The sequence below is a fragment of the Amphiprion ocellaris genome, chromosome 16, assembly GCF_022539595.1.
Source record: "Amphiprion ocellaris isolate individual 3 ecotype Okinawa chromosome 16, ASM2253959v1, whole genome shotgun sequence".
Taxonomy (NCBI): Eukaryota; Metazoa; Chordata; class Actinopteri; family Pomacentridae; genus Amphiprion; species Amphiprion ocellaris.
In genome coordinates this window covers 33,604,776-33,676,864 of record NC_072781.1, presented here as the reverse complement: position 1 = coordinate 33,676,864, position 72,089 = coordinate 33,604,776, and the positions used below count along the sequence as shown (strand labels likewise).

The 72,089-nt window shown below is 38.5% G+C and overlaps 3 protein-coding genes and 1 long non-coding RNA gene across 7 annotated transcripts in view; 3 read left to right on the top strand and 1 right to left on the bottom strand.

Annotated features, from left to right (window-relative positions):
• The window catches only part of LOC129350754 (uncharacterized), a 5,781-nt gene extending 3,225 nt beyond the window's left edge, over positions 1-2,556 (top strand). Inside the window, exon 3 of the long non-coding RNA XR_008604257.1 lies at positions 980-2,556. This is a non-coding gene — a long non-coding RNA (uncharacterized LOC129350754). The remainder of the gene's footprint in view (positions 1-979) is intronic.
• Positions 2,557-5,061: 2,505 nt separating this feature from the next.
• LOC111581880 (NLR family CARD domain-containing protein 3) lies at positions 5,062-7,258 on the top strand. The gene is given in 2 exon segments (XM_055018364.1): positions 5,062-5,266; positions 5,382-7,258. Coding segments are annotated over 2 exon segments (2,082 nt in total).
• A 6,695-nt stretch (positions 7,259-13,953) lies between these two features.
• On the top strand, positions 13,954-40,444 carry lnpk (lunapark, ER junction formation factor). Of its 4 annotated transcripts, none has more exons than XM_023290258.3 (16): positions 13,954-14,091; positions 16,240-16,309; positions 17,882-17,923; positions 19,462-19,512; positions 19,586-19,722; positions 19,856-19,914; positions 21,737-21,777; positions 22,081-22,164; positions 23,450-23,501; positions 23,650-23,766; positions 24,843-24,935; positions 26,920-27,025; positions 27,607-27,677; positions 29,732-29,902; positions 32,606-32,704; positions 34,270-40,444. In XM_023290258.3, the coding sequence occupies exons 2-16, from the start codon at positions 16,283-16,285 to the stop codon at positions 34,461-34,463; spliced, it is 1,344 nt and encodes a 447-aa protein (XP_023146026.2). In that variant the 5' UTR covers positions 13,954-14,091; positions 16,240-16,282; the 3' UTR covers positions 34,464-40,444. The 4 variants fall into 4 exon arrangements, with proteins under 4 accessions (XP_023146026.2, XP_023146025.2, XP_023146029.2 ...); XM_023290257.3 differs by having other exon boundaries at positions 24,825-24,935; XM_023290261.3 differs by lacking the exon at positions 32,606-32,704.
• A 303-nt stretch (positions 40,445-40,747) lies between these two features.
• chrna1 (cholinergic receptor, nicotinic, alpha 1 (muscle)) lies at positions 40,748-63,199 on the bottom strand. Its single transcript, XM_023290256.3, has 10 exons — positions 62,937-63,199; positions 53,966-54,108; positions 52,748-52,792; positions 52,477-52,586; positions 51,893-52,088; positions 50,170-50,407; positions 44,597-44,820; positions 44,400-44,514; positions 43,611-43,735; positions 40,748-42,464 (listed from the first exon to the last, which is right to left on the bottom strand). Exons 1-10 carry the CDS (start codon positions 62,989-62,991, stop codon positions 42,336-42,338), a joined length of 1,380 nt encoding a protein of 459 aa, XP_023146024.1. The 5' UTR covers positions 62,992-63,199; the 3' UTR covers positions 40,748-42,335.
• Positions 63,200-72,089: the final 8,890 nt, after the last annotated feature.

Here is a 72,089-nt window from a genome sequence, read left to right as displayed (position 1 = left end):
TTTAATGTTTAACTCTATTAAACAGACAAAATATTGAATGAGATAATTCAACAAGATACAATACATGTCATTATGAAACTAAACAAAATTTTTAAAATACAAATATTAGAAATTACAGATAAAGTATTTTCCATCATTAAACATTTAAAAAATACAATTAAACGAGAAGAATCCACGCATGCACAGGGAGAACGTGCAAACTCCATGCAGAAAGATCCCGGGAAAGCCGGGACGTGAACCAGGGACCTTCTCGCTGCAAGGCGAAAGTGCTAACCACTACACCACTGTGCAGCCCATTAGAAATTACAGATAAAGTATTTTCCATCATTAAACATTTAAAAAATACAATTAAAGAATATTAAACATTTTTAAAAATGCAAAACATTTAATTAGATTATTAAACCTTTAAAAAGACAAAACATTTAATAAAAAAATTAAATGTTTAATTAGAAAATTACATCTTAAATTTCTTAAATCTTTTTAATAATAAAACTTTTTTAAAGTTTTATTGTATTATTTTTTTTGTTTGATTTAATTGCTTTTTGTTATGTAGTTTATTTCTTTAATCTTCTTTTTCTGTCAAGATTTTAACCCCAACCTTAAAAATGAAATAAACCCTTAAATCACAATGAACATACTTCTGTTGTCACAATCATGAGTTAGTCAATTATTCAGTTTATCAATTCAACTTTATTTGTTTAGCACCTTTTACACAGATGACAAAACTAAACAAGCAAAGAGAAAAAACTATGATTAAAACTCAAAAACATTAAAAAAAATCATTTAACATGGTAATACAATATGTTGTGTCCAGGGGATGGAGGGAGTTTATTGAAGTCTTCTTGGGCTCACATGGGAAATCATTTAAAATAAAAACTTGATATTCAGTCTAAGGAAACTGGAAACTGCAGAGTGACAGAAGAACCAACAATATCTCCTGTTTTCTCCTTTAATGAGTCGACTCTTCTTGTGCTTTCAGACCAAAGAACTACAGACTCTTCACAACCTGCTCAAACTCTTGGTACAGGACCTCACCACACGGGTCAAGAAGGTTTCTGTCTCATTTCTACTCTGAAGCTCACCTTCTCCTGCTCAAACTGCTGACAAATGTTTCTGCTGCTCTAAAGTCTGGTCTCCAGAACTTCCTAAAAACTCTCAAAGTCTCTTCTGCTGCAGGTTGCTTTGTTGAACTGTTCCAGAAAACCTCACTAAACCACATGGAGGGGCCTCAAGATAGTCGTCCAAATGAAACCATACAAAAACCAAACTAGTACAACCCAAACACTAAAGTCTCCTGCAGCCTACCAGAGAACCTCTGAGAACAGAGAATCAGGACAGGAACTCTTACCTTCTGGACAACCAACGCTGGTTCACAAACGAATACAGAATGTGTCTGACCAAAAACCTCTGAAGACTCACTACAGCCAAGATAAAGACACAACTCAGCTGTACCAAATCCACTAATCACTGCACACATTAGCACCATGTGCTAACTGTGGCTAAAGAACCACATTTACCAAGACAACTATCCAGTACAAAGCCCTAAAACACACCAAGAAACACATTAAAGACGATTTTACTGCTGGAAGCTGCAAGCCAACGCCTAAAGAACAAACTAAAGCAACGGAACCAAACCCGGTTCAGTGGTGAAGAGAAACAGAGGAAATGTTTGTCTGCAGCTAAATAAAGCAGGAAGACACTGAGCTGCTCAGGTGTTCCTGATAACACCAAGCAGCCACCTGGACAGCCAATAGGAACACAGCTTCCTGGGAGTCCAGAGGTCTGGGTTAGTGAATGAAATTTAGTTTAAAGTTGAAGCAGAAAGTTAACAAAGAAAGTTGAAAACCACCTTCTGATCCCTGAAATCTCTGAGTTTTCACACAAAGAACACCTGAACATGTCAAACTGGCTTCATAGTAGAACCATCATTGTAAAAACGTCATAGTATGGTGTGTTGCTCAAAAAACATTAGGACCTGGCTGTCAGGGGACAAACATGTAAGAAACATGAGAACAGAGAGAACCCAACCAGTAGGTCACAGTTTATCATCCCCCAGTCATCTCCTGAAGTCCATATGGTGAGAGACATCAGTATCTGGTTGTTAATTTACCAGAGGATGCTTATAATCATGCTGATGTGGTCTGTACTCTACAGTATTCTAGTGACTCAATAAATGCCTGAGTTGTTTTTTTTAATGCTTTTTAGTTTTTAATAAACAATTATCAGCCTATATGTAATCAATAAATGGCCTTTGCCTATCTTAAGAAAAATTCACTCAGAACTCTGATATGTTAACAGTACTAAATAAATCAATAAATACATGCATACACACAAAAATAAGTTAATACATTAACTGTGTTAAGATAAGATTTAGATTTTTAAAAAAAAGTTGTTTATGTTTTTGCAGAATCCAGTATTGCTCACTGGTTGGTCATTACATTTTGTTAGTTTGATTTCACTGTTTAAAATGATGCCACCTCTTTTCAGACAGAACCTGTGATAATAAAACAATACAAAATTTTTTGTTCCGTGTTAATAAAGCACTTAAAGCTTTAAGTATGGCTAAATGCTTTTTTCAAAATTAAATATATCACTCCTTAGGTGGTAGTGGCCCCAAGTTCAGTAAAGTTGGAAAGATATTCACAGATTGGGACTTCCAGCATCAATAACTCATTAGATATAGGTTGTCAAAACATAAACGGTTCCTCTTTCCCATTGTTGCAAGGCAGACAATGTGCTACAAGCCCAGTTTTATTAAAAGTAGCTGTCTTTCAAGCTACAGGAATAACATTGGTGTCTATGGAGTGAACAGGGTCCGTCTGCAATTTGCAAAACCGCTGCAACAGTAAAGAGAGACAAATATTCAATAACTTCACTCTTATACATTGTAGTGTCACTAAAATCACTGCAGCCTTCAACTGGCTCCTGTTGACAAAGTGTTTTAACAGTAAAGTAAATGCTGTAATTTGATTCTTTTAATGAACCATGTAACTTGAATGGATGTGATGCTGGTGTGACCACAGTGCACACGTCTGATGTTGCTCACAGTGGTCCAAGAGACGCTCAGGGAGTTTGTGTGTTTGCTCACACTCAGGAAAAATTACAGGGAACATTGTTTGGGACTCAAGCATTTCCTTCTTTTACTCACTATCTCCCCAGCCTTAGAAAAAAAAAACTGTTCACACGGCACAGATGAGGCTGAGGTACACAGGAAATGTTTGGCTCCATTGTACAAGTTTGGGTAAACGGTTTTGTGGGTTGCCCAGTAAGCCAGTGGGTCTGCCGTTCTTTCTACAATTGCATTCGCTGTGGCGCTTTGCATTTGCCAGGCTCTACTTGCGTCTTCGTCTAATAGGCTCCACAGTTGAACTGAAAAATATTGAAGATCATCATCATCATCACCAGAAATGTCAGTCATTCCCTATTCAGAAGAGAAAAAGAATACCTGTGGAAGGTGCTGCTGGTGGTGGAGGACGACAGCAACAAAACCAATCTATTCTGCGAAAAACAAATGAACAACACTAAATAGGGATCTCCTATCCCGGAACACTCGATCCCGCTGAGTGATTCACATAACAAACCGAACCAATCAGGTGATTCGAAGCAGTTGAGTGAATCAAACGTCACTGAAGTGATTCAAACGTCACGAGTCACGTGACCAAACCATGCCTCGGCACAGTGGCTCGATACATTTGCTTCATGAGCTACAGCGCATGTGTGGAAGCCTTGGGTATCAGAGGACCATCACTAGAGATACTCTGGTGGCAGCTTTTATCCCCTGGATCTGTGGTTTTAATCTACACGGTGAGATGGAAGTTTTAATTGTTTGTTTTTTTAGTACTATTTACAATCGGTTTTGACATCTGTCTCTTTTAACCCACAGATTTTAGCCTGCTACTGTTTTAGAGTGCTTTAAAGTGTTTTAGGGTTTTAGAATTTCAGTTGGTTTTGATTAATTCAACTCGGTTACTTTAATTTGGTTTGTTTCTAACCCTAATTTCTCTGCACCGCATTTTATTTTATTGACGTCCCCGGGGTGTTTAGCTTTTGGTTTAGTGAGTTTAATTCCCCGGGGTGGTTTGGGAGGGAATTAGCCCGTATTTTTGTTTATTCACTTGGGGTCTTTGTTGTTTGCCGTGTGTGTGTTGGTAGCACTTTCTGTTTTGTTTGCGGTGGGGCGATTCCTTCTCAACCATCCTTGTTGGTTTTTCGTTCATGTTAATATTCCTCTTTTTTAGGGTAGGGGGGTCTGGAGGGTCTGGGGGTCTGGGGGGTCTGTGGTTCAGTGGGTCTGGGTGCCGGCGCCCCCAGTGGTCATGGCCTGCGACTCCTCCCAGTGTGGACGACCCCAATGGGAGGCGTTTTCCACAACGTCAGTGCCATGCCATGTCTCCCTACTGTCAGCGGTGGGAGTGTGTGTCTGTGTATGTATGGGTGTGTGTGTATGTATGGGTGTGTGTGTGTGTGTGTGGACGTGTGTACGTGTGCGTGCTTCTGCAGTTGTGTCCATATATGTATATATGGAGGGAGGGAGGGATGGTTTTTCTTGCTTTTAATGTTTTTAATGTTGTACAGCACTTTGCGTTGCATTTTTTAACTGTATGAAAAGTGCTCTATAAATAAAGTTTGATTGATTGATTGATGATCCAGATGTTTGAAATGAAAGCTGAACGCTGTGTGTCTGAGGCTGCTGCTCTGTCACAGTTTCTCCATGATTTCTACTCTGAGTTAAAGTGAAGTGAGCCGAGCTGAGCTGATCAAAGTGAGTAAAGCAGTGAAGAACAGAAGCAGCTGTCTGTGATGGAAGCTGTTACTGTGAAGCTGCTGCACAAAGTGATGAGTTTGTATTAACAGCAAACTGCAGGCAGATGAGTGAGAGTTTAATCAGACAGCTGATGGGAAAAGAAGTGAGTGGAGTTAATAATAAAAGGAAGCAGCTTTTTATCAGCGGCTGAACTCAGACAGAGCACTTTTACTGTTCTCTTCTGCTCTGTGGAGTCAGATGTGGATGTTTTTCTCCAGATGATGTGAGATCTGGTGAATAAATGTGTTGACAGAGTGATGAAGAGGAGGGGAGTTTGTGTGGAGGAGCAGCCGTCCTGCTGTGCTTCCTGTCAGGACGTCCTGAAGGATCCAGTCTCTAGCAGCTGTGGACACTGGTTCTGCAGACAGTGCATCAGCTCATACTGGGACCAGTCTGCTCCATCAGGACACTCCTCCTGTCCCCAGAGTGGAGAAAGATCCAGAACCAGCAGCTGTGGACAAAGTAAGACTGAACATCTGCTGATGGACTGATGTGTGGAAACTGAGCTTGTGGTTGTGTTGTCCAGACATGGAGGATGTTTGTGTTTGTTGAGTCTGATTGTTTGGTCTGTGAGCAGGTGTTGGTCTGCAGGAGGTTCTGCAGGAACATAAGATGAATCTGAGGAGGAGATGTGAACATGTGACTGAAGGAAGTGATGAAGCAGGAGGTGGAATCCTCCTGAACAGGATCTACACTGAGCTCTACATCACAGAGGGACACAGTGGAGAGGCTGATGTCCAACATGAGGTGATGCATCTGGAGACAGCTTCCAAGAAGAGCCTCCATGAAACTCCCATCAGGTGCCAGGACATCTTCAAAGCCTTACCTGAGCAGCAGAGAGTCATCAGAGTGGTCCTGACTAACAGCGTGGCTGGTATTGGAAAAACCTTCTCAGTGCTGAAGTTCACTCTGGACTGGGCAGAGGGTGGAGAAAACCAAGACGTCAGTGTGGTGGTGTTGCTTCCGTTCAGGGAGCTGAACTTGATCAGAGATGAGCAGCACAGTCTCCTCATGCTGCTCCATGTTTTCCATCCAACATTACAGAAGGTGACAACAGAGCAGCTGGCTGTCTGTAAACTTTTGTTCATCTTTGACGGTCTGGATGAAAGCAGACTTTCACTGGATTTCACCAACAGGAAGGTTGTGTCTGACGTCAGCCAGAAGTCATCGCTGGACGTTCTGCTGACAAACCTCATGGAGGGGAATCTGCTTTCCTCAGCTCTGGTCTGGATCACTTCCCACCCTGCGGCAGCCAATCAGATCCCTCCTACACATGTGGACAGGTTAACAGAAGTACGAAGCTTCGCCGACGGTCAGAAGGAGGAGTACTTCAGGAGGAGATTCAGTGATAAAGAGCCGTCCAGCACAGTCATCTCCAACATGAAGACATCCAGGAACCTCCACATCTTGTGTCGACTCCCACTGTTCTGCTGGATCACTGCTGCAGTTCTGGAGCACATGTTGACCACAGAGCAGAAAGGAGAGCTGCCCAAGACCCTGACTGACATGTTCTCACACTTCCTGCTGGTTCAGACACAGAGGAAGAAGAACATGTACCATGAGGGACCTGAGACAAGTCCACAGGAGCTGATGGAGGCTGACAGGGAAGTTCTTCTGAAGCTGGGGAGGCTGGCCTTTGAACAGCTGCAGAAAGGAAACATCATGTTCTACCAAGAAGACCTGGAGCAGTGTGGTCTGGATGTGACAGAGGCCTTGGTGTTCTCAGGAGTTTAGGCACAGATCTTCAGGAGAGAGTGTGTGACGTTCCAGAAACCAGTCTACAGCTTTGTTCATTTGAGCATTCAGGAGTTTCTGGCTGCAGTCTACATGTTCCACTGTTACACCAACAGGAACACTGAGGTGCTGAAGAAGTTCCTGGGAGAAGAGCGGAATGATCTTTATTTTGGTGATGATGATCCTTATCTTGGTGATTTTTGTGATTTTGATGAAGATGATGATGATGATGATGACGACAACACAGACATCTCATCCCTGGATGTGTTCCTGGACAGAGTCATGCAGAAATCCCTCAGAAGCAGAAATGGTCACCTGGACCTGTTTGTTCGCTTCCTTCATGGCCTCTGTCTGGAGTCCAACCAGAGACTCTTAGGAGGTCTGCTGGGTCGGACAGAGAACCGTCCAGGAATGGTCCAGAGAGTCATCAACAACCTGAAGAAGATGAACAATTATGTATCTCCAGACAGAAGCATCAACATCTTCCACTGTCTGATGGAGATGAAGGATCTCTCAGTACATCAGGAGATCCAAGAGTTCCTGCAGTCAGAGAACAGATCAGAGAAGAACCTCTCTGAGATCCACTGCTCAGCTCTGGCCTACATGCTGCAGATGTCAGAGGAGGTTCTGGATGAGTTGGACCTGGACAAGTACAGAACATCAGTGGAGGGGAAACGTAGGCTGATTCCAGCTGTGAGGAACTGCAGAAAGTTTCGGTGAGTCCAGATGTGATGAACATGATCAGTCAGTGTAGATCAGTTGTTCAGTTCTTCAGATGTTCTCACTAGAACATCTCATTCTTGTTAATGTTCCACTTGTTTATTTCAAACATCATGTCAGCTGTGTTTAGTCTCAGATGTTCTTCAGCTGCTTCAAACTCTGTGAAAATGTGGATTTTTCATTTTCTTGTGTTTGAAGCTGTTAAATGAATGAAGACAGTTTTTCTATTTCCTTCTAATAATTGTTCCATCAGACAGTTTTTTCTTCTGAGGTTCTTCCTTTGGCTGATGGAGGAAACATGCAAATCTGCTGAAACACATGAAGAACTGTAGAGGTTCTTTATGTGGAAGCATTTTCCAGTTTTCAGTGAAGCAGTAAAGTTATTATCACACGAGGAGCTTCTGAAATCTTTTCTAATCAAACAGATTTGATCAGATTATTTCTCTCCTCTTTAGAGTTTAACATCAGATCTGTGCCATGAACAAACATTTCTGAAGTCTGACAGAAATGATTGAAGGAATTCTTGTGGTGACTGATGTGAACTGAATCTGAATTAGTTTGAGTTCTTAGTTTTTATTTCACATTATTTTTGTTTTTATCTGATTAAACTATATTGTTCTTTATTATCAGTGTTACATGTAATATTCAGTTTTTATACCTGTAAAAGACTCAGAAGTAGTTTTTGAAATGTTGTGGATTGATAAATAAATATTGTAAAGATTTCAATATAACTTCATGTGACAGTGATGAGATGATATTGATGCTGTAGCAGTGATATGGTTCCTCAGGTAGAGAATAATCCTGAGATGAGTGAAGTGATTGAGTCTCTTGTCCAACAGTTTCTGTCTAAAGCTTGTTAACTTGGACATGAGGCTCCAGAAACTACTGATCATACAAAGACGGATGCTGCAAAGTGTGTTGGACTGAGTCATGGAGCATTTTATTGATCTGAAGTCAGCTGTTGATTTTGAAGAGGGAAGTGGTTCCAGAGTCCAGATCTGACATCTTTCCTGATATTCAGTTCCTCAGAGAGAAACTCTGGTGTTTTGTGTCTTGTTGCTGCAGAGAAGAGTGGAATCAGGAAATGTTCAGAGGTGTGAATATATCAGAACAGAATGGTAGAAGTCCGACTGTTTCCAGAGATGTGATGGACACAAAGCTCAGAGTTGTCTTTTTAATGCTGCAAACCCTGATAACATGTTTGTAAGACATTATGGTGGAAATAATTGAACTTTACTGCTTTGTTCTTTGTGTTTGTGCTCAACAAGTTTTTCAGAATCTCACTAAAGAACTTTGAGGACAGAAGTTAACTCAGTTGTCTGTCATCACAGGAGAATATTTCCTGATGTTCATATTAATGGTGTTCAGGTGTGATGTAGGGCTGCAACTACCGATGAATCGTCTAAGCACGATACGTCATCAAAAGCGGAAGTGAGTGCGCGATGCAACAGAAATCACCGTCTGGGTGGAGCGCGGAACACAGACGGACATCTATTATATATGCACGATGCGGTCATTTCTGTTGCATTGTGCACTCACTTCCATTGACACACTGTGGACAGTATGGAAGCCAGAATGGAAGTCCATCTTCTGTCCTCCATCTGCAGATGAAACCAAAGAACGATTCAAAGTGTGCAGGGTTGAAAGAGGCTGATGAGAATTGAGTTTGATGTCAAACGGTGAGAGAAGATGAGCTGAAGCACTGATGTGAAGAACTAAATGTCCAAGAAGACCAGTCCAGATGTTCTGCTATCAAATGCATGAAGGAAATATAAAGTGTCCTCTTTCATAACAACATGTTTTATCATTTATGTCTCATTACAGAATTTCTGACTGTTGGCTCTCAGAGAGTCACTGTGAAGTCGTGGCCTCAGCTCTGAAGTCCAACCCCTCCCATCTGGAACATCTGGACCTGAGAAACAACTACCCGGAGGATTCATCAGTGGAACATCTGTTAGCTCTTGTGGAGAATCCAGACTGCAGCCTGAAGCCTCTGAGGTCAGTAGAAGGTTCCATCAGTCTCTGCTGCTTCCAGCAGTTTTCTACTAAAACAGTCAGTATCAAAGCAAAGATCCAGTGTCTCCTGTAAACCTGCAGCTTCTCAGTGAAGCTCTGAGAGCAGAATGGAGACAGAAACACAGAGACAGCAGTCAGCCAATCAGAGGAGCCACAAGCTTGTTGTCATGGTGTGTTTGAGTGGATGTGAAGCCGACTGTTGTTGTTGTGTTGATGTGTTGAGGAAATAAAGCTGACTCCAGCTGACAGCCTTCCAGATGCACAGAGACAGTGGTCCTCCTTTGATCTGTTGTGCAGGACTAGATGTTGATGTCCCTTCTTGCATGCATGAGATACCTAAGACTCTGTGGGATGATCAAGTGAGTGACGTCATCCTCTGGGTTATCAAATGGGTGCCCTCCTTCTTCGGTGTTTCCCTGATAGCCCACAACACCTCTAGAGGGTTCAGCAGTGAATCCCAGCATCCCAGGTTCACCCCCTAGATGCCATTTACTCACCTGAAGGCCCAGATGTAGTCCTTTCTCTCTTTCTCCACAGCCACTGACTTCCCTTTTCAGCGGCTCTGGAGAGGTCTTTCATCGCCTGCCGGTTGACCTTCCCGTGTACTCCCATCTCCCAGAGAAGCCTGGATGTCGAGGTGGCTACGAATCCTCTGCAGCCTACTTCGACTGGTCGCACCTTTGCCTTCCAGCCTCGCTGTTTTGCATCGGCGGCAAGCTCCGTAGAGAGACTGATTGCACCAATGTGCAAATATGAGAGGTTCAGAAAGTCTTTTATTCCATCTGCTGTCAGATTTTATAATGCACAAAAATGACTTTGCATTTTTTTATTTTGTTTTTATGGGTCTTAGTATTTATTCATTGTTCTTTTTTAACTTATTATGTATGGAAATGCGTGGTGTTATGACTGTTATGAAACTGCTGTGGCACTGTATTTTCCTACAAAGGATTAGTAAAGGACCTATCTATCTATGAAGCTTGATGACTGTCAGCAGTTTGTTTCCACTGTGGACTGCAGTGAAATGTGCAGAGAAATACACCTGATGCTGACAGTGTGTACAGATGTGTGAGCTTGGAGCTCAGTGTGTTCACTCCAACACGTTAACATGAAACTGCTGCTCTGAACACGACTGAAGTGCTGATGATCTGCTGATCAAACTCACTGGTCTCCTCTGTTCTTTCTTCTTCTCTCTGCAGCTGGAAGTGATGCTGATCAGGACGGTGTTTGTGCTGAGAGGATGAAGTGTGTCCTGATGATCCAGAGGTTGAAGCAGCAGCTGGTGTGTAGAGACTCTGACTGGACCATGTTACTGGGAGGTGGACTGGGAACCAGTGTAAAATGTGTTGTTATCACTGTATAGTTTAGTGTTGTAGCTCCACACTGAATGATGGAGAAGTGCAGTTAATGCTGACATGATCGTTGGAGGTTGATGTCAGGTTGCAGAGTGTGCAGTAAGTTTCAGGATGTTTGTATCAGTGCAGGATTATATTTCAGTTGACTTTCTGTTTCCAGCTGCAATCAAAGTTGTTGAGCTTCTCTACCTGCAACACACTGAGCTGATGAGAACAAAGTGTCCTGGAAACATGTCAGCTGAAGCCTTGGAGCCCAGAGAGAGATTAATGAAGAACATTTGACTGAGGTTTGATCACATCATGTTGAGGTGACAAACTGAAGATAAATCCAGTTTAGTCCTCAACGATCCAGCAGCAGCTGTGATTGGACCAGAACCTGACCTCTGATCCATCATGGCAGCAGCAGCAGCTGTGATTGGACCAGAACCCGACCTCTGATCCATCATGGCAGCAGCAGCAGCTGTGATTGGACCAGAACCCGACCTCTGATCCATCATGGCAGCAGCAGCAGCTGTGATTGGACCAGAACCCGACCTCTGATCCATCATGGCAGCAGCAGCAGCTGTGATTGGACCAGAACCCGACCTCTGATCCATCATGGCAGCAGCAGCAGCTGTGATTGGACCAGAACCCGACCTCTGATCCATCATGGCAGCAGCAGCAGCTGTGATTGGACCAGAACCCGACCTCTGATCCATCATGGCAGCAGCAGCAGCTGTGATTGGACCAGAACCCGACCTCTGATCCATCATGGCAGCAGCAGCAGCTGTGATTGGACCAGAACCCGACCTCTGATCCGTCATGGCAGCAGCAGCTGTGATTGGACCAGAACCTGACCTCTGATCCATCATGGCAGCAGCAGCTGTGATTGGACCAGAACCTGACCTCTGATCCATCATGGCAGCAGCAGTAGCTGTGATTGGACCAGAACCTGACCTCTGATCCATCATGGCAACAGCAGCTGTGATTGGACCAGAACCTGACCTCTGATCCATCATGGCAGCAGCAGCTCGTCCACATGGATCGTTCTACCTCAATTCACCAAATGCTCCACATCTGAGCGTCTCCAACTTGACTGATGTGTTTTTAAGGTGTGAATATTGAGTTGATCTGCTGTAAAATCTGGGCTCAAAGGTAACATTAGTTTTTCAGTTCAAAGTTCTTAAAGAAGGTGGTCTTGAGGATTTGATGTGTGGTTTTGTTCCTGCCAATCTGTGGATGGATGTCTGAAATAATGACAAATAATGTAGCTGCAGTCCTGAAGTTTAATCTTGTCATTGATGTGAACATCTGGTCTTCAGTTGTTCAACCTGCTGTGATAGAATAATACAAAGCAGTTCTATGAGGGTGAAAGTTTGGTCCAAACATCTCCATGTTTCTATTCTGATTCTCCACCAAGCATAAAACATTCATTTCCAGCCTGAGACGCTGAATTATTTTCCTGTCACTGGCACCAATAGAAACTTTAAAAATGTAGAATTTGGTTCCAGTCAGAGGAGCTTTCTCAGTAAAATGAGGTTTTGTGCATTTGTGGCCAACATCAGGACGATGACTGAGCAGGTTTGATAATGAAATCTCTCCAATAGTGTGCCAGCTGGAAGAGTTCCATCATATTATTGGTTAGATTTGCTGTAATTCCAGCAACATGCAGCAAACAGAGGCTGACTCCTGAACACAGACTCTGATTCTGAGCTGAAAATCCACATTTGATTCTCTCTGACTGATATCTGCCCACTTGGAGTCTCACTTCCAGGTTTTCAGCCCTTCATCTGTTTGTGGGAATTTGACATGATGATCTTTTAGTTTTGTGCTTCTACTAGCATCACCTCACTGTTGGAAATAATTCAGTCTGACCTTTTTAAAACATCTGGATGAAACATAATCCTGACTCATCTTGTAGAGAGCAATAAGAGCCTTTAAATAAAGTCTGTCTTCACTTGTGTTAGAGCTGATCGTTGTCAGGACTTTATTTCATCTTGTTTTTTACAGTCAAATATCGAGGGATGAACACCAATAACAGTCTATAAACTGCTCTTTTACTGCTCAGTTGATTCTTTTTGTGTTTTTCTTTATTCACATATTCATCATGTGTCATTTACTGTGGACTTATTTGTTCATCTCTGTCATTCATTCCAAGCACCTTATTTACAGACGCTGATGTTTTGTCATGTGTGCAAATTCTGAAATGTAACAGCGCCCTATGGTGGTCACGGTTGGTAACTACACATTTCTATTTTATTTTTCTGTCTGCTGCAGTAAAATGTCATTTGTATCTGGATGAGTTGCATTTGTCTGGACATGACTGTTGGTCAGGATCATAATAGGCCAGACTGAGCAGCTTTCTCTCCTTCTTCTCTTCTTTTCTGTTTATTTGTGTCTCATTTTGGTTATTTTCACAGTTTTTACAGTTTTTGAATGTTACAGGATTGTACTCTTAATTTTCGCATATTTTTCCTGACACCATTGCTGCCATTTTAGAATGTTTTTTTTTAAAAAATGTATCGGCTTCCAGTTTTTAAATATAATTATTTTTGATGTGAACATTATTTACAATCTTGGCCTTTTTTAAGGGTTAAAATGAAAAATTATATTTTTTGATTTTTTTTATTCTGATTTTACTTGATATCCGATTTAACAAGAAAAAATAACAACATTGATATTTACAGTTTTTTTCCCCAGTGCAGCTCTGGTTTTTGTAGCTCCAGCATTAACTGAAGCTCCATCCCAGTAGTTTGATGAATTACTGTATCTGAGAGCTGCATTAAAGGAAAACATTGTGCTGCAAAGGGGATTCCACAATTTACTGCCTCATAAATATTCACCATGTGTCCAAGCAGTTCCAGCATTAGGAGGACATCTCGGTGTGTCCGTCCTGATGGAAACATCAGCAGCACTTCAGTTCCTCTCTGATATTCTCATGATGTACATCTGAAGTGTTTGACTTTGATTCCATTAAAGCTCTGCTGAACATGAACACTGAGAAAATACTGAGGCTGATGGAGTTCTTTCTGATTGGTTACATCCACGGTTCACTGTAAATTGCAATAAATTTATATCCTGGGACAAAGGTTCTACAGTTATGCAACTACTCAGCATGTAAAAGTCTGTAAAATGATTGTTTGAATATAAATAAAGATTTTGTTTTTAAAATAATGAATTGAAAAACAATTCAGATCAAACTGATTCATTAAATAATCCAAATGTGGCCAAAAAGAAGGCTAATAAACGTTTGAAAACAAATTAAAACGAAACGGAACTGTAAAAACTACACCGCAAAGCACTCTGGGAAACGCGTCAATCTTTGCCCCGGGATTACGTCACCACGTCTGTTACGTCCCCACGCAGCGCCAAACTGTCAGTTGAGATGTCAGTTGAGGCTGTTAGCAGCCAAAGTCCGCAGTTTGCTCGTTTCTGCGCAAACCTGAGTGGATGAGCGGCGACAGGAGCGACAGAACAGCGACTCATGTGAGTTTTTATTCGGTTTTTAACCCGAAAACAGCGAATAAAGCGGTTTAAAGTGACCGCGGTGATGCTAGCTTCTGCTGCTGGTTGTTGTTGTTGTTGTAGCTGTTAGCATCAGTTAACTCTTAGTTTAATTTAAAACCAAAGCGTTCCATAAAGATAAAACTCAGCTCACCAACAGCCTCCGTTTCATTAATATGTGACATTATTACTGCAGCAACAGAAGAGTGAAAGGACTCAGTGTTTCCATGGAGCAGCTAACATTAGCATTGACTCTGAATATGATAACACTGTTGGTTTTATGAGATATGATGATGCTCAGTATGAATTAAATTATAAGTTTTAACGGTCAGGGCTGAATGAGAAGCCAGTAAACTGTGTCTGGTGGGACTTTAACCCCAACTAGTTCACTATCTGCTGAGAAAATAATGGACAACGGGCACAAACTTCATGCAAATCAATGAGAGGCAGTTAAAACATTCAACATTTAGTCAGAAAACAGTGGAGATTATTTCACAGTGAGTGATTTTGTCTTTTTATACCTCTGATTATCAGCAGACTCAAATGGAAAACCTTTCTGACTTGTTTCACAGTGTTGACATCAGTGTTCTGTCAGACAAAAAAAATTACAATATATTACAAAACTGAAACACAAAACGACAAAAGCGAGAAACAAAGCGACAAAAAATGAGACAAAAAAGTTAAAAAGTGACAAAAATATGAACAAACTACAAAAATGAGACAAAAAAATTACACAAATCACATAAACGAGACCAAAAATGACAAAAGTGAGAAACACAACGCCAAAAAATATACAAACAACACAAGTGAGACAAAAAACACAAAATGACAAAAACATGAGACAAATGACAGAAGTCAGACAAAAAGACAAGAAAACAACAAAAACAAGACAAAATGTTACAAAAATGAGACACAAAACGACAAAAACAAGACAAACAACATGAAACAAAACAAAAGGAGACCGAAAATTAGACCAAAAAGGTTACAAAGCGACAAAAAATGGGACAAATGACAAAAATGAGACAAAATGACAAAAGCGAGAAGCAAAATGACGAATAAAGCGAAACACAAAATGACAAAAACAAGACAAAAAGCACAAATGAGACAAGCAAACACAAAACGACAAAAAGCAACAAAACAAGACAAAATATTACAAAAATTAGATTCAAATGACAAAAAATAAGACAAAAAATACACAAATGACACAAATGAGACCAGAAATGACGAAAGCGAGAAACAAAACGACAAGAAATAGACAAACAACACAAGCGATACATAAAAACAAACGACAAAAGTGAAAAACAAAACAATAAAATCAAGACACATTGACAAAAAATTTGACAAACAACACGAAACAAAACAAAAAAAGAGACAAATAATTAGACAAAAAAGTTACAAAGCAAAAAACAATGGACAGAAACGGCCAAAATAAATTACACAAATGACACAAACGAGACAAAAAATGACAAAAACAAGAAACAAAGTGACAGAAACATAAGATAATTGACAAGTCAGACAACAAAAATGCAAAATGACAAAAACAAGACAAAATATAACAAAAATGAGTCAAAAAAACAAACGAACAATAAACAATCTAGTATTTTACTTTCTGATCAAAACAATTTGTCATGGTCTAGAAATTATTTTTAATTTATAGTTTTACTAATTTACAATCTGCAGTTAATGTCTTCTCTGGAGTTTTTACACATTGAGGGCCGGATTGGACCCTCTGGAGGACCACTTTTTTCCCGTGGGCCGCATGTTGGACACCCCTGTTCTAACTACTTTAATGACAGCAGGAATCTCACTGGAAGTTGTGTAGTAAAATAACTGGCTGATGTTGTGAAAGAGTTTCTGCAGAACGATTCTGTGAGATGAGAGAAATGATACAAAGAGTGTGTTGTTGTATTTGAGCTCCAGTGAAACTCCTCCACTGCAGATCTGTGTGTGTTCAGCTCCATACGTTGTGTTTTCTAACTTCTATAAGGAGCCCCAGGAGCAGATTACTGCAGTAAATCCTCAACAACAACCGCTGTCGTTGTGTGATAGTATGTGGGTTTAACGTCGGTCAGAGGAAGGATTGTGTTTTCTTTTCTGAAACGTGTTGACAGGAAACTTTGTGCTCCACAGTGAACCAAAGACATCGAAGAGGAGACGACAGAAACCGACAGACATGGGAGGCCTGATATCCAGATGGAGGGTGAGGGAATTCAATTTAGAAAGAAGAAGCTATGGGGTGTTTAAACCGTGTCTCGTTTTAGTTGTTTTCTGTCTCATTTTTGTCGTTTTCTGTCTTGTTTCTGTCTTTTGTCTCATTTTTGTGTTTTCTGTCTCGTATTTGTCGTTTTCTGTCTCGTATTTGTCGTTTTCTGTCTTGTTTTTGTCATTTTCTGTCTTGTTTCTGTCTTTTGTGTCTTGTTTCTGTTTATTGTGTTTCGTTTTTGTCATTTTCTGTCTTGTTTCTGTTTATTGTGTTTCGTTTTTGTCATTTTCTGTCTTGTTTCTTTTGTCTCATTTTTGTCTTTTCTGTTTCGTTTTTGTCTTTTGTGCCTTGTTTCTGTCGTTTTTGTGTCTTGTTTTTGTTGTTTTCTGTTTCATTTTTGTCACTTTCTGTCTTGTTTTTGTCATTTTCTGTCTCATTTGTCATTTTCTGTCTCGTTTTTGTCATTTTTTTGTCTCGTTTCTGTCATTTTCTCTCTTGTTTTTGTCTTTGTGTCTCATTTCTGTTGTTTTTGTGTCTCATTTCTGTCATTTTTGTTTCTTGCTTTTGTAATTTTCTGTCTTGTTTCTGTCTTTTGTGTCTTGTTTCTGTTATTTTTGTGTCTTTTGAGTCGCAATGATTGATCAGTTAGCTGTCAACTGTAAAATAATCAGCAAGATATTTTGATAATCGGTTTGGGTCATTTTTAAAACTAAAACAGTCTAAATTGTCATTTCAGCATCTTAAATGTGAATATCTTTGAGTTTCTTTCTTCAACTAGGACAATAAATTAAGTGTCTTTGGACAAAACAGGACATTTGTCACCATTTTCTGATGTTTTATTGACCAAACAACAGAAAATGATCTTTAGTTTCAGCCCTACTTTAAGCACAATGTGTCCAAATACAGGAATTAAAAATCTAAAATAAAAACTGTTGGCAAGATAAAATCAACAGCACTCTATTATAGTAATACAGGACTAATGTGGGTTTTTATTAAAGAGATAAAAGGCTTTTTTGTTGGTGCTGACTCCACAGATTGTTGCATATCCTGGAACTGACTTTTCAGAATGAAAGCTTTAACTCAAACTATAGGGGCATCAGATCCTTTACCTGGCGAGCCATTTTCTAGAAAAAATACTCAAAATCTTAAATTCTGATTGACTTCACGTTGAATTCAAGTGTTTTCATGTATAAATAGAGATGCAGCAGGAATTTAAATAAACAGTCTTTACCTGAATATCTTTAAAAGAGCTGAAGTGACTTATTTCTGTGTGTATTTTTAATTTTAGCCCTGAACAGTGAATTTAAACGTTTTGTCCCATGAGACACTCTGGTTATGAACACACTGAACTCAGACTAGATTCACCTCCTATTTTTAGACGTAGTGGAGAAGTCAAAGGGAAACGTCAGATTTACTTTCTCCACGTGTGGCTCAGATATTCAGTGAACTGAGAGCTGAAACCTGATAAAACACTAATAAACATGGATTTACAGGAACAGACTTTGAGTGTTCACTGTGAGTCTGTTTGCTGCTCTGACGGTGATTTTCTGATTTTTATCCTCGATCCAGACGAAGCCGACGACAGTGGAGCAGCTGGAGAACCTGGACAAGGTACTGATGACGTATTTTACAGCTTTATGGAGTCATACATGGAAAACTAATGACCTCAAGCCCATAATAAGAATCTGAAATATGAGACCATAGAAATAAAGCAGGAATCCCAAGTTTATAATGCTGCTTTATGAGAAAACCAATTGGTTTATTACTCCGCCAAGGAACGCAGTGGACTTTTGTGATGATCGGTGTCTGTCCATCTGTCTGTCTGTCTGTCAGCAACATTACTCTAAAGCAGACCAACAGATTTGGATGAAGTTTTCAGGGAAGGTCAGAAATGACACAAGGACCAAGTCATTAGATTTTGCCAGTGATGCAGCTTATAGTCTGGATCCATGGATTTGTTAAAGATTTTTGTATCATTGCCAGATAGCGGCACGGCGTCACTGTAACCATGACAACAAGTGAACACTACATGATCACATGATTGTGATCCTACTACAAACCCACCACTGAGGACTTATCAGGACTTATCCATCAGAAATGATCCAAGGAACAACTGATTAAATTGTGGGGGTGTTTCTGAGTCCCATCAATTCCTGCCACCCGCTACATATTTATGTCACGTGATTTGGTATCGTACATAACATACACATGCATAACACACGCCTGTGATCAGCTCAAGGTCATTTTTTATTAAAGATTTCATCCGTTGGAAACGATCCAATGACTGAGCAGCCTTGGAGGAGGACTGCTCTCTCTGAGGGCTTTTCTTGTTGAAGCTGTAATGTGATGTACCAGCATGAAGCTCATGAAGTAAATAAAGATGAGAATAAGATAAGATTTTTTTGTGCTGTTTACCAGATTCTGACCATATTTTTTTTTTCATTTTTAAGATTTGGTTTATTATGTGACTTATAAAAACTACATCTTCTGCCACATTGTAACCCATGAAACTGCACTAACCCTCCAAACTCTTGGAGACATTTGTCTTCACTGTGGTTCATTTTTCTCTGCGATCTGAAGCCCTTTGTAGAACCAGAACAGCATGAGGAAGGAGAGAGAATCAGAAATGTCTTCTATCAGTAGGACTCAGAATGATGGAAACCAGAGAAAAGGAAAAACAAAAGTTGAATTTATTTGATTATTTATTTTACAAAAACTGAAAAAAAAACTGCTGTTATCAACACTGGACCATGTTATATTTTCTCTACATTCTATGGATGTTTACCAGTTTAGATGTTTAATTAGTGTTATACTCTAAACACTGCCTGCAGTTCAGCTGAAAACTCTGTGAATTTGTGCCACCTGACTGTTGGTCGTAGCTGAGTCAATATTAGCTCCACAGTTGCACTGAAAAATGCAGAATTTTTAATTTTTCACAGAATCTGGTTCAAACAAATGCTTTATTTTTGATGAATCTGTAAATGAGACGTGTAGAAGAAACAAATTTTGGTGAATTCTTACAGTATAGTAAATGTTTTTTCAGTTTGTTCCTTGTTTTTGGCTCCTAAATTGTTTCCTTGTGGTGATTTTAATGTTCCACTCAGACCTGCTGGTGGTTCAGAGGTTTAACGTCCGTCTTTCCTCTGCAGGAAATCAAAGAGCTGGAGGAGTTCAGAGCCAAAAACCAGCGTCTGCAGAAGGTAAAAGCAGTAAATCCTGAAGACGTGCAGCGACATAGCTGGACTTTCCTCACCGATGTGTTTGTGTCTGCAGCTGTGGGTCGGCCGGCTGCTTCTCTACTCATCTGTTCTCTACCTGCTGACGTCTCTGGTCGTCTACTGCCTTTACCTGCCTGAAGAGTGGCTGCAGAGGATCGCCATGGCCCTGCCTTTCTTCATCTACCCCGTCCTGTGAGTGGCCACCTCCGTACACGATACATGTTTAATCCATTTTAATCTGGTGCAGTTTTACGAGTAAAAACAGGTGCTGATGTTCGTTTGACTCTGACTCTAATAACGGAGGATCTTTCTGTCTCTTCTGCAGCGTTTGGCTCATCAGGAAGTTGTTGATTTTCCTCTTTTCCAAACGCACCGAGAGAAACAGTAAGTTCAGCTAAAACTTTACATGTTTGTTGATTATTAGAGTTTTAAAAATTACATTTCAAGCATCATTGTTTTGTCAGTTTCTTTCATTGTTTTACCAAAGTTGAAGAAAACCTGAAATTATGTTGTTCAACATTTTTAAAAACAGTGATTCCACATCGTATAGACTTTTATTATTTAAACCAGCGGTGTCCAACATGCGGCCTGGGGGCAAAAGTGGTCCTCCAGAGGGTCCAATCCGGTCCTCAAAGTGTAAAAATTCCAGAGAAGACATTAACTGCAGATTGTAAATTAGTAAAACTATAAATTTATAATCATTTCTAGACCATGACAAGTTATTTTGATCATAAAGTAAAATACTAGATTGTTCATTGTTCTTTTGTCGTTTTGTGTCTCATTTTTGTAATATTTTGTCGTTTTTGTTGTTTTTTTGGTGTTTTTTTGTGACTTGTCGTTTCTCATGTTTTTATCATTTTGCTTCACGGTTTTGTCGTTTTGTGTTTCCTTTTTGTCTCGCTTGTGTTTATTGCCGTATTTTTTTCATTTTGTGTTTTGCTTTATTTGTTGTTTTGTGTCTTGTTTTTGTCGATTTGTGTTTTTTTTGGCAGTTTTGCTTCTCGCTTTTGTCACTTTTGTCTTATTTTTGTGTTTCTATGTAGTTTTTTTATCTCATTTTTTTGTTTGTCCATTTTTTATCGCCTTCTAACTTTTTTGTCTCTTTTTTGTTTTGTTTCGTGTCGTTTGTCCATTTTTTTGTCGCTTTCTAACTTTTTGTCTAATTTTTTGTCTCTTTTTTGTTTTGTTTCGTGTCGTTTGTCTCTTTTTTTGTCATTTTGTTTCTCGTTTTTGTCATTTTTTGTCTAGTTTACATCATTGGTATAATTTTTTGCACGTTTTTGTCCATTTTTTTTCGCTTTGTAACTTTTCTGTCTAATTATTTGTGTGTTTTTTCCCTGTTGTTTGTTACATTTTTTTTTGTTAAATTTTGTGTCTCAATTTTATCGTTTTGTTTCTCGCTTTTGTCATTTTTGGTCTTGTTTGTGTAATTTTTTGTCTTGTGTTTTTGATTTTTTTGCTTCTCGTTTTTATCGTTTTGTGTTTCCTTTTTGTCTCACTTGTCTTTTGTCATATTTTTGTCATTTTGTGTTTTGCTTTATTCATTGTTTTGTGTCTTGTTTTTGTCGTTTTTTGTCTTGTCTGTTGTTTGTCTATTTTTTTGTCGCTTTGTATCTTTTTTGTCTAATTTTTTGTGTCTTTTGTTTTGTTTCGTGTCGTTTGTCTAATTTTTTGTCGCTTTGTACCTTTTTTCTTTTGATTTGTTTTGTGTCGTTTGTATCATTTTTTGTGGCTTTGTACCTTGTTTCTCATTTGTACCTTTTTTCTCGTTTTGTCTCATTTTTGTAATATATTGTCTTGTTTTTGTTGTTGTTTTTTCTTTTTTTGTCGTTTTGATCCTCCAGTTAATCCTCTATGGTTCAGCTCCAGATGACTAAATGTTGTGTTCCTTTGTTGACACTGTGATCTGGAAGTTGTAATGTGGAAATGATAAACTGAGGCTGAATGTTGATGAAACTGAATTTATTTTTCTTCAGAAATTTCAGGTTGTTCATGATGTTTGGGATTCAGAGAGTTAATTTTATCATAACGTCAGAAAAAAGTCTAAAAATGAATGAAGTACAAAAATAAAATACAAATTAATTGGCTTAGTGTTATTTTAAATACACGCCTGTTTGATATATTAGACATTTAGAGCAGGAATGGATGAAACTGAATGCAGATGAATTGACTGAAGTTATTTTTGCTTCTTTGTACTTTTTTCTAGATGATAAACTGGAAGACCTGAAGGTTGCCAAAAAGAAGATTGTGAGTTTCTAATCCTTCACAGTGATTTATTCATACACAGAGAGTGTTGATATTATGGGTTGTAGGAGCTTTGGCGATTCTTCCTCCTCTTGTAGTCATTTTGTCATATTTCTAGTCGCTGGTGCTTCATTTAGAAAAGCTTCAAACAATCTTCATCCTGTTCGTAGTTTATCTTTTCATCTTCCTGGTGTTCATATTTCAGGTAGATTTCCTTTGTCGTTGTTGATTCATAGTGAGTGTTTGTGTTTTTGTCAGAGAATTAAAAAAAATCTGCATGTTCTAACTGAAGTTTTGTGTTTCCAGCTGGAGGAGGTGATGGAAACAGAGACATACAAAAACGCCAAACTCATCCTGGAACGCTTCGATCCTGAAGCCAAGAAGAAAGCTGTGAGTGCTGCTGTTCATTTATCTAATCTGTTTCTTCAGTGTTATTACTCCGACAAGGAACGTGGTGGACTTATGTGATGATCGCTGTCTGTCTGCCTGTCTGTCTGTAAGCAACATTGCTCTAAAACAGACTAACAGATTTGGATGAAGTTTTCAGGGAAGGTCAGAAATGACACAAGGACCAAGTGATTAGATTTTGGCAGTGATGCAGCTAATAGCCTGGATCCATGGATTTGTTAAAGATTTTTGTATCATTGCCAGATAGCGGCATGGTGTCACTGTAACCATGACAACAAGTGAACACTACATGATCACATGATTGTGATCCTACTAGAAATCCACCGCTGAGGACCACGAATGTTTATAAAACTGTAACAGTGAAATATTTCTACTTTTTAAAGAAAATTGTAGCAGTTTGAAGACATTTTAGAGTCAATTTGGACCTATTTTTTGTCATTTTTTAACCCTTCTCATCCATCCTAGACTATTAACTCATGTTGGACAGGTTTTGAACAGTTAAGGAGGATTTTCTGAGCAAGTTCTTTACTAATTTGAGTAATTTCTAGTCATTTTGCACATATTTCGGTTCATTTTTGACAAATTTTGACAACATTTGTAGAAGACACTTATTTTATGAGGTCAAATATGAGTCATTTTGGACATGCTTTTATTGTTTTTATTCATTTTTTGGAACCCTTCTAAGCCATCCTAGATGTTTAACTCATTGTCGACAGATTGTGAACAGTCAAGGAGGATTTTTGGAGCAACTTCTGGACCAATTTCTTATAATTTTGGTCAAATGTGGAGATTTATTAAAGATTTCTGTATCATTGTGAGATAGCAGCACGGCATCACCGTAACCATGACAACAAGTGAATACTACTTGATCACATGATTGTGATCCTACTACAAATCCACCACTGAGGACTTATCAGGACTTATCCATCAGAAATGATCCAAGGAACAACTGATTAAATTGTGGGGGTGTTTCTGAGTCCCATCAATTCCTGCCACCCGCTACATATTTAGGTCACGTGATTTGATATCCGTACGTAACGTACACATGCAGAACACGCCTGTTCTCAGTGCAACGTCACGTTGTTTGTGGGTACATCTATATTAAATAATGCCGTGATTTCTGCCACAAATTTTTAAAGATTTCATCCGTCAGAAACGATACAACGACTGAGCAGCCTTGGAGGAGGACTGAGCTCTCTGAGAGCGTTTCTTGTCTTTTACTGCATCTTTGTTTTGTTTGATACTTACATGGTTTGTTGTGTTGTAGGAGCTGGAGTCGACTCCGGTGCGATCTCAGATGACTCCCAGACCAGGACAAGGTGAGACGTCGGCAGAATGAAGAGATGTTTGATCGCGTTCAGACCAGAATCACAGAAACTCTCCTGTTAAATAATAAAACCACGTCATATTCTGCCTCTGAAACAACAACGAAACAGATTCCAGTCAGAATTTATTTCCTCTCTGCAGAACTTCGACAGAGGGGAGTCCCGATGAGGCCGATGCCGATCGAAACGCCGGCCACGATGGGAATGACGCCACCACCTGGAGCCCGACCGATGATGGGCCCAGGAGGGACACCTGTGGGTAAGAAGCAGAGACACCTCACCTGTAGATAGACAGGTAAACTCAGAACACTGTGAGGAATATCAGACAGCCAATACTCCATCTCAAATCATCAATTTATGGTACATTTTCTGCTCTTTGAATATCTCTGATTTGCCTGAAATTAATAGAACATAAACTTTGGATATTTGTCAAGATTTCTGGGAAATTCTAGGTTGATATATCGAGTTATCTGAGATTAAAGGTTTTTTAAAAATGCCTTTTGACCTACTTTCAGCAGATTTTTTCTCTCTGAACAACAATATCTCAGTCAGTATTAAAGATAAAAACCTGACATTTTCTCTGTTATTCCTCATCATGACGTCAATCCAGGATCTGTTTTATTGAGCAAGGTAATCAAATAATAATTCAGTTTTTCTGCTTCAACTTGGTGGTTCAACAAGTATTTCATAATAAAGAGTATTCTAGGAGTTTTGTATTATTGTGACATGCAGCTAAACATGGCTCAGAAATATCATTAAATGACTTCTGCGTTATAATTTCTTTTTGTTAATGAGCTCAAATATGGAACTTTTCATGACAGCTTCAGTTTTTTTCATTTTTCAACTCAGAATCAGAGATTATTTGATCTACTTGTCCAATATTGTAGATTATATTAAGATAATATTCTGAATCAATGACATGATGAGTAATAAGAATGAAATGTTCAGGGTTTTTCTTTGATAGTTTCTGAGATATTGTTGTTCAAACAGACTTAAACGTGCTAAAAGAGGATCTACGGGCAGTTTTTGAGTGCAAGAATTTGATAAAAGAATCTAAAATTTCACAGATATGATTTTAAATATCCAGAATTTATGATATAAAAATTTCAAATAGCTTAGAGTTGGTGAAGCAGAAGTCTCTGATGATTTTAGATGGAATAATCCACATCTATCGGTGAAGATTTTCAGTAAATCCAAGTTTTCTCGGGCGAAGCTCTGAGTCGAAGGCAGCTGAAATAAAGAACCGCTCCGGCTGTCTTTGACTCGTTTCTGTCAGACGTCAGTTTGTGTCTTTATCTGGTGTTGCTCTTCCAACAGAACCTGTTCCTCTCTCAGCTCCAGGAGGACCGCCGGAGAGATCCGCTCTGTCGGCCTCCGTCCTGCAGGGGGCAGCACCCAGGACGCCCTGCTCCCCCATACCTGGTGTAGGTGGGTAGGAACGCCTGGGACTGTTATCTGGCATAGGAATGTTTGTAGGAACGTCTAGGTCAAGTTAATATCTGCAGATACTGAGTCCTAATCTGATTCCATTTTCCTGATAATAAACCTCCAAAATGTATTAAAATCTGTCCTGCTTAAGAAGATTAAGAGAAAACCTGATTTTATACTTTCAAACTGGTTCTTTAAATACAATATAACTTTATTAATTCTGAAGGACATTTGTGGATCTTACTAAGGTGGTCAGGAGAGCACTGTGAGAGTTTAGCTAGCAACGGGCACCATGACAAAGACTTCTAAGGAGGTTAATGACCTCCAACCAGAGCTCCGCTGTTTAAAGGCCTCTACACATTGTGCGATTTTCGGCCGTTCCAGACCAAAGATACCAACGGTGAGAGAATTATGGTGATATCTTTGGTCTTGGCTCTAAATCAGTGGTCTTATGTCACACAGTGAGACAGGTTCGAGGAGAGCCGTTGTCATGGAGACCAAAGACAAGCTGCCATAAAATTCTGACTGTCAGAAATTCTGGGTGATCATTTCACAGTGTGATGCTGCTGGACCTACAACAACTAACCAACCAATAGAAATGCAGGATGAAATGACGTACTGATCAATAAACCCAGATAGATGATTTATGGAGACAAAACGCATCAAAACAAGGATGTGGGATTTAAACAGAGAAGACAGACTAGTAGAGTTGTAGCAGCAGAAGCCTTTTAGACGTGTCCTCCAGCTCAGACCACAACCGGACAAAAAAGGACGAAGCATGGAAGGATATAGCGGCTCCCAGGTTACTAACCTAGCATTAGTGGCTAACAAACACACACACACAGCTGTAAATAGTGGCCACAGCACTTAGTTTATGTTGTTAAATAATGTTTATGCTCCTGTTGTTTATTTTTCATGGATGGACAGTGCAGGCTGATGATGTTTTATTCTTGCACATTCACGAGGCTGAGATTCAGCTGCGTTTTCATCGTGCAATCTGCACAGAGCAAACTTCACATCATGCCCAAAGATTCTTAGATTCATGCCGTACAGTGGAGCAAGCTGTGAACTTGTAGGATTGTTAAAATCACACAGTGCTGAGAGGCCTTCAGACAAACAAGAATCAACCAGGAGTTCCTTTCTCATTTGCAAAAGGAAAATGTCCGCTGTGGTCAGTTTCTGTTGATTGACACCGCTGCAATTATCGAATAAGACAATTATTAAGAAAGAATTGTGCAGGAGGTCCTGGACTTACGTCAGAGTTTCATTCCTACAGACTGATGTAAGTCGATTTTCGCTGTAAGTCAGAACTAAAGGCAAAAATGTAACAAGGCCATTCCGTGCATCAAGATATCGATCATAAAAGTCATGAATACCAACGTTTTCATGCATGGATGAATCATTTTACAAAAAGATAACAGAATATGTTGCACTGTTTTTACAACTTAGACCAGGCAACTTGACCCATGTTGGTCGGTGTTTCTTCCTGTTCCCAGCGTTTTGTTCTATCTAATTTCACTTCCATGGAGACGGCTTTCCTTTTCTTCCAGCATCAGAAGAGTCTGACTTACGCTGGGAGCCATAATGAAGGACAAAAAGTTAGTGAATGTAGCACAATCCAAGGTGGCGTCCAACCAGAGAAACAAAGCCGTCTGATAGCGCCATGTGACGACGTATTCATCCGCTCTGCTCACCAGCTAGTTCCACATAATGACGAAACGCTGTAGGTCGATGACGTCGTAAACCGAGGACCTCCTGTACTCTCCTTTAATGGCACCTGAAAACAGTCTGAGGTTCAAGCTGAAATTTAATCTTTAAATGCTCTGGTTCTGGTGGTTTATGTTTTTCTATGCACCACTGGTCCCAGTGTTTGTTGTACTGAGGCAGTAAACTGCAGTAAAACCTCAAACCTCTACATGTACATCCCAGAGGAGTAGTGGGTCTTTACTGTCTGTATTCACTCCTACATGCGAACTTCCTGCAGGTCTACATCTTCCAGGTCCTCCGCTAGCCAGACCCATCCTCCCCAAAGACAGAGGAGCTGTGGACAGAGTCATCGAGTACCTGGTGGGGGACGGACCACAGAACAGGTGAACAGCCATGGACTACCTCTACTGCTTCTACTACCTGTACTACCTGTATTATTTGTACTTTCTGTACTGCCTGTAGTTAATACCGTTAATGCAGTAGAAGAAATTTTACAGTTTGTAGTATTCTGTGATGTAATGAAACTGATCATCAAACATCAGAATAACTTGTTGTTAGTTTATGGGTCTGAACTTTAATTTCCTCCTGCAGTTTACTGAACATCGTATACATTAGATATACGTTATGTCATTACGCATACGTTATATACATGTTATATATCATTATATATATGTTATATATCACTATACATACGTTATATATATGTTATATATTACTATACATATGTTATATATATGTTATATATCACTATACATACGTTATATATATGTTATATATTACTATACATATGTTATATATATGTTATATATCACTATACATACGTTGTATATACACATTATATATCACTATACATACGTTATACATATGTTATATATACGTTATATGTCATTATATATCGTTATATGTCGCTCTACAAATGGTGTGTTTCTGTCCTCATCCTCCTGTTGGTTCTTGTTTCCTCCAGATATGCTCTGATCTGCCAGCAGTGTTTTTCTCATAACGGCATGGCGCTGAAAGAAGAGTTTGAATATCTCGGTAAGATCACAAAGTTCAATTTATTTCATTTTTAATCTTACAAAAATGTGAAAAACCTGAAACCAAGAAGTTTCCACAAGTTTCACCAACACTGGAACAGATGGAAGGTCCACATACTGAAGATATTTAATTATTTCTGGTTTTAATTTGGTGAAAAGTCCCAGATTTGTCATCACTGTTGGTTCCAGCTGAGTCAGGTCTTGACAGCTGCACAGAGGAGGACAGAATTTTTAGTTTTTTACAGAATCTGGTTGAAGCAAAAGGTTTTCTTTTTAAATGCCTTAGAATAAAGTGATTTAAATTCAATAATCACCATCTTCAGCTTAGATTTCGATTATTTCCTGACCAAATGCCACATTACAGATGAGTAAAGACGCTGGAAGTTAGAAAAATCTGGTGATTCCTTCTGTTTCTTTCAGTTTCTGGCTGATAAACGGTGTCATTTTGGTGATTTAAAAAAAACAACCTATATGAATACATAAACAAATAACATTCCTTTTTAAGCCATCTGTGCTTTTTTGGGGAGATTAAGAAGATCAAACAGATTTAATTAATTTCCTGATAAAAATCACTCATGATACGTTCAAGGACTGTAGGCACGTTGGAAGTCCGGTGGTTCTTTCTGTCATTCAGTCTGTTGAATGGTCAGTGGTGTCTTTATAAATTTCTGATTTTTTTAAATTAAAACCTCCTTTCAAAGGTTTTAGGTTTTACAGAGTTCAGAAAGAACATGTTGCAGTGAACTGTGCAGGTTGTGAGATTGTAAAACTTCGGTCTCCAAATGTTCAGAATCCACAATAAATTTCTGTTCCAACGGGACACATTCAGGTTCTTGAGATCATGTTGAGCTGAACAATCCAGAAAAATGATGCTGATGCTTTGTAGCATTTTGGGTCATTTGCGTAACTTTTTTACAGATTTTGACTGAGTTATTTTCAAAAAGAGTATCTCCATTTTTCCTCTCCAGACAAATTTTGAATCATTTTATGGAAGTTTTGAGTCAACTTGGACAGGTTCCGTGTACATTATTGTCTCTTTTCTATTATTTCTTTGTCTCGATTCTTGTTTTGTGTCTCATTTTTTGCCTTGGCTTTGTTGTTTTCTGTCTGTTTCTGTTGTTTCTTGTGGAGATTCTCAGTCATCCATGTCCTGGTAATGGTAGAAGCTTCTACGATCTCCTCCTACTGTAGATGCTTTTCTTTCCATGTTTACTCTCTACTCTGTTCATCATCTGTGGAAAGATGTTTCACCATGCTGAATGTATCGGCAACAACTTTCTCCTCTGTTTTATCATTTTGTGTCTAGTTTTTATCATTTTGTTTCTAGTTTTTGTCATTTTGTGTCTAGTTTTTATCATTTTGTTTCTAGTTTTTGTCATTTTGTGTCTAGTTTTTATCATTTTGTGTCTAGTTTTTGTCATTTTGTGTCTAGTTTTTATCATTTTGTGTCTAGTTTTTATCATTTTGTGTCTAGTTTTTGTCATTTTGTCTAGTTTTTGTCATTTTGTGTCTAGTTTTTATCATTTTGTGTCTAGTTTTTGTCATTTTGTGTCTCGTTTTTATCATTTTGTGTCTCGTTTTTATCATTTTGTGTCTAGTTTTTATCATTTTGTGTCTAGTTTTTATAATTTTGTGTCTAGTTTTTGTCATTTTGTCTCGTTTTTACCATTTTGTGTCTCGTTTTTATCATTTTGTGTCTAGTTTTTGTCATTTTGTTTCTAGTTTTTGTCATTTTGTGTCTAGTTTTTATCATTTTGTGTCTAGTTTTTATCATTTTGTTTCTAGTTTTTATGATTTTGTGTCTCGTTTTTGTCATTTTGTGTCTAGTTTTTGTCATTTTGTGTCTCCTTTTTGCCATTAAGCGTCTCATTTTTGTCATTTTGTGTCTTGCTTCTGTTTCAGAGATAATGATGCTGATGCTTATTTAAAGCTCTGCTAAACTAAACTATTTTAATAATTACCTGGAGTGATTTACATCGAGTAGCTGTGTGATACCTCTAAAACGATGCAGCCTCCTCTCCCATGTCATCCTCTGCTGTCTCTCCTCCCCTCCAGCCTTTCGTTGTGCTTATTGCTACTTCATGAATCCGGCCAGAAAGACTCGCCCTCAGGCCCCCAGACTTCCAGAATTCAGCTATGAGAGGAGGCTGAGGGCCGAATCCCGCTCCCCAGGACCGTCACCTCGATCTGGGATGGACACGGAGGAGAGTACGCCCCCCTCTGGAGGTACAGAAACGCACACACCAAACACAGAGGAAATCTAATGAACAAATACATGTGTGAAAGCAACACACGAGACCAAACAGAAGAAGAATAAAGTTCACCTTTAGAGGCTCAGCATCCATGAACTCACTGTTTTCTCTTTGTTACTGACTCGGCCTCCTAACCTCCCTCCTCCTGATGCTGTGTTTGATTCCTGTCAGCTGTAGTGACTTTAATCCTTCTGTAGTAGTTAGAGAGACCAGACGTCACTAAAGTTTAACCCTCTGAACTCCAGCCAGCAGTTTCTGGACATTTTTTAAAACTCCCATCACATTTTAACTCACCATGATTCATTTTTCTGTCTAAAGTCCTGAAGGAGAGAGAACTCAGGATGACACAATTATACTGACAGAAATCACAAAAACTTTAATTTCTCTGTTAAACTACCACATACAGATGCAAAAAAACAACTAAATGATGCAACAACACAACAAAAAGACACAAAATGACCTGAAAGAAATGCAGAAAACAACAAGCAACACACAGAATGTCCACAAGACTCTAAATATCAACTACAAGATACAAAAAGACAGTAAAGATCTAAAGTCCTGCAGCTCTGAACGAGACAGAACAACACGGAGAAGGAGAGAGAATGAAGAAATGTCTTCTGTGCAGTTGTTAGAATGGTGGAAACCAGAATAAATAATAGGAAAAGTTACATTTCTTTGATTATTTATTTAACAAAAATTGGAACCAACATGTTTCCAAGAGTCCACAGATGTTACCAACACTGGAAGAACTGGAGGCTCCATTGACTGTAGATATTTAACTTTAAAGCTTCTAGAAACATCTGGTCATCACCCGTAGGAAGATGTTTCAGCATTATCTGTAGAAGATCTTTCACTATTTTCTGTCTTGTTTTTGTCATTTTGTCTCATTTTGTGTCTAGATTTTGCCATTTTACATCTCATTTTTGCCATTTTACGACTCATTTTTGCCATTTTAAGTCTTGTTTTTGCCATTTTTCGTCTCATTTTTGCCATTTTACATCTCGTTTTTGCCATTTTACGTCTCGTTTTTGCCATTTTACGTCTCGTTTGTGCCATTTTACGTCTCGTTTTTGCCATTTTACATCTCGTTTTTGCCATTTTACATCTTGTTTTTGCCATTTTTCGTCTCGTTTTTGCCATTTTACATCTCGTTTTTGCCATTTTTCGTCTCGTTTTTGCCATTTTACATCTCGTTTTTGCCATTTTACATCTCGTTTTTGCCATTTTTCGTCTCGTTTTTGCCATTTTACATCTCGTTTTTGCCATTTTCCGTCTCGTTTTTGCCATTAAGCCTCTCCTTTTTACTATTTTGTGTCTCGTTTTTGCCATTTTCCATCTCGTTTTTGCCATTAAGCATCTCCTTTTTTACCATTTTGTGTCTCGTTTTTGCCATTTTCCGTCTCGTTTTTGCCATTATCTCCTTTTTACCATTTTGTGTCTCGTTTTTGCCATTTTTCGTCTCGTTTTTGCCATTAAGCATCTCCTTTTTACCATTTTGTGTCTCCTTTTTACCATTTTCCATCTCGTTTTTGCCATTAAGCATCTCCTTTTTACCGTTTTCTGTCTTGTTTTTGCCATTTTACGACTCCTTTTTACCATTTTGTCTCGTTTTTACCATTAAGCATCTCCTTTTTACCATTTTCCGTCTCGTTTTTGCCATTAAGCATCTCCTTTTTACCATTTTGTCTCGTTTTTGCCATTTTCCATCTCGTTTTTGCCATTAAGCATCTCCTTTTTACCATTTTGTGTTTAGTTTTTGCCATTTTCCATTTTGTTTTTGTCATTTTACGTCTTTTTTGCCATTAAGCATCTTGTTTTAGTAATTTTGTCTCATTTTTATCATTTTCTGTCTCGTTTTTGCCATTTTATGTCTAGTTTTTATCATTTTGTGTCTAGTTTTTGTCATTTTGTGTGTCATTTTTGCCATTAAACATCTCATTTTTGCCAATTTCCGTCTCGTTTTTGCCATTTTCCGTCTCATTTTTGCCATTTTCCATCTCGTTTTTGTCATTTTGCGTCTCGTTTTTGCGCCGTTTTTGTTGCCTCTGTTGTTCTGTTCTTATTCATGTCATTTTGTGTCTCTTTGTGGTGGTTTTATCTCCTCCCACTGTAGATGTTTTTCTGTCTTCATATTTCCTCTCTACTCTGCTCATCATCTGTAGATGTTTCACCATTCTGAATGAATCTCCAACAACTTCTGCTCTGTTCACTGTTTCTGAGCCATGCTGCATTTATTTACTTCTCTATTATTTATTTTATATTCTGTTTGTATAAAAACTCATCCTGCAGTTCAGCTGAAAAGTCCCTGAGTTTTTATTGTATGATGATTTACTGGCAGCTCTTCAGTCGTGGTTTCTCAGTTTAAAGAGTCCAAAATTCTTTGTTTTTCACAGATTCTGGTTTATATTTTGCAAATTTTTAATGAAAAATCCCAATTTAAAGCTCAGTTTTGGTTATTTTCTCCAGTGCAATATCTTTAATTCTGTTATTCCATTTGATAAATGTGTGATTTTGGTGATATTTGTTCTTTTTTCTTTTTAAATCTTTTTAATTCAGACCTGCTGCATGTTTTGGAGTTCAGAGGTTTAACAAACAGGAGCAGCATAAATTCAGCGTGTCGAGTTTCCGCTAAATGCTCGTTTCCACCGGTGGGTTTTAACGGTGTGGTCTTCTCTAGCCAAAGCTCCGGCTCCGTGGAATCTGGTCCACAGTTTCTCCAGTTTCAGGATCCAGCAGAGTCCAAAGAACCCTCAGAACCGACCTCTGCCAAGTCCAGGTTCCCTCCCTCTCTCTCTGCTCTGTCCCCTGATTCCAGCTGATTCTGATCAACCCCATCGCCTCCTGACGATCAATCGGTCAATCAATAACACCGTACAACACAGATTGCAAGCTCTAATCATGAAGCTGAACCAGATGTGGGTCAAACCGGCTCACAAAGACTTTTAATTCACCTTAACTCACCTTCTGATCATCACTGAAGCTCCTGGGAAAGAGTTTTCACTTATTGACAACTGATTTACTAATAATTGATCTTCATAGATTTAAACAGAACAAACAAGCCAACAACAACAATCTGACCTGTTTGACACAAATCTGTTCTTCACTGAGTGCACAAAATATTCACACCATCTTCTGAATGGTTTATAAAGAAATATTTAAATTATTTTTAAAAAGCAAAACATTTTCTAAACCTGCACTGATTAAAATCAACCGGGGGGGGGGGCTGCTAGTATAATTAGATAATATAAACATACGGACGCTGGGTGTGCAGATGAGGGACGTGCAGCAGCCTCGCTCTGGGCATAGGTGCGCACCACAAACACACAGTGCATCCACAGATTTACTTTCACTTTGTCACTTGCTTGTATGCCTGAGGCTGACGCTAAAACTTAAACGGCTAACTTTTACAGTTTGATGATCACACAGTAAAGACTTTTAAAGGCTAAATCAACATTGCATTTTCTCTCTTACCAAGAAACAAATCTTTTATCTGTTGTTTTTACAAAATAAGCAGGTGTGGAGCGAGGCTTGTTGTTGCCTGGCTCACTCGCTCCGCTCATGCTCCGCTCTCTTAGTGCCGGGGGTCCTTCTAAGGGAAAAGCGGTCGGGGCAGCTGCCCGTACGGGTACCTGATCACAAATCGGCTTTTTATTTGTAAATATCGGCCGAAAAAGTCCATATATCGGCCCAAAACATCGGCCGGCCGATGTATTGGTCGACCTCTAATCAAAACCACAAAAAAAGACAAAAAAACAACAAAAACACGACAAAATGAGACACAAAATGACAAAAGAACAATGAGCAATCTAGTATTTTACTTTACGATCCAAACAACTTGTCATGGTCTAGAAATGATTTTAAATTTATAGTTTTACTAATTTACAATCTGCAGTTAATGTCTTCTCTGGAATTTTTACACTTTGAGGACCGGATCTGACCCTCTGGAGGACCGCTTTTGGCCCACGGGCCTCATGTTGGACACCCCTGGTTTAGTCTGGACAGGGATCAGATGTTCTTGGACCTATGATATCTTTCTGTGAATCCAACTTAGAGCTGAAATGAATATTAATATTAATTATCACAGGAGACAGAACATCATCTTCTTGAAGGGCAATTTTAGTTTTTCCTCAGTAACTAAAGTCTTTACCGTTGATTCTGATGATAAAATGTTTGTTTTTCACTTTAAATGATCATCTGGAGGTTTAGTTGTCGGCATGTTTGTTAAACCTGATCTGTGGAATGCTGCTAATTTTCTTCATCTCTGATTTTAACTCCAACAAACAATCATCTCTTCTGCCTTTTCCTGCTGTTATATCTGCTCATCGTTGTTCTTCTCTTCAGATGGGAAAGAGATCGGAGATGACAAGGGACCCGTGAAGGAGGCAGAGAGCCAATCAGAGGAGCCGACACAGCAGCAGGAAGAGGAGGAGGAAGAGGAGGTTCAGGAGGAGGAAGAGGAGGGTCAGGAGGAGGTCCAGCAGGAGACGGAGCAGATCCACAGCGACTCCTGTGAACCTGAATCTCAGCCATCGTAGCTTCAGAGATGAAGGATGGACGAGTTGGAGCAGAAGGTGTTGGTCAGAGGAGGCGTTTAGAGGAAACACTGATGGATTAGTTTGAGTTAAAGGTGGAGAAAGACTGGAGTTTATTTATTCAGGATGTCCACATCCAATCAGAAAGTTTATTCTGAGCATCTCATCAAATACAGACGCTGTTCAAAGTGGTTTATAGATAAGTTGAAAGTGAAATAAGATAAAACATAGAATAAAGTTTAATTATTTCTGTTCATCGCAGGCAACGTGAATAAAATAAACACAGAACTGATTGATTAAAACAGCTAAAACAAAACAGAACAACAAAAATGACACACAAAACAACGAATAAGGCGAAACACAAAATGACAAAAGTAAGACAGAAAACACAAGCGAGACAAAAAGGAAACACAAAATGACAAAAACATAAGACAAACAACAAGTCAGACAAAAAAGACAACAACAAAAACGACAAAATATTACAAAAATGAGGCACAAAATGACAACAGCGAGAAGCAAAATTTAAAAATTAGACAAATGACACAAAACAAAACAAAAGAAAAAAATTAAACAAATTACAAAGCGACAAAAAATGGGACAAACAACATGAAACAAAACAGACTAAAAATTAGATAAAAGAAATTACAAAATGACGAAAGCATGAGACAGACAACAAAAGTCAGACAAAACAACAAAAACAAGACAAAATATTACAAAAATGAGACGTAAAACAAAAAATGAGACAAATGACACGAAACAAAACAAAAGCAACAGAAATTAGACAAAGTTACAAAGCGACAAAAACAAGATAAAAAATTACATAAATGACACAAATGAGACATAAAGGAAACAAAACGACAAAAACGAGAAACAAATTGACAAAAACATGAGAAAAATTGTTACAAAAATGTGACACAAAAGACAACAGAACAGGCAGAAAATTAGACAAAAAAGTTGTGACAAAAAAAAATTGACAAAAATGACAAGGCAAAACATGAAATAAAGTTTGTTTAAATACAGTGCAGGCAAGTTGAATAAAATGAACACGGAACTCATTGATTAAAACAGATATAAAATGACACAATATCATGTCATAGAAAATCATATCAGATGTAAGTTAAATACTTAAACCAGATCCTTTATTAATATCTGCTGTCACACACGAGTCATAAACAGAGAGTTTAAAGCTGCATCACCATTATTGATCTCATTTAAACTGAAAATCAGCCACTTGTAAGATCTACAATACCAGTATTATGGGATGCAGCAGTAACAGAGCTGCATCTAATATTACTGGTAGTAAAAACTCAGGAGAGACGGCGACAAGGTCAAGAGTCATCTGAGTCATTTGATATTTAGCATCTGCTCATACCGAGTCCCAATCTGGTGCCATTTTCCTCATAATACGCACTTCGGCTACTTTAAAGTCTTTAAATCCAGGTTATCTGCTTGACAACTAAATATCTCTACGACGTTTGAAGAAAGAACAACTGAACTTCTGCCTCCAGTTGGTTCCTCAATGTTCTGTAGCTGGAACCTTGTGGGAAAGCTCCAGTAGAATACTGTCTAAATGTAGCATTAGAGGGTAAATGTAGTATTAGAGGGTAAATGTAGTATTAGAGGGTAAATGTAGTATTAGAGGGTAAATGTAGTGTCAGAGGCTAAATGTAGTGTCAGAGGCTAAATGTAGTGTCAGAGGGTAAATGTAGTATTAGAGGGTAAATGTAGTATCGGAGGGTAAATGTAGTGTTGGAGGGTAAAGGTAGTGTCAGAGGCTAAATGTAGTGTCAGAGGGTAAATGTAGTATTAGAGGGTAAATGTAGTATAAGAGGGTAAAAGTAGTGTCAGAGGGTAAATGTAGTGTCAGAGGGTAAATGTAGTATAAGAGGGTAAATGTAGTATAAGAGGGTAAATGTAGTGTCAGAGGGTAAATGTAGTGTCAGAGGGTAAATGTAGTGTTAGAGGGTAAATGTAGTGTCAGAGGCTAAATGTAGTGTCAGTGGGTAAATGTAGTATTAGAGGGTAAATGTAGTGTCAGAGGCTAAATGTAGTGTCAGAGGGTAAATGTAGTGTCAGAGGGTAAATGTAGTATTAGAGGGTAAATGTAGTATCAGAGGGTAAATGTAGTGTTAGAGGGTAAATGTAGTGTCAGAGGCTAAATGTAGTGTCAGAGGGTAAATGTAGTATTAGAGGGTAAATGTAGTATAAGAGGGTAAATGTAGTGTCAGAGGGTAAATGTAGTGTCAGAGGGTAAATGTAGTATTAGAGGGTAAATGTAGTATAAGAGGGTAAATGTAGTGTCAGAGGGTAAATGTAGTGTCAGAGGGTAAATGTAGTGTCAGAGGGTAAATGTAGTGTTAGAGGGTAAATGTAGTGTTAGAGGGTAAATGTAGTATTAGAGGGTAAATGTAGTATAAGAGGGTAAATGTAGTATTAGACGGTAGGATGTACTGAGGCTCCAGCAGATGTAGAAAACCTGTTTTCTCTCAATGATGTCAGTAAATGTAGATCAGCTGTAGTTCCTGGTTGTTCCACCAGGTGGAGCCTCTTCCTGTTTAATGCTGTAGAGACCAGAGGAGGCGTCACTCAGACCACAGTTCATGTTAAAGCAGAGAGCATTGTGGGAGTTTAGCAGCAACCGGCACCACGACAAAGACTTCTATGGTGGTTAATGACCTCCAACCATAGCTTGCATGTTAAAGACCAACTGGACTCGGAGAGATTTCTTATGGTAACAGATTCCATCTGTTAAGCCAAAGTCATGTGTCTGTTTCCCAAAACAATATCATCACTGGGCTAACTTCTACTGTTGTGAAATTCAAGAGCGTTCTGGGAGTTTAGCTAGCAACGGGGCACCATGACAAACAGTTCTGTGGAGGTTAATGACCTCCAACCAGAGCTCACGTGTTTAAAATGAACTGGGTTCAATAATGATTTGAGTCCTTATATCCAAATTGCGTCTTTTTAGCCAAAATCATGTGTCTCATTAATGAAACAACATCATCACAGGGCTAATGCCTGCCGTTCTAAATTCAAGAGCATTATGAAGGTTTAGCTAGCAGCGGGCACCATGACAAAGACTTGTGAGGAGATTAATAACCTCCAACCAGAGCTCAGGTGTTAAATGCAAACTGGGACCAACTTGGTGAGAGTTCTTACAGCCAAATTGCTTATATTAAGGCAAGATCATGTGTGTATTTACTGAAACATCGATGTCATTGCAGGGCTAATGTCTGCTGTACTAAATTCAAGAGCATTGTGGGAGTTTAGCTAGCAATGGGCACCATGACAAAGACTTCTGAGGTGGTTAATGACCTCCAACCGGAGCTAGTATGATTTAGACAAACTGGGATCAACCAGGACTAAGTTCTCATATCACAGTGACAGATGGAACAGATTTAGGCAGAGTTAGCATTGTGGGGGTTTAGCTAGCAATGGGCACCATGACAAAGACTTCTGAAAGTGGTTAATGACCTCCATACAGGCGCCTGTGTGACAGCAGACATAAATAAAAGATCAGATCAGTTAAAAACGCCTCAAACATCCTTAAATCCAACATAACTCTCGTTTAATCCTGAACTCATCGGTCGGTTTTCTCTAAAATGCTTCCAGCAGTGTGAAGGTTTTGGATGTTTGAGTCTGGCTGGACGTTCACATTGCTCTTATACTTGAGATTTAAAGGAACTTTTAATGTAGCTCTTTGATTTGTTAATAAGATTTATTTTTTAGATTCACACGAGGTTCATCCTGGAATCTGAACCTGATGTTTTACAGAAACTCCAACAAGAATGGAGATCAGGTTGGACCAGCGTCAGCGCTGGTCCAACCTTATCTCCATTCATGTTGGAGTTTCTGTTTCCTAAATCATAGCAGAACCAGTGTGAGAACTTAGACATAACACTTTGTACTGACGTTATCAATGAATAATATCAGATCAGCTGGAAATAAGGACAGAAATCTGTTATTAGAATAGTTCTGAATGTGTAGCACAAACTAATCGCTTTATTTTGAAAAATGAACTAAACACAGAATCTGACGACATCTTTAGAGCGTTTTTAAGAGTTCGTCACAGTGAGAAAAAGCTTCCAAACACAGAAACGCTGCAGATTCAACAGCAAACAGCTCATATTTACATTGAAAAGCTTCTCTGTCTCTTCCTAATCTCTGCAGAGTTTCTGTGTTTCGTTCTCCTTTCTCACTTTGCAGTGTTTTCCTGGAAACAGAATGTGGATTCATGAGGTTTAGAAAATGAGTTTTACAGACATGAATGTGGGGAAAGTGATGATTTAGATGAATTAATTGGTTTTATTAAGATATGAGAGGTAGCATCTGCCAAATGTAGTTTAATATTAGTTATAGGAACTGAAGAAACTGAACCCAGAAGAAGCTGAAACTGCCGTTTCTCCGCCTGGTCGTTGCCAATCGTCGTTCTCAGCAGATCTTCATTTGCCAAATGCTTTTTGTTTGATCCGTATTTCCTGACTTCATTCATTTGCACTGACTTTTACTGTGTTTTTTTTATTTATTTGGCCTTGTGTTTTATTTAGTGCTGCTGGTTGGAACATTTAGACGTGAAGTCGGGTCTGAAGGTTTAGTTTGGGGTTCTGTAGCCTTTGTTAGCATCGGTTCACAGATTTAAAAGTTTTCTGCAAGATTCTTAGATTTATTTTGTATGTTTGCTGTCGGTGCCACCAGAGTTTGTGCCTCAGTTTACTGCTGGAATATTTATCAGTTTACACATCTTATTTATAGGTTTATAGTCTGTTTGTCAGCACTAACATGTAGTGTTAATGATTAAGAAATAGCGTCTATGCAAATGTAAATATGTGGTCGCCTGAGTTCTAGAGGTCTGAGGGCTGAACTACGGAGCTGAATTAATAAATCCAAACTTTCTTTGAGTTAGTTGGATCAACAAAACCTAAAAGTCAGAAATGAAGAGCAAAACTTTATTTGTTCAGCAGGTTTCCTTCTTTGGGAACAGGTTGTTCTAATGGAGATGCATGAAGAATAATTCTTTTTTAATGGTAAAAATCAGGACTGATGCTGCGAATGTTGCCAGAGATTAATGCTGTAAGTTAATAAAGTGACTCTCAGCTGCACATTGAAGCTCAGAATCTTTAAACTTCTTCATTTAAACTGTTTGATACTGTCCCAGAGGAAGGAGACGAGGAAATCAATTTAGTTGCTGAACAAATCCAGGCGAAATCAATGTTTCTGATTGATAAATACCAACACTGATCAGTTGTCTGATCTGTGTTCAAATCAGGACCAGACAGAAAAACATTTGTGTTTAAAATCTCAGATTATGAACAGAACCTCGTCTGGAGCAGGTTGGCTCCACAGCATCAGTTACCATGGTGATCTGGCTCCACAGCATCAGTTACCATGAAGATCTGGCTCCACAGCATCAGTTACCATGACGATCTAGCTGTACAGCATCAGTTACCATGGAGATGTAGCTGGTTTATGACATTGAAACTCTGACTTTAGCCTCATCTAACCTGCTAACTCGGTGTTCCTGCTTCGTAGCTCTGCCCTCTGATTCCAGAAACAGATCCAGGATAAAGCGGGAGAAATAATCAGGTGAAGTTTACAGACGACACATTAAATCCTGTTTAGTGTGAATAGATTTAGATTCTAACTCTGATCCTGTGAGAGAGTCTGATTTGTTTTTGATGCCTAAAAGCGACTCAATCATCTGACAGAAGTCTGAAGAAGTCGAAGCTGCACTGACCGTTGTTGGAGAAACGCTGCCTGCTCGGGTTTACTGACTACAATATCGACAAGCTGTTTATCCCCTATAGTAAACGCTGGTGATGAAAATCAAACCAGAATTTAATATTTAAAGGATCCTCACTGAGTCGTCACTAATGGAAAACCTGTCCTCTTTGTTTGCTTTGCTTGATTTATCTGCTGCATTCCAGCCGATGCTGTTTGTCATGAAATGTGTGCATGGCACGCCCAATAAAGTTTTTTAAAGTCTGTGTCATGATTCTTAAACATGGATTATATCGGTTTCACACATGAAATTAGCTTTCAGTCCAGTAATAAACTTTTGGAACACTCAGACTCAGCTAATCCTCAGAAAATGACCTCAAACCAACGTGTGCATTTTTTACTAATCAGAGCTTAGATCAGTTTTTTTGCTTTGGTAGAGAATCTTTTGAAGGATCCCCCAATGAGACACGTATTTAAACAACATCGAGAACAGGTTTTGGGATATAACCTGTTAGTACAGTCTGATTTGTGGATAAAAACCTCACTTTAAAAACTCAAAAGGCCCAAAGTCAATGTGTTGATATGAGTTTTATTTTTCACTGTTCCACAACTACACAACTGCAAATATAAAACAAGAAATGATCACAGCAGAATGAGTTTACTGCATCATTACACTGAATTAAAAGTCTTTATTCAAGGAAGCTGCAAAATAAATTACGCTGCCTTCAGCTCGTTGAAACGGCAACACAGCAGCTGAAATATTTAGTCTGATTTGCACAATTACAGCTGCACTGCAGAGTTACTGCTGGAAAACAGTCAACACACAAAAAGTACACAACAGATGTAAGAAAACCTGTGATTCCAACCAGTCATAGTACCACTAATCAGGAAGTGTAGAAGGAGTCAGTACCACAAATCAGGAGGTGTAGAAGGAGTCATAGTACCACTAATCAGAGCTCCTAAAATGACTCCACAGACTTTCACAATCTAGAAATTTTTGGACCAAGATAAATGAGTTGGGCTCAGATGGAGTCCAGATGTTTGGTGAGAACCTAACCAGGACTACCACAGTCAATGTGTTGATATGAGTTTTATTTTTCACTGTTCCACAACTACACAACTGCAAATATAAAACAAGAAATGATCACAGCAGAATAAGTTTACTGCATCATTACACTGAATTAAAAGTCTTTATTCAAGGAAGCTGCAAAATAAATTACGCTGCCTTCAGCTCGTTGAAACGATAAAGAAAGATAAATGAGTTGGGCTCAGATGGAGTCCAGATGTTTGGTGAGAACCTGACCAGGACTACCACAGTGGATGCATAGTCCTGAGAGTGAAGCGTGGAGGTGGAAGTATGATGATATGAGGCTGTATGTTGAAGACATTTCCAGATGCAGCATGAAGGTCTGAAGATGAACAGAATCCTGGCTGACCAGATGAAGAAGAGGAATGTTCCAGCATGATATCTGAAGATTTCCTGTAAATCTGCAATCATTCAGACTTTAACTGATATTACATCGGGGCGTCTTCACTGTTAAACTCTAAGCAGCTTCATTACTTCAACATCCAGCAGTAACTCCACAGACTAGATGTTTTCAGATCAGTTCAAACCTTCACTGTGGTTGGAAATCAATCAAAGCTAATCCTGCAACTCTCCCATGAATCATATCTGAAGTAGAAAAGACTTGAAATAAAACGTCTGATGAGCGTCAGGCGAAACCAATCAATCAAACTTCCTGACAGGAAAATATCTCGCCTGCACTCAGAGACAGACAACATTCAACATTTAGAGAATCTGTGACCCAAACCTCAACTCAAGCTGCCAAAAAACGACAGAACACAATCCTCAGTCAGAAAAGAAGCTCAGCAGAGCGACTGCAGCTTCACAAACTGTACAAAAACAACAAACAATAGAAAAAGTGTTTGTGACAAGAATAGCTTCAAGTATGACTCGTACCTCACGGTGTCTGAGACGCCTCCACTTTTCTTTTACTGCCATTTCAGCAAGAACACAAAACGACAAACTCGGAGGCGACACGACTGAAAGCACTCTCCATCTTTTAAACATCAGCTCAGCCTTTGTCTGTCTGTCTGAGACAACAAACCTGAACCAGTCCACTGAAAAACACTTTTCTCTGATCCATCCTTCACGGTTTACAGCATGTTGAGCTCGATGAGTCTCCCAGCGAAGACGGCGACGGTCCCGATGATGCAAACGGCCATAAAAACACAGAGAAGGATGTGGTCCAACACCATGGCAACGAACTTCCACTCCTCCGCCGCCTGGAACGAGACGAGACGAGATGAGTTGGGCAATATTTAATGACCTACTGCTGACAGCAATAACAGCAGGTGTGATATTATCCTTTTATTGCTTAAAGCTCCTGTAGTTTGTGCTTTTTCCTCTCTGCAGATATTTCTGGCTGCAAACTGATGCCCTACAACATCAAAAACTTCTGTATTTAAGTATATATATTTGGATATTTAGACCCTAAAATGTCAAAACCGTGAATATTTAACCTGGATACTGAGGCACCAAAACTTCAAAAACCTGAATACCGATGCCCAAAATCAACATCCTGGATACTGACATCTGAAAACGTCAAAAACATGGAAAAACTACATCCATTTTGTCAAAAACCTAGAAACCAATGCCGCAAACCATCAGAAACCTGGATCCTGGTGCTCAAAACTTCAAAAACTTCATGCTGACACCTTAAAATATCAAAACCCTGGATATTAACCAATCTAGGAACTAGTGCACCAAAACATCCAAAACTTATGAGTGAATGCCTCGAAACTTTAAAAAACTGGATATTAATGAACCAAGATGCCAAAAACCTGGATACTGATGCCCCCAAACATCAACAACCTAGTTATTGATGTCCTAAAACATCACAAACCCAAAAATAGAAGCACCAAAACATCAAAAACCTGGGTAGTAATTCTACAAAATATCAGAAACCTGAATACCGATGCCCTACAAAATCAGCATCCTGGATACTAACATTCGAAAGCATCAAAAATGTAGAAAAATTATGTCCATTTCATCAAAAACCTAGAAACTGACGCAACAAAACATCAAAAACTCTGGATCCTGGTGCTCAAACATCAACAACCTGGATAATGACACCCCAAAATGTCAAAAAAATCTGATTATTGGTGCATCAAAACATCCAAAACCTGGAAACATACCCACAAAATGTCAAAAGCTGGAAAACAATGCAGCAACATGTCAACAACCTGGATACGGATACCCCACAGCTTTTAAAATCTGGACACTGGTGCACCAAAACAAGACGAAGAAGAAGTTCAGGTGGTGATTTTGTCAGTTTGATGAGATATTTCGTTGCCAACCGCACAAACAGCAGCTGTTAAACTCATCTGGAAACCTGCACTGCTCGTGTTTTGTATGTTTCATCTCCTTACGTTGTTGGATTCCTCGTCGGACTTCATGGTCTCAGCGATGTACTTGACTCCTTCGATGGCGCTGCGAACGTCTGGGTTCTTGGCTATGGGAGACTGATAGGTGACACTGGTCGGTGTTGGGTTACCTGAGGAGGAACCAGGACCACTGAAGATCAGATTCAGGAGGAACTGGAGCATTTAGTGTTGCAGATTGAACTGCAGGCAGTGTTTCCAATCGAATAAATGCAGTATGGCTCAGAAACAGTGAACAGAGGAGAAGTTGCTGGAGGTACATTCAGCATGGTGAAACATCTTTCTACTGATGATGTGTAGAGTAGAGAGGAAACATCTGGAGAGATAGAAAAACATCTACAGAACGAAGAGACATTAGTTCAGAGTTTAACATCTGAGGCAGCTTGGACCCATTTTAGACAAATTATAAATCATCTTGGACAATTTTTAGCTCGTATCAGACAAGTTTTGAGTCATTTTGAACAATTTTAGCTCATTTTAGACTTTTTTTTTGGTTGTATCAGACACGCTTTGAGTCATTTTGGATGATTTTTAGGTCATACATACAAATTTTGAGTTATTTTGACAAATTTGAACCCATTTTGGACAATTTTTAGCTCGTATCAGACAAATGAGTTATTTTTGTCAATTTTTAGCTAATACTGGGCATTTTTAAAGGTAATTTTTAATATAATTCCTGTTGTTGGAGATACAGTCAGCATGGTGAGACATCTTTCTACAGCTGATGGTGGAACATACAGACAGAGTGAATAATGAGACGTTCTGTTGGTGTCTTGCCTGAGATGTCGGAGATGTCCATGTCGGTGGGGTAAAGCTTCTTCTGGCGGATCTCCTGGCTGGGACGCTTCATGGTGGAGAAGAACATCATGTTGGGGATGGTCTCGATGAAGACCTGGGAGGAAGGATGGAGGAGGTTCTGGTTAAGCTCCTCTGAAACGGCAGCAGAAGCGTGCAGGTTAAGGAAGAAGGTGAACCTTGCGTATCCAGGCCGGCATGGTGTGGGTGCTGGGCGAGCGGTGGTGGGTGTTGATGACGATGACGGTGATGATGATGGAGGCGATGACGAAGACCATGGTGAAGAGCATGTACTTCCCTATGAGGGGCACAGCGCTGGAGGTGGAGGGGATGAGCTCCACGATGACCAGCAGGAAGACGGTGAGGGACAGCAGGACGGAGATGGACAGGGTCATCTTCTCACCTGGACACATATAATAATATTTTTGCTGATTTAATTTCAGTAACAAGTATAATTTCTTGGTCAAATGTTGTAAACCAACAAATGACTAGAAAAAACAGATTTTTTATATTGACATTATTGACAGTTTTGGCCTGTTTTTTATTTTATTTCCATTTTTTATAGTTAACAATCAGCATGTAAATTAAAAAATAATAATTCTGTGATTAGGGCTGCACAGTGGTGTAGTGGTTAGCACTTTCACCTTGCAGCTAGAAGATCCCTGGTTCGCGTCCCGGCTTTCCCGGGATCTTTCTGCATGGAGTTTGCATGTTCTCCCTGTGCATGCGTGGGTTTTCTCCGGGTACTCCGGCTTCCTCCCACAGTCCAAAAATATGCTGAGGTTAATTGATCATTCTAAATTGCCCGTAGGTGTGAATGTGAGAGTGATTGTTTGTCTCTGTATGTAGCCCTGTGACAGACTGGTGACCTGTCTAGGGTGTCCCCTGCCTTCACCTGAGTCAGCTGGGATAGGCTCCAGCCCCCCCATGACCCTAGTGAGGATTAAGTGGTGTATAGATAATGGATGGATGGATGGATGGATGGATGGATGGATGGATGGATAATTCTGTGATTTTACTACATATTATCTGTAATTGTAGTAAAATCATCAAATGTAATATTTGCAGATGATACAAATTTAGTTAGTTCAGGACCAGACATTAAGGAATTGTTGACAACAGTAGAAAAAGAGTTGATCAGGTTAACGGAATGGTTTAATATCAATAAGTTATCATTAAACGAAAATAAAACCAAATTTATGGTATTTGGTGGTGTTAGGGCTAATTGTGAAACTCAATTAATGCTAAATGGAGTTAAAATTGAAAGAGTATATGAAACTAAATTCTTGGGAGTAATTTTAGATTGTAAACTCAGTTGGAAGCCACATATAGAATATATAAAACATAAATTATCTAAAAGTATTGGTATTATTTATGAAACTAGGGATTTTTTGAAGAAGAAAGGTCTGCGTATTTTGTATTTCTCACTTATAATGCCATATATGACATATTGTGTTGAGGTTTGGGGAAATACATATAGAACATATATAGACCCTATAATTAAACTCCAGAAAAGAGTTATTAGAATAATAAATAAAGCTTCCTACTGTGAAACTACTAATAAACTATTTATAGAATCTTGCACCTTGAAATTTTTAGATATTGTATATTTAAGAACATTAGAAATATTATTTCGTGTAAAGAATAAAAGGCTTCCTACCTGTATTCAACAATTTTTTAAATTAAGAGAAAAAAATTATAATTTAAGAGGACAGGGTATCTTTGAAAGAGGTCATATAAGAACTAATGTTAAATACAGATGTGTTTCACATTTGGGGGTTATTTTATGGAATGGACTTAGTGATGAGTTGAAACTGTGTAGATCTTTGGTGAGTTTCAAAAAAGCACTGAAAGGCAAAATAATCCAGGATTACAATGTAAAATGACTGACGTGAAATGATAAGAAGAACAATTTAGAGTAAAGTCTTGTTTTGTTTTTTTCTTCTTGTCATTTATTTCATGTATTACTGATATGCTGGGGGATACTATGGATTGTACAGGATAGGCAAAATAAGCCTTGGCTTCTGCCTATTCCTTGTTTCGGTTACAGAACTCGTAAAAAGAAAAGGGGAGGGGGGGAGTAGAAGGTGGTGGGAAAGGGAAGAATATGTGTATGTGTATATGTATGTATATATATATATATATGTATATATGTGTGTGTGTATATGTATGTATGTGTACATGTATAGATATGTGAATATATGTTATTGTATATATATGTATATTTTTTGTTTGATTATTTTGGGTTTTTGTTTTGTCTGTTTTTTTTTTTGTTTTTTTCTCCTTTCTTTTTGATCCTCTTTCTTTTTTTTGGGGGGGGGGAATTCTTGCAAAAATGTATGATATATTTTTTGAACGCATAAAATGAAGTTTTTGTACTATAATTTTGTAACCGAAATGAAACCATTCATTCATTCATTCATTCATAATTTAGTTATTTAACCAAATTGGCAAAATTTGATTTAAAAATGTTTTATTTACATTTTATATCTTAATTAACAGCAAATACATAGAAAATGATTTAAAGACAGTAAGTGTGACGACACCAGGTGTTCTGACCAGGAGGGTCGTCACCTGACTGAGCCACACCTGCAATCAGTGCTGCATTTAACTGCTCTCCTCTCCAGTCTAGACGGGGTTCGCTGACAGAAGCTGGTGTCTGGGAGCTCCAGCCTCATGCGTGGCTTTTTGTGGCGTTTGGGCCTTGACGGCAGTGTGGACTGCTTTTGGATTAGGCAATAAACATTTGTTTTTCACCCTACAGTGGTTGTCTCCGTGTCTTTGCTACAACTGAGGAGCCGGGTTGTAACAAACGGTGGCTCGTCCAAACAGTCCAACCGGTGTAAACAGCGGCAGCTGGTCTGTGTGAGAACCCTTGTGGGCGGAGACTGTGGTTTTTGTGAATGACTCTGGTGCTTTGTAGTGTCGGGAGTGACGCTGTGTGGCCTGTTCATTCATTCCGTTGTTCATTCATTCCGTTTAGGAGGAACAGCGCGTTCTGGGTGTTCGGAGACACGTGTATGGTGAGTAGACAGCTGTTGGAGTTCTGTTAGTGCTCAGAGGAAGTTGTCGTCAGGCTGTGATGCCGGTGTGTGTGTGTTTCAGTAGCGGCACCGTGGTGGTAAGTTGCTGTGGTTCTGTCCCTGTTAGGCTTCGGAGTGAAGCTGAATGTCCAGTAAAAGGTTGTTCTGAAGGTGGAGCCTGTGGCGCTCGCTGCTCCTGGCAGGAGGTTAACTGGTGTTCTCTCTCTCTCTCCAGATGTTCTCTCTCTCTCTCCAGGTGTTCTCTCTCTCCAGGTGTTCTCTCTCTCTCCTTGTGTTCTCTCTCTCTCCAGGTGTTCTCTCTCTCTCTCCAGGTGTTCTCTCTCTCTCTCCAGGTGTTCTCTCTCTCTCTCCAGATGTTCTCTCTCTCTCTCCAGGTGTTCTCTCTCTCCAGGTGTTCTCTCTCTCTCTCCAGGTGTTCTCTCTCTCCAGGTGTTCTCTCTCTCCAGGTGTTCTCTCTCTCTCCTTGTGTTCTCTCTCTCTCCAGGTGTTCTCTCTCTCTCTCCAGATGTTCTCTCTCTCTCTCCAGGTGTTCTCTCTCTCCAGATGTTCTCTCTCTCTCTCCAGGTGTTCTCTCTCTCCAGGTGTTCTCTCTCTCTCCTTGTGTTCTCTCTCTCTCCAGGTGTTCTCTCTCTCTCTCCAGGTGTTCTCTCTCTCCAGGTGTTCTCTCTCTCTCCAGATGTTCTCTCTCTCCAGGTGTTCTCTCTCTCTCCAGGTGCTCTCTCTCTCCAGGTGTTCTCTCTCTCCAGGTGTTCTCTCTCACCAGATGTTCTCTCTCTCCAGATGTTCTCTCTCCAGATGTTCTCTCTCTCCAGATGTTCTCTCTCTCCAGGTGTTCTCTCTCTCCAGATGTTCTCTCTCTCTCCAGATATTCTCTCTCTCTCCAGGTGTTCTCTCTCCAGATGTTCTCTTTCCAGGTGTTCTCTCTCTCTCCAGGTGTTCTCTCTCTCCAGGTGTTCTCTCTCTCCAGGTGTTCTCTCTCTCTCCAGATGTTCTCTCTCCAGATGTTCTCTCTCCAGGTGTTCTCTCTCTCTCCAGGTGTTCTCTCTCTCTCCAGGTGTTCTCTCTCACCAGATGTTCTCTCTCACCAGATGTTCTCTCTCTCCAGGTGTTCTCTCTCTCCAGGTGTTCTCTCTCTCTCCAGATGTTCTCTCTCTCCGGGTGTTCTCTCTCTCCAGGTGTCTGTTCTCCCAGATTTAAGGGGGAATCTGCAGTGGTCCATGGGAGGTTACAGTCTGGTTTCTCAGCTTTTGTGTCTGATGGCTACGTGTCACTGGTAGGTACTGATGGTAAAGTACCAGTTAAAATCCTGAGACATACTGGAGCGAGCCGCTCATATATTGTGAGTTCTGTGCTGCCGTTATCTCAGTTCACTGCTACTGGTGATAAGGTTCTGATGAAGGGAATGGATTTGGATGTGCTGCCTGTTCCAGCCCATAAACTGAGGTTGGACTGTGGGTTGGTTCAGGGTGAGGTGACCATGGGGGTGCGACCGGCTCTACCAGTCCAGGGGGTGCAGGTTATTCTGGGGAATGACTTGGCTGGTAGCCGTGTGTGGGCTGATGGTCCACCTGAACCTGTGGTAACAGCTTCTCACTGTGTTGTAGAGTGTTTTCCTGGTGGGGGTGCAGCTACCCAGACAGTGTACTAGAGAGGCAGAATCAGGCCTTGAGCTGAGTGGTACTGAGGATTGTGGGTCCTTCACTGTGGGGTTACCTGATTTTTGGTGGGAGGTGCCGGGTTTTAACAGTAAGAAATAAAAAGATATACAGATTAATATTATTTATTTATAGATTAAAATATACTTGATCTAAATAATTTTTTCATTTTAAATAATGACAAATATTTGTTAAATAATTCTTTATTTTACTGATTAAATTACAGTAAAAAAAGGGTAATTTTACAGTACAATCTAAAAATAGTGATTTTTGATGTGGATATTAGTTATTAATATTTTAATGATATTACCTGTAATTAAACAAAACAGAAAAAACTGTTAAAAAAAAACTAAAAAATTTTCTATTTTTCAAAAATTATGGTGGTGAATTTTTCCTACAAACAAATATCGATAAAATCATGCTGATTTTTGCTGATATTTAGATTTTTTGTTGTGGATATTATTCACAGCTTTAGCCTGTTTCCCCCCCCCCCTCTTTTTTATTTTAATGGTTAACAATCAGCATGTAAATAAAATTAGTTTTAGAAAATCAGATTTTATTACATCTTATCTATATTTTAGTTATTTAACCAAACCGGCAAAATCTGATAATTAAAAAAAAAAATGTTTATTTACCATTTTACAAATTTTCTGTTAATTAATAGCAAATATATAGAAAAAAATCATGTTTTTTGCTGATTCAATTACAGTAAAAAAAATAATGAAATTTTATGTGAAATGTAAAAAAAATTAATCTGTGTTGGTAAAAATAGTGATTTTTGATGTGGATATTAATTATTAATATTTTGATGACAATATCTGTAATTTAACAAAACAGGAAACATCTGCATAAAACAAACAGTTAAAAGATTTACCCTTTTTAAAACATTAATATAGAGAATTTTTCCAACAAACAAATGTCTATAAAATAGTGGTGTTTCTAGCTGATTTAAATACAGTAAATATAGTCTGATTTTATGGTCAAATGTTGTCAAATAACAGCTTTGTACCGCTATAAATCTAAACTAAGGTGTAAATAACATCTTTTAGCTACCGGAGTCGGTGGGCAGGTAGAAGACGAGTCCGGTCAGGAAGGAGAACAGCATGCAGGGGATGATGACGTTGACGATGAAGTAGAGTGGCAGCCTCAACATCAGGAAGTGGTAGGTGATGTCCAGGTAGGGCGTGTCGGGGCAGCACGTATAGTAGACCCAGTGCTTCCAGCTCCGGTAGTCCTTTAGAACCCACTCACCGGACTCCATGAAGTTACTGAGGTCCGGACGGTCGCTGTCCTGGAACAACACCAACATAAAGATCCACAGACACTCAACAAACCTCAAAGACATTCAACAAACCTCAAAGATACTCAACAAACCTCAAAGATGGTAGAGACGTACAACCTGAACTAAAATACTAACTTAAAGGTACACAGACATTTAGACAAACTGAAGACAAGTATAAACGTACAACCTGAACTTAAACTCAAACACAGCAGTGAAATGGTTCTTTACTGTCTGAGAGAGAAAACTGAAAATCTACTTTTCTGTTGTTCTGGCTCCAACTTGGCCAAATCTGCTCTAAAGGTTTTTGAGCACAAAGCAGCTTAAAACAAATCTAAAAATGAGTTCAAACCAGTCCAGAACTGGTACAAATACAGTCCAAAATCTAGTCCAAAACCAGGTGGAAAACCCAGCCCAAAACCACTCAAAAAAACCCTGTCCAAACCAGTTAAAAACTACCTGAACCCAGTCCAATACCAGTCCAAAACCTGTCTTAAACCAGCCGAAGACCAGTCCAAAATCAGGTGGAAAACCAGGTCCAAATCAGGTCCAAAAAAATATTTAAAAAAGAAAAAAAAAACAAACTTAAAATTAGGTCCGAAATCAGTCCAAAACCAGGTGGAAAACACAGCCCAAAACCACTCAAAAACCCAGTCCAAAGCCATTTACAAATCCAGTCTAAAACCAGTCTAAAATGGGTCAAAACTCTAGCCTAAACCCAGTCCAATAACAAGTCCAGAAACAGTCCAAAGCCCAGTACAGAAGCAAGTCCAAAACCAGACCAGTCTAAAACAGGTCCAAACACTGGCCCAGCCTAATATCACCTTAAAACCATCCCTAAGCCAGGCCTAAAACCAGTCCAAAACAAGTCCAAAAACTAATCCAAAACCAGGTGGACAATCAGTCCAAAACCAGTCTGATATACGTTCAAAGACCAGCCTGAACCTGATCCAAAATCAGTCCAAAAACCAGCATAAAACCAATCTAAAACCAGTCTAAATTTAGTTCAAACCACTTCAAAATCAAACTATTATAAAGTCCAAAACCCAGTCTAAAAACCAGTCTAAAATGTGTCCAAAACCTTTAAAAACCAGCCTAAACCAATTTGTCATTTGGGTTTGTTATTTTTTTGTCCTTTTATACAGTTTTTGAGTCATTTTTGTCCTTTAAAGGGATCTGAGTCATTCTGGTCCAGTTTCAAGTCAGTTTAAACCCTCGTAGAACATTTCTGTCAGTCAGTTTAAACTCTCGTAGAACATTTCCGTCAGTTTAAACCCTCGTAGAACATTTCTGTCAGTCAGTTTAAACTCTCGTAGAACATTTCCGTCAGTTTAAACCCTCGTAGAACATTTCTGTCAGTCAGTTTAAACTCTCGTAGAACATTTCCGTCAGTTTAAACCCTCGTAGAACATTTCTGTCAGTCAGTTTAAACTCTCGTAGAACATTTCCGTCAGTTTAAACTCTCGTAGAACATTTGTGGTTGAACTTTCCACTGACAGGGTTGATGACCACCAGCAGACCATCATACGTCCACGTTCCCAGTTTCATGCTGCAGTTCTGCAGGTCGAAGGGGAAGTGGAGGACGATGATCTCGCAGTAGCTCTTGAAGATGGCCGGAGGGTTCCAGGTGATCATCCCGGTGTGCTCCAGCAGAACTTTGGTTTCATGGATGATGGCGAAGTCTCCGTCGGCGCTGAACAGGAGAAGAGATATACAGAAAAATAAACGGACAGAACCAGAAAATAGATGCAAATGTTCTGCGACTTCGTACCAGAAACACAAAATGGCAATTTTCTGATAATTAATGTCAAAATTTAAAAGACAGATGTTCCTATAGATGTTTCTACAGATGTTCCTGCAGATGTTTCTGTAGTTGTTTCTACAGATGTTCCTACAGATGTTCCTGTAGTTGTTTCTACAGATGTTCCTACAGATGTTCCTACAGATGTTCCTACAGATTTTTCTTGCAGATGTTCCTGTAGTTGTTCCTACAGATGTTCCTACAGATGTTCCTACAGATTTTTCTTGCAGATGTTCCTACAGATGTTCCTCAGTGTCTGGACTACAGGATCCATTCTTACTTGTTATAAAGCACCAGATCAGGTTTCCAGATGTCCGTCGATGGGACTCTGATCTTCCTGATTCCTCCATACTCGTCTGGATTCCACTTCAGGTTCACGTCGATCCATTGCTGAGGAGGAACACTTTATTTAAGCAGGTTTTAGAAGTTTTATCTCCATCTGAGCTTCAAATTCACGATGCAGAGCAGAACCACAGATATAAACCACAACACAAATATGAGGTCAGATCTCCAGATTTATTTCTACCTGAACCATTTTTATTCCTGCTCACCTGTCTGAGACGAACGTTACTGGTCACGATCTGGTTCACTTCATCCTGAGAAACAGAGAACAGTTAGAAACTAGAGACCAATGTTTTTGTTCTGTTTCATCTCAGTGTTTAGTGTTTGTTGGATCACAACCATAAAAATGTGTCAAAACTAAAAAAGACAGATTTTTTAATAGATTTTTTTCACATTAATGCAAAAAAACCATCTAAAATTCACATTTATTTTACTGCATTTTGTTCTTAAAAGTTGCAAATCTTAACATTTTATCATAATGTCTCAGACATTTCCTGTCTGATTTATTGATGACGCTGTTAAATATTTAATATAAAGTATTTTAAATATAGTCAGTGACAAAGAGGAATCTGGAGTTTTCTGGGATTTTTCCTTTTTAAAATTTTTTTTTGGTATAAAAACACTAAAAATATATTTATTTTTTTGATTTCATAAATATTTCCTTCTTATTCAATGGATTGAAAGAATAAATTTAAGCTTATTGTTGTAAATATATGTTTTATTAGCAGAAAAGAAAAAAGTGTGGTTCTATTTTTTCATAATTATCTATATAATTTATATTTTTCTATATAACAGAAAATAAGTGTTCTATGCTTTTTATAATTATAAATATAATTAAGAATTTTTCTATATTACAGAAAAATAACTGTTGTTCTGTAATTGTTTTTATAATTTGTAATTATAAATATAATTTATCATTTTCTATATAACAGACAAAGAAGCGTTCTATCATTTTTTAAAACAATTTATGATTATAAATATAATTTATAATTTTTCTATATATAACTGAAGAAATATGTTCTATATTTTTTTTTGAAATTTATAATTATATCATTTATATTTTTTCTATATAACACAAATAAATGCTGTTCTATATTTTCTTATAATTTACAATTCCAAATATTTTTTATACTTTTTCTATATAACAGAAACAGAAATCCGTAACTTTATACAGATTGTTTGTTAAATGAGAAACATCTTTTATAATTGCTGCAGTTTTTAGAGCCAAATGTTAAATGAATGTTTTCATCAGTGTATAACAACTATAAGGATTAATAGACACAGTTTTTATGATTTTATACACATCATTAATCATTATATAAATATAAAGTTATTTTTTTCCATGTAAATAACCTTTAATGAACATAGAAATGCTGTTAATGCATAAATAAATGATAATTCTGATCAATAATTACTGATCTTCTCACCACACTGATGAGCTGGATGAGCTGCAGTCCGACCGTCACAACGACGGCTTCACTGAAGTGATTCACCGGACGAACCACTTTATTATATCCAGTGAAAAGAGTCTTCACCAGCCGAGTCTCATCTTCAGAGCAGAACACCAGACCTGAAACACAAACAGGTTTAGTTAAATCTGGCTTTATTCATCCAGACTTTATTTATCCAGACTTTATTCATCCAGACTTTATTTATCCAGACTTTATTTATCCAGACTTTATTCATCCAGACTTAATTTATCCAGACTTTATTCATCCAGACTTTATTTATCCAGACTTTATTCATCCAGACTTTATTTATCCAGACTTTATTTATCCAGACTTTATTTATCCAGACTTTATTTATCCAGACTTTATTCATCCAGACTTTATTTATCCAGACTTTATTCGTCCAGACTTTATTCATCCAGACTTTATTTATCCAGACTTTATTCATCCAGACTTTATTCATCCAGACTATATTCGTCCAGACTTTATTCATCCAGACTTTATTTATCCAGACATTATTCATCCAGAATTTATTCATCCAGACTTTATTCATCCAGACTTTATTTATCCAGACTTTATTCATCCAGACTTTATTCATCCAGACTTTATTTATCCAGACTTTATTCATCCAGACTTTATTCATCCAGACTATATTCGTCCAGACTTTATTCATCCAGACTTTATTTATCCAGACATTATTCATCCAGAATTTATTCATCCAGACTTTATTCATCCAGACTTTATTTATCCAGACTTTATTCATCCAGACTTTATTTATCCAGACTTTATTCATTCAGACTATATTCGTCCAGACTTTATTTATCCAGACTTTATTTATCCAGATTTTATTCATCCAGACTTTATTTATCGACTTTATTTACTGAATAATATCAATAAAAGTCTAAAAATTTTCAAACGTCCAGCATCAGACCGTCGGCTGTTTTAGTTTACAGGATTCAGTTTCATATATTATCAGACCAAATGTAACTTTGAGCTGTTGCTGTTCTTCCTTTCGTCAGAGCTGTGTGACGACGGAATGTTTTCCCACTGAAGCTGAAACCACAGCTGCAGATTCCAGCGATTCACTCGGCGGCTGTGTGAAACCTGAATCATCGGAGGGAGGACGGTGGAGCTGAGATTCCCCACCGGTGAAAAGCTTCTGATCCGTTTAATCAGCTGTGCTAAGCTAATCTGAGCTAACGGCTTCAGCAGGTCACAACAGTTAACCTGCATTTAACACCTGCTCCTATAAAAGGTGTTTCCAGCTAACGGGCTTAAAGCTGCTGCTGGAGATGATGTCATGTCTGTGAGTCATACCAATAACAACCAATCAGTTTATTACATTTCTGTCCTTTGGTTTCTGCTTTAACAGCTGCAGCGAATCACAGATCAGCAACAAAACGCTTTCAAAATGGAAGCAGTGAAAAAATAAAGTCGTTTTGTGTTTTATAAACATTTATATTATTGTGCTGCCACCACCGTGCTTCACATCATGATGCTGCCACCTCGATGCTTCACATCATGATGCTGCCACCTCGATGCTTCACATCATGATGCTGCCACCACCATGCTTCAATCATGATGCTGCCACCACCATGCTTCAATCATGATGCTGCCACCACCATGCTTCAATCATGATGCTGCCACCACCGTGCTTCATGTTATGATGCTGCCACCACCGTACTTCATATCATGATGCTGCCTCCACCGTGCTTCAATCATGATGCTGCCACCACCATGCTTCACATCATGATGCTGCCACCACCATGCTTCAATCATGATGCTGCCACCACCATGCTTCAATCATGATGCTGCCACCACCATGCTTCAATCATGATGCTGCCACCACCGTGCTTCATGTTATGATGCTGCCACCACCGTGCTTCAATCATGATGCTGCCACCACCATGCTTCATATCATGATGCTGCCTCCACCGTGCTTCACATCATGATGCTGCCACCACCATGCTTCACAGTGGGGATGGTGTGTTTGTGATGATGTTCAGTGTTTGGTGTCCATCATATCATCTAGTCTGATGGACATAAAGCTCCATCCTGGTCTCCTCAGACCAAAGAACCTTCTTCCAGGTGTCTTCAGAGTCTCCACATGTCTTCTGGTGAACTCTAGTCCAGATTTAATTGGAGCTTTTTCCATCAGAGTCTTTCTCTTTGTCTCCATAAAGCTTTGACTGGTGAAGAACAGACAACAGTTGTTGGATGAACATTCTGAAGCTGGAACTCCTTCAGAGGAGTCATAGGAGTCTTGGTGACCTCCCTCTCTAGACTCAGTTTCTCAGACTTCTCTTGTAGATCAATCAAGGAAAACCAGTTTTCTTTCAGCAGCTAATAAAATCTGTATCCTGATGTCTTTGAGTTAGTTTGCTTGACTTTGGGATGTTGATGGTGCAACAATAAATCATGAAGCTCTGAATAAATGTTTTCTCTATCTTTTTAATAATTTCCCTCTTGTATTTTGTGAATATTTGATAATCGTCTGCTAATTCTGGCTCTTAAAGTTTCAGATTTGGATCTTCGATGAAACAAGCTCAGATTGTCCACTGTGTTTATTCAGTCAGAACACAGTTGACTTTATTTTGGCGGTGAGTCGACACTCTTCCTGCGTCACATGTCGCCGTGGATACGATGACCCAGCACACGACATCCTCTGCAGCTTATTTCAGGAATCTGCTGGCGAGCTGAGCTGCCCTCGGCCTGAACTGAGCACGCTCAGATCCTGTTTCATGTCGCCAGCAGCAGCAGAGGACACACACACACACACACACACACACACACACACACACACACACACACACGCACACACACACACACACACACACACACACACACACACACCCGCACACACACACTCACATGCACACACGCACACCACAAACACACAAACACGAAAAACACACCACCGTCCTTTCATTGGTTTTGTGGACGTTTCTCAGATGAGGATTGTGTTCTGGTTGTGGTCTGGTTCTGGTTCTGGTTCTGGTTTGGTTCTGGTTCTGGTTCTGGTTCTGGCTATGGTCTGGTTCTGGTTCTGGTCTGGTTCTGGTTCTGGTTTGGTTCTGGTTCTGGTTCTGGCTGTGGTTCTGGTTCTGGTTCTGGCTGTGGTCTGGTTCTAGAGTTCTGATGTGGCCTCAGACGCAAATAGAAAGGAGGCGGGACCGAGGAACCACTTGGAGCTGTCAATCAAAGCACTGCTATCCGTTGATATGAACCTGAGCTGCGACTCTTTAGACACTTTAAAATCTTTTCACTCTTTAAACTCTTTAAATTCTTTGAAGACTTTAAACTCTTTAGACTCTTTAATGTCTTTAAACTTTACACTCTTTACACTCTTTAAACTGTTCAGACTCTTTAAACTCTTTCAACTCTTTCAACTTTTTAAAAACTTTTTAAACTCTTTAAACTCTTTAGACGCTTTCAACTCTTTAAACTCTTTAAACTCTTTAGACTCTTTAGACGCTTTCAACTCTTTAAACTCTTTAAACTCTTTAGACTCTTTAGACGCTTTCAACTCTTTAAACTCTTTAAAATCTTTAGACTCTTTAAAATCTTTAGACTTTAAACTCTTTAGACTCCTTAGACTCTTTCAACTCTTTCAACTCTTAACACTCTTTAAACTTGTTCCAGTTGAGAAACAACAGGCATAAACATTTGCATGCAAACGTTTCATGATATCATGATAAAAATGCAATTTTTAAAGCAGTTTTTCAGTAATTATTTGAACATTTTTCTGCTATTTCATAGGTTTTCCCTGTTTTGCTAAACTACAGACAACATTTAGTCAAAATCACAGAAAAAAAACATTCATTTACACGTTCATCGTATAAAAACAGGCAAAAACTTTAATGTCCACTTCAAAACTCTGTATTTCTACAAATATTAATGTATTCTTTTAAAACATTTGACTGTGAAATTACACTATATTTACTGTATTAAAACAAAAAACTAATAAACATTATTTTACAGATATCTGCCATTATTTAAAATGGTAAGTACATCTTAATAGACTTTTATTTTTCAACTAAAGTAGAATGATGTTCATTGAACCTCTAATAATTCAAAATACCTCCTTAATCCAGTATTAATAAGCCTAAAATAAGGTGTTAATTTAGACTTAATTAAATTTAAAGATATTATTTATTCCTTTATGACAATGAATATTTGTGTAGCTAACAATGTTTTCTAAATGTGATGTAGTCTGAGCCACTATATTTTGTGTCTTGTTTTTGTTTTTTGTGTCTCATTTCTGTCATGTTGTGTCTTGTTTGTGTCATTTTGTCTCGTTTTTGTTATTTTGTGTCTTGTTTTTGTCATTTTGTGTCATTTTGTGTCTCGTTTTTGTTGTTTTGTGTCTTGGTTTTGTTGCTTTGTGTCTCGTTTCTGTCATGTTGTCTTGTTTTAGTCATTTTGTGTCTTGCTTTTGTTGTTTTATTTCTTGTTTTTGTTGCGTTGTGTCTTGTTTGTAGTTTTCTGTCTTGTAATGTTGTTTTATGTCTTGTTTTTGTCATTTTCTGTAAAATTCAGCAAAACAACCCTTTTTTGGACAGATCTGCTGTGAAAGGACAGTGAAGCTGTCTGACTTTGCTTGACAATACTTTTAAAAAATGGAGACTAAATTTAGTCAAAGAAAACAGACTGAAAACCTACCTCTAACTTTGTGTTTTATGTTTTGCAGCATTTTCCTTTCCTTTTTAAAAAAAAAAATTCCTTTTGTTTTTCCAGTGTGAAGTGACAGAGCATGAGAGCAGACCTTCAAAATAAAAGCCCGAGAGAGCCGGTCTGTCTGCTGTGAGAGTTTGAATCCTCCAGAGAAGAAACTTCAGTTGTTGCTTCCAGTACATCACGACAGAACAGCTGCTTTCTCTGATTACTGCATCGTGTGAATGTCTGCGGCTTTATTTATCAGCTTCTACTGAACCGGTTCTAGTTCCACATCAGAGCAGAAAGAAAAGAGTCCGAAAATCATTTAACTGACTTTAGTTCTGTTTTAAAGTGTGAAGGACGGTTTTTATCAGTGTTTTTGAGTTTAGACGACTTCTAGTAAAATTCTGTTCAACCACAAACTCCACTGAGTTACAGGAATCAGTCTGTCCTCCGTAGTCAGATGTATTTTTATTCCCAGTTTGAAATTGTCCTGTTCAGGTCAGTGGAGGAGATGTGAAATTTGAGTTTTTACCTCGACATAACCAATTGCAAAATCCACTAACATGGGAATCTGAGTTTAAAACTAAACCACCTTAATCCAGTGTGTACTCTGTGCTAAAACTGCAATTTAAAATCACAGCCGTAAGATATAGACGACAACAGGAGTTGGCTTTATGTCACTGGGAAACTATAATGTGGTCCTAGTTGATTACAACTTGGTTTAACACACAAGATCATTAACCTCCACATTAGTCTTGGTCATGGTGCCCACTGTTAGCTAAACTCCCACAATGCTCTCTGCTTGCCAATATGAACTGTTGGTAGTCCAAAATTACACAAAAAAAGATAAAAATCTGATAAATGAGACACAAAATGACAAAAAAATTGATGCAATGAAACAAAAACAAGAAGAATGAAACACAAAACAACAAAAACGAGACACAAAATGTCAACAATGAAATTCAAATGACAAAAGCAATACAACCAAAACACAAAATAACTAAACCAGAGTGTTACAAAAACAAGACAGAAAATGACACAAAAAAAGACAACTAACAATTAGTGTTTCTTATCAAGAGAAATGGTCTCAGAATGTGATTTGATTTCAGTAAATATTAAATCTTAAATGACTCAGATTGGATCAAAATCTGCAGCTGACTGATGACTGACGATGTGACACTACGGCTTAGTGGAAGGAAAATGTTTGTTAGAGTAAATATAAGATAAAAAACTAAAATGCGCAAATTAAAAATATGCACTGACACATTTTTAGCATTACTAACTCTGCAGAGTCTTCACAGCAGCACAATAAATGTTAGAAAAAAAACAGATGGTTTAAGATGCTTTAGAGGCTTCAGAGACTTTTTTTCTAAAACTTTGTGAGGAAGAAAAATATTTGTTCTAATAAAATGAAGTAAAGATAACTGATGTTTGCTTATTATTTAAGAGAAGATGAAGCAGGTCCTGCTGGAGCTGCTCCAGCTGAAAGTGTCCTTGAAGCTCCTCCTGGTAAATATAAATGAGCAGGACATGGCTGCAGTAAATTCCTTAAATATGAACGCAGAGGAATCTAAACCATGCTGAGCTGCTCTTTTTACCTGAAGGACAAATGCTGACAAGCTGTCGTTAACCAGAGAGCTGCATGGAGAACGACAGGAGGAACATCTGAAGATCTTTGAGGATTTGAAGGTCTACATATCTGAACATCTGAATATATGATTATCTAAACATCTGAAGATCTGAGGATCTGAACGTCTAAATATCTGAACATCTAAATATCTAAATACCAGTCACCAAACCAACCAGTAGCACAACCACAGTCTCATCCGCTCCAACCAAGGTAACACCAGATCACTGTTTTCACTCCTAAATAAAATTCTCCATCCACCAGACTCCCCTCCTCCCCGCCATCTTTACTTTACCAACACCTGTAACTCCATTTTGCTATTTTTTAATCAGAAAATTCAAGATATCCACCTCCATCTCAGTCCTAACCAATCACATCTCTTCTCCTCTGAACCTTTACTGCATTATCAGCCATTCTCCTCTTTTCAACTCCAGGTCCTTCCACAATCTCTGATTTAATCCATAAATCCAAGCCCTCTACATGTCAGTTAGATCCCCTCCCAACAATTCTGGTCAAATCCTGTCTCATTTTCCTGCTTCCCCTCATAACTGCCATCATCCACTCCTCACTCTCCACTGGAATTCTTCCCACTCTTCTTAAAACTGCAGCTGTCTCCCTAATCCTCAAAAAACCTGGTTCAGATCCCAACAGTTTCAATAACCTTCGCCCCATTTCTAATCTGCCCTTCATCTCCAAAATACTTGAAAAAATCGTTGCTTCTCAACTCCATTTCCATCTAACTAACAATAGCCTCTCTGAACTATTCCAGTCTGGTTTCCACAACAGTGTAGAAAACGCTCTGATAAAAATCACTAACGATCTCCTCCTAGCAGCTGATTCTGGATTACTCATCATTCTCACTGATCTGAGTGCAGCCTTTGACACAATCTCTCACTCCATCCTCCTCAATAGACTGTCCTCCAATGGCATCACTGGATCCACTGGACTGGTTTCATTCATGTCTCTCAGGTTGCACTCAGTTCATCCACCTCAAGTCCTTCTGTTCCCAGCCCTCCCCCCGTCTCTTCAGGTGTCCCCCAGGGCTCTGTCCTGGGGCCCCTTCTCTTTATCATCTACCTACTTCCCCTTGGCAATGTCTTCCATTAATACAACAGTCGTTTTCATTGTTACATGAATGACACCCACCTCTACCTATCCAGTAAGCCCAGTTCTAGCTATCCAGTAAACCCAGTTCAAGCTATCCAGTAACGCCAGCTCTAGCTATCCAGTAAACCCAGTTCTAGCTATCCAGTCAACCCAGTTCTAGCTATCCAGTCAACCCAGTTCTAGCTATCCAGTCAACCCAGTTCTAGCTATCCAGTAAACCCAGTTCTAGCTATCCAGTAAACCCAGTTCTAGCTATCCAGTAAACCCAGTTCTAGCTATCCAGTAAACCCAGTTCTAGCTATCCAGTAAACCCAGTTCTAGCTATCCAGTCAACCCAGTTCTAGCTATCCAGTCAACCCAGTTCTAGCTATCCAGTAAACCCAGTTCTAGCTATCCAGTAAACCCAGTTCTAGCTATCCAGTAAACCCAGTTCTAGCTATCCAGTAAACCCAGTTCTAGCTATCCGGTAAACCCAGCTCTACCTATCCAGTAAACTCAGGGTGAGGAGCCTCCACCCTCCTCAGCACTATGAGGAGCCTCCACCCTCCTCTGCACCATGAGGAACCTCCATCCTCCTCAGCACCATTAAGAACCTCCATCCTCCTCAGCACCACGAGGAGCCTCCATCCTCCTCAGCACTATGAGGAGCCTCCACCCTCCTCTGCACCATGAGGAACCTCCATCCTCCTCAGCACTATGAGGAGCCTCCATCCTCCTCAGCACCATTAAGAACCTCCATCCTCCTCAGCACCACAAGGAGCCTCCATCCTCCTCAGCACCATTAAGAACCTCCATCCTCCTCAGCACCACGAGGAACCTCCATCCTCCTCAGCACTATGAGGAGCCTCCATCCTCCTCAGCACCATTAAGAACCTCCATCCTCCTCAGCACCACAAGGAGCCTCCATCCTCCTCAGCACCACGAGGAGCCTCCATCCTCCTCAGCACCACGAGGAGCCTTCATCCTCCTCAGCACCATGGGGAGCAGGGCTTTCAGCTGCTCTGCTCCCAAACTCTGGGACTCACTCCCACCGCACTTTCGAAATATTGACTCTCTGCCTCTTTTCCAATCCAGACTCAAAACTCATCTGTTCAGGACTATTTATCCTCTCTAGCTGCCTCTTTCTTTGTGAATGTTTTTTAACTTTATGTATATTTTTTATCTTTTTGTATGGTTTTTATCTGTTCTGTTGTATTTGTTTTTCCTGTATAGTGACCTTGGGTGTCAAGAAAGGTACTTATAAATAAAATGTATTATTATTATTATTATTATTATTATTATTATTATTATTATTATTATTATTATTATTATTATTATTATTATTATTATTATTATTATTATTATTATTATTATTATTATTATTATTACAACAACCAAACAGTCACTAAACCAACCAGTCATCAAACCAACCAGTCACCAAACCAACCAGTCATCAAACCAACCAGTCATCAAACCAACCAGTCATCAAACCAACCAGTCATCAAACCAACCAGTCACCAAACCAACCAGTCATCAAACCAACCAGTCACCAAACCAACCAGTCAGAGGCAAACTCACCAGATCCAGCAGAGAGGATCCACAGCAGCAGGATCTGGACTGTAGGAAGTTTCATATCTCCAGCAGCAGCCCAGAAACCCACAACATCAGGTCTAGTACCGTACGAGTAACGAGTTAGTTATCAGGTCTGAGCTGGTTGAGTTAAACTGGTTACTGGTTGAGGTAAACTGGTTACTGGTAGAGTTAAACTAGTTACTGGTAGAGTTAAGGTTGAGCTGCAGTAAACTGACTGACTGACTGGACGGAGGATCAGTCTGAATGTGAACTCTGAGCTCCAGTTTCTCCTCCTCCCCCAACAGCAGACAGCTGTGTGTCTGTGTATGTGTATGTCTGTGTGTGTGTGTGTGTGTGTGTGTGTGTGTGTGTGTGTGTGTGTGTGTGTGTGTGTGTGTGTGTGTGTGTGTGTGTGTGTAGTCAACAGTGTGGTTGTTTTTCATGCACATGACGTTAGGTTTCTCTTCAGTCGGATATTCAACGGATAGATTTAAAAACGTTCATCAGTCATAAACTAAAAAAAAAAGAATAAATGAATCAGATGTCATCACAGAAATCTGCAGTTTAATTCTGACCATAAATGCACTGAAATATCTCTTTAATTACACCAGTTTATTGTCTCTTTAAGATTCTTGAATTAATTAATGATTTTATTATAATAAGATGTTGGCCAAAGTTTTTGTTAATTTCCATCACAAAAGGACAGAAAAAAAGGCAAAGAGACACAAAATGACCACAAAGAGACACAAAACAACCACAAAGAGACACAAAACAATCACAGACACACAAAACAATCACAAATATACACAAAAGAACAACAGTTTGTCTGTTTTAACCTGCTAGATCTCCATTTCCATTTTCATTCTTCATTTTATTTCTCGCTTTGTTTTTGTTGTTTTTTGTCTGACTTTTGTCGTTTGTCTCATGTTTTTGTCATTTTGTGTTTCCTCTTTGCCTTGCTTTTGTTGTTTGTTTGTTGTTGTTGTCAACTTCTTTGTTGTTTTGTGTCTCGCTCTTGTTATTGCTATTGTTTTTTGGGCATTTTGTGTGTCAATTTTGTAATATTTTTTCTTGTTTTTGTTGTTTTTTGGCTTTTTTGTCTGATTTCTGTCATTTTGATCCTCCAGTAAATCCTCTATGGTTCAGTTCCAGGTGACTAAATGTTGTGTTCCTTTGTAGACACTCTGATCTGGAAGTTGTAATGTGGAAATGATGAACTGAGGCTGAATGTTGTTGAAACTGAATTTATTTTTCTTCAGAAATTTCAGGTTGTTCATGATGTTTAGTAAAAAGACAATTCCTTAAATATGAACATTTTTGCACTAAAACAAAGGAACCATCAGGAGTTGTGTTTATTTATAGGTTATTCTGCTGTGGTTTTACTGGTTTTACTGGAGATCAGACTGGACTGGATGTGGAACCTGGACTAAGATGAGTTTAATTCTCCTGATTTAACTGAAACAGATGCTGAGAGAGGTGGGAGGTAAACGCTGTCTTTGTAAAACTCTGGATTGATGGGAAGTGGAAACAGATTGCACAGAAATATGATTTTAAACATCTGTTCTTAATATTTTTATGTTCATCTGTTGAACTCTGGCTGCTGCATTTAATTTATTTTTGACTATTTTGTTAAAACATGACGGAAATCTTTCTGCTTCTTCGTCCGTCCGGCAGAAACACTCAGAGTTCCCGTCAGACAGACAGACGGCAGGACAGCTGAGAGCTGCAGGAATGGAAGGAATGTCCACGTGCTGCTGCCCTGCCACACACACACACACATGCACGTGCACATAAAACGCACACAGACGTGCACAGAAACGTGCACACGTCCTGCAGCCTGAACAACTGAGCAGCCATAAATCTGGAAAAGACAACAAAGGTTTAAAGTGATCAAGACGAGACTCAAAATGAACAACAATAGACAGAAGACAACCCAAGAGACACAAAATGATGATGAAGAGACAAATTAACCAAAAACTACATAAAATGACCAAAAAGAAATGAACAAAATTAGACAGAAAACACCCAAAAGAGACACAAATGATCATGAAGAGACACAAACTGACCAAAAATAGACAAACTGACCAAAAATAGACAAACTGACTGAAGAGAGACATAAAATGACCAAAAATTAACACAAAATGACCAAAAAGGAAGCTAAAATGATCAAGACGAGATTCAAAATTACCAAAAACAGACTGAAAACACCCCAAAAGAGATACAAAATGTCTGTAAAGAGGCAAAAATAAACCAAAAATATAGACAGAATGACCACAAAGGAAGATAAATTGACCAATAGATTGACACAAAATGACAGAAAATAGACAAAAAATAACCTAAAAGAGACACAAAATGTCTAAAAATGTATATAAAATGACCAAAAAGAAACTAAAGCTAACAAGAAAATACTTGCAAAATAACCAAAAATAAACAAAACAACCACGAATAGACACAAATTAATCAAAAAGAGACTCAAAATGAATAAACATAGACAGAAAACACCCCAAAAGAGACAGAAAACATGTATAAATAACACAAAATGACCAAAAAGGAACACAAAGTCACCATGAAGACACAAATTAAACAGAAAATCTCAAAAAAGCAAGGACGAGACTCAAAATGACCAAAACGAGACTCAAAATGACCAAAAAGAGGTATAAAGCACTCCAAAAGGGACATAAAGTGATCACAAAGAGATCTGTAAAATCAGGCCTAAAGCTGAGAAAGACTCATTAAATTCAGATTTGTTTTAATATTTACATAAAATAAGACACAAGTAGATTAATTTTGTAAAAATTCTGTCCATAATTACAGGAAACAAAGCTTTTGTCCTGTTAGCGTCCAGCTTGAGGTTGTTGTTCTGCATTTTATCCACTAGAGGGCAGAATCCATCAAACCTGATGGGAAGATGAACCTTCAGCTCAGTTTCCTCATCAGAAACCAGCTGGGTGAACATTTTAGAAAAGAAAAGAGATGGAAAATGGCTAAAAACAACTCTGAGCCTTTTAATTCAAACTGATTTTAAAGATATCTGTGAACTTGTCTTGTTGTGGCTCCAGAGTTTCTCAGCAGATCCTGACCTGGTTTATTTATCTTCATGTGATAAAAAAAAAAAACAAAACTCTCAGGTCTCAGTCAGCAGCTTTATGATCTGACCAGAGAATCACAGTTTAATGGAGCTCAACATCCAAACTGAAGCAGAGACTGAAAATGACCAAAAGAGACATAAAATGACCAAAAAATACTCAAAATGACCACAAAGAGACATAAAATGACCAAAACCAAACACAAACAAAATGACCACAAACCCCCCAACCCACATAATGTCTATAAAGAAACACGAAACAACCATGAATAGACACAAACCAACCAAAATAAGACAACAAATGACCAAAAATAGACAAAAAATGTCTAAAAATAGACTGAAAATGCTCCGAAAGAGACACTAAACAATCATGTTAATCATCCTGACACGTCATCAGTAATTTAGCTGTTTATCATGTATGTAAGTTCATCAATAATCATTTACAAGACAGAAATGCTCATGATTTTATTCTGAATGCTGTGTCTTTATTAAATCACACTTTAGTACTTTGTCCTGATCAGTGTTGGGTCTTTCAGCTCTCATCAGTAAACATTGATCTAAATCAGAGACAGACGGAGGGTTTGAGGTGCTGCAGACACTAGATGGCAGTAAAAGACTGGAGGGATTTATATTCAGACCTGTCACTGTAATTCTAAAAGTACAAATATAAAAATCAGTAGAAACATTCCTAGGTTCAGATATTACAGATTATCTAATTTAACTTCTGTCGTTTACTATGATCTGCTTCTGCTTGTTTTTCCTCTATGTTCCTCCCCTTTTCTCTCCATACGTAGAAACTAAGACTAAATTCTGAAGGACATCTGTCAAAAAAAACACCTGAAGATGAGAATAAATCACCTGTCAGACAGAGACACCACCTCTCAGAGTTAGATTTCATCACTTCCCTTCATTCAGATGTAGCACCGTTGAAAATAGAGCACGTAACTATTTTGATGGCATAAAAAGTTATTAGGTTTTTATGTAAAAACCTGTTCAACTAAAAGTAATTGAGTTAACTAAGACATTAAAATAGTTAATTCATGTTAATTGTTATGTAAACAAAATGGTTATTTACATAGTTGAAATAAACTGTGTACAGGAAAGAATGTGTGTGTGGGGGTGATCTAAAGAATTACATTTAGTGGATGAGAAAATGAAAAAACACAGACTACTCCTTTTATTTGCAGTTAACTGTTTATTGGTCAAGGGTTAAAGGTCAAGTTGTTTTTCTGTGTGGGGATTGGTCGAGGATGAGGAAGAGAATGTTAGGGGGCGGGAGGAAGAAACGATAGGTAGAAGTTGGGAGAGAAGATGAGACGGTGAACGGAGAGGTTAGAGTCCTGGTTTCTGTTCATCAGATTTACTTAGTTAATCTTATTATTTGTCTTGTTAGCTGTGTGTAGTTAAGGACTGCAGAGGCACAGATGTTGTTTTTATCTGAGTGAGAAAAACGGAGATTCTGTGTGAGCGGGTTCAAGCTAACCGCTAAAGCTAACAGCTAAGCTACGGGCAGGTGAGGGTCGTTACGGCCTGAGTGGACTTTGAACTGGACAGACTGAGGTGCTCCTGGATGAGGAGTTATCTGCCGCACCTCTGACCTGTGAATGCCACTAGTGGATTTTGCTAACTGCTAACCGTGGATTCTGCTAACTGCTAACCCTGGATTCTGCTAACTGCTAACCGCTAATCGTGGGTTCTGCTAACTGCTAACCGTGGATTCTGCTAACTGCTAACCGTGGGTTCTGCTGACCGGAAATGAACGCCGCTGCGGGGATTTCGTGGACTGCTTCCTGTGATCATCGTGGGTTTTCTACTCTGCACCTGGACTACGGCGAACAGCTGGAGATCGACACACAGTCCTGCAACGTCTTGAGGTTGGTGTGTGTGTGTGTGTGTGTGTGTGTGTGTGTGTGTGTGTGTGTGTGTGTGTGTGTGTGTGTGTGTGTGTGTGTGTGTGTGTGTGTGTGTGGTGGGGGGGGCACACAAATTAATGAACAACACTTATGTTGTGTGAAGTTGTTTGTTTTGCGTAACATAAACATTTCAGTGACATTTTTGGAATTTTCCTTTGTGAGCAAATTTGAGGTACCCTTAAATATTTAAAGGGGAATGTTTTGTGTTAGTTATTAATTTAATTTCAAGGGAAGGTATCCCATTCAGTTTGAAAGGTACTATTTTGAGTTATTTTGTGTTTGAAAATTATCAAGTTGAAGGGAATATATTTTTGCCATTTTATTTAAAACATTGAATTAAAGTATTTTTATTTTATTTAACTCCAACTAAGTTGTTGCGGGTCAGTTATTCCCATTAGCGTGTATTAACTGTGGATGGACCTAAAGGTTTGAAGTCTTGTAAGCAAGGTAAGTCTACTCCACATCAGGTAAACCTTAGGGTAGCTACCTTTAGTAGTACGAACCCAAACACCCCAGTATCCTAAATTACCACTACTCCTTACAAGTCATCCTAGTCTTGAATTATGGGCGCCGGGGTGCTACACAGACCTAAAATTCTAATAATCTCCTGTAGTGGAGCAGATCTGGTCTCCAAATATGCCTTCTGTCGACTTGTTGCTTTAATAAAATCTCAGTTTTCCTTTCAGACTGAAATGTAACTAAATATTTCAGTTGTTAGACGATTAAGTGAGTTTAATTCATCTGTAGTTAACAGGAGTCGGTGGTAAAAATTTACACTTTAGGTACAAAATGACACAAAATGATAATGAAGAGACACAAAATTACCAGAAAGTGGCATAAAATGACCAAAAAGAGACATAAAATGACCAAAAATTGAAGCAAAATGACCAAAAAGAGACATAAAATGACCAAAAAACACTCAAAATGACAAAGAATAGACATAATGCAACAAAAAAGGAATGCAAAATTACCAAAAAGAGACACAAACTGATCTAAAAGAGACATAAAATGACCTAAAGAGACTCAAAATTACCAAAAAGAGACATAAAATGACCAAAAAGGACACAAACTGATCTAAATGAGACATGACATGACCAGTAATGACCAAAATGAGGTTCAAACTGAAAGAGACTAAAAATTACCAAAAAGACTGAACTGATGTCAATATTTTTAACTGAGGTTTGTAAATTTATTTAAACATTCAGTCCATTCAATGAAATGTTTATCTACAGGTATAAAGCTTGTTATTTACAGACACCTGCTCACAGGTTCAACACCATAGAAACACAGTTTATTATTATAATGTGTATTTAGAATATGAATGAGTAGATTTTATATTCTGCTGTAACCTGTCCTCCACTCATTAACATGCTGTAGCATCATGTGAAGGAGGCTGCATCTCTGTCTTCTGGTTTACTCCAGAAAGGGAAGAGCAATTTTATAATCCGTAGATGCTGGGAAAAAAATTAATTATGAAAAGTTTGGGTGGAAAAGATCTTAAAAATAACGATCTCTTACTTAGAAAATACTATTTAGAGACATAAACCTTTAAAACTACAAGAACCTGGGCAGAAAAACTGATGCTACTGAACTAGATCTCCATGGTAACTGATACTATGGAGTTAGATTTCCATGGTAACTGATACTATGGAGTTAGATTTCCATGGTAACTGATGCTATGGAGTTACATCTCCATGGTAACTGGCGCTATGGAGTTAGATCTCCAGGTAACTGATGCTGTGGAGCTACATCTCCATGGTAACTGATGCTACAGAGTTAATTTGCTCTGGGGCAGGTTCTGTTCAGAATTTCTGAGAGAATATGATCAGAAGAATTGGTGCTGATTTTATCTGAAAACCTTTTCTCAGCTACAGACGCTGGTTAAAAAAACATCTATGCATAGCTTGGGTGGAATAGACCTTTAAAATCATGAGCTGTTTGTTAGAAAATACTATTTGAGTCAGATTAAACCTTTAAAACTGTAATTTCTTTGACAAAAAAAGCCATATTTCATGTGAAATAAACCTGAGTAAAACTAAATGTACTTCAACAGAAAATAGTGTTTCATGAAAATTAAATGCCATTGAAATTAAAAGTACATGGAATCCTCTGGTCTAGAACGGCCGTGAAAAATCCAGAATAATGTTCAAGAAGGTTTACTTTTAGATGTTATACAGCAAAATTAGATTCTGGTCAATAAATGGTTTTATTCTGGTGATTTTTCTTATAGATATAACACAGGCTCAATCATGAATAGACACAAAATGACCAAAACAAGACTCAAAATGAACAAAAATAGACAGAAAAACAACCAAAAGACAAAAAAGTCTAAAAAGGAAGACAAAATGACCAAAAAGAAACATAAAATGATCAAGAATAGACAAAAAAATGACCGAAAGAGACTCAAAATGAACAAAAATTGACAAAAAAAACACCCCAAAAGAGACATAAACTGATCAAAAAGACAAATCGAATCATCAAAGACTGACAAAAATGACAAAAAATAGAAGTAAAACAATTGAAAAGAATCACCAACAATTAAGATAAATTGATCATGAATAGATACAAAATGACCTAAATGAGATTAAAAATGAACAAACGAGACAAAAAATATCTAAAAAGAAACACAAAATGACCAAAAAGGGACATGAAATGACCAAATTGAGACATAAAATGACCCAAAAAGGACACAAACTGACTAAAAAGAGACTCAAAATGGCCAAAAAGAGACATAAAATTACAAAAAAGAGACTCGGAATGACAGAAAATAGATGCAAAACAGCCAAAAAGAAACACAAAACAACCATGAATAAACAAAAGATGAACAAAAAGAGACTTAAAATGAACAAAAATAGACAAACAAAAAGGCAAAAAATGTGTTAAAATGAAGATAAAATGGTCAAAAACAAGCACAAAATGACCAAAGACTGACTCAAAATGTCAGAAAATAGATTCAGAACGACCCAGGTTGAAATGTAACGACATATTTAGAAATCCTGAATGTTTTTATCTTTATTCCACAAATAAAATCCTCTAGAACAAAGAGACCTAACTTGATTTGGTTGGTGTCACCTCTGGGTCCACCAGGGAACCGAACAGTAAATGTAGGTGAATTAAAAACACATCTGCTCTCATCTGACAAGGACAAAACACAGTAAATATAGGATCTGAATCAGGAATCCAGGCTAATTAAAAGAGAAATACGCTGGGACTCGTCTCACCTGAGGGGACGACTGCATTTTATTCTTCTTTAAGAAAGTCACAGAACTATAAAAAGATGGAAGAAAGATGTCAGTGTTGATGATCCTCTCCTCTGCTGCAGCCAATAACCACATTAAATTAGAATTAATCAATAAAGCACATTTAAAACAACATGAGTGCTGCAGACGGCAACAAAATGAGTTTAAAATCACTTATTGAAACACAATAAGATAGAATAAAATACTACAGCAGGCAAAACAGGATAAAGACTTGTAAGATTAAGACCAAAAAAGAATATAAAATGACTAAAGATTGGCACAAAATGACAGAAAATAGATGCAAAACAAACAAAAAGAGACACAACACAACTATGACTAGACAGAAAAACACCCAAAAGAAACTGAAACTGAACAAAAATAGACAAAAAACACCAAAAAGAGATGCAAAATGATCACGGAGAGACACAGAATGACCAAAAAGAGACTCATATTTGATAAGCATATTTCATATGTCTCGTTTCTGTCATTTTGTGTCATTTTGTGTCTTATTTAAACCCTTTTTTTGGTCTTGTCATTTTGTCTTATTTTTGTCATTGTATGTCTTGTTTTTGTCACTTTTTGTCTCGTTCCTGTCATTTTGTGTCATTTTGTGTCTTATTTAAAGCATTTTTTGTCTTGTCATTTTGTCTCATTTTTGTCATTTTGTGTCTCATTTATGTCGTTTTTTGTCTTGTTTTTGTAATTTTTTTTCTGGTTTTTGTTATTTTTTGTCTCGTTTTTGTCATTTTTTGTCTTGTATTTGTCATTTTATGTCTTGTATTTGTCATTTTATGTCTCGTTTTTGTTTAATTGATAATGAAATAACAAAGGAACTGCCCATACCTGCTCATGAAATGTCCTTTGAGTCAACCGGACAGTGGACTCAAATTAATTTTGGTCTCTTTTAAAATAGAGTGGCTCA

What these genes read in the sequence shown, in the direction of transcription:
- chrna1 (XM_023290256.3), bottom strand. Translation starts at nt 62,991, where the DNA reads ATGAAACTTCCTACAGTCCAGATCCTGCTGCTGTGGATCCTCTCTGCT. An exon ending in TCATCCAGCTCATCAGTGTG is followed by an intron (nt 52,793 to 53,965) that starts GTGAGAAGATCA and finishes TCTGTTTCTCAG; the next exon opens with GATGAAGTGAACCAGATCGT. An exon ending in GGACATCTCCGACATCTCAG is followed by an intron (nt 43,736 to 44,399) that starts GCAAGACACCAA and finishes GTTCCTCCTCAG; the next exon opens with GTAACCCAACACCGACCAGT.
- lnpk (XM_023290257.3), top strand. Translation starts at nt 16,283, where the DNA reads ATGGGAGGCCTGATATCCAGATGGAGG. An exon ending in AGAAGAGTTTGAATATCTCG is followed by an intron (nt 27,678 to 29,731) that starts GTAAGATCACAA and finishes CCTCCCCTCCAG; the next exon opens with CCTTTCGTTGTGCTTATTGC. An exon ending in GAGTACGCCCCCCTCTGGAG is followed by an intron (nt 29,903 to 32,605) that starts GTACAGAAACGC and finishes GGTCTTCTCTAG; the next exon opens with CCAAAGCTCCGGCTCCGTGG.